The sequence below is a fragment of the Mobula birostris genome, chromosome 7, assembly GCF_030028105.1.
Source record: "Mobula birostris isolate sMobBir1 chromosome 7, sMobBir1.hap1, whole genome shotgun sequence".
NCBI lineage: Eukaryota > Metazoa > Chordata > Chondrichthyes > Myliobatiformes > Myliobatidae > Mobula > Mobula birostris.
The window spans coordinates 18,166,457-18,238,545 of record NC_092376.1 but is presented as its reverse complement, the minus strand read 5'-3'; the positions used below and the strand labels follow the sequence as shown (position 1 = coordinate 18,238,545).

At 44.0% G+C, this 72,089-nt stretch overlaps 1 long non-coding RNA gene across 1 annotated transcript; it reads right to left on the bottom strand.

Moving 5' to 3' along the window:
* Nucleotides 1-32,153: 32,153 nt before the first annotated feature.
* Nucleotides 32,154-46,788, bottom strand: LOC140200665 (uncharacterized). The gene is made up of 3 exons (XR_011886687.1): nucleotides 46,703-46,788; nucleotides 39,422-39,466; nucleotides 32,154-32,227 (listed from the first exon to the last, which is right to left on the bottom strand). It is a non-coding gene; the product is annotated as an uncharacterized lncRNA (long non-coding RNA).
* Between the last annotated feature and the right edge of the window lie 25,301 nt (nucleotides 46,789-72,089).

Here is a 72,089-nt window from a genome sequence, read left to right as displayed (position 1 = left end):
TCATTTTTATGCACACATTCTTTCTCTCACTCTCCTTTTTCTCCCTCTGTCCCTCTGAATATACCTCTTGCCCATCCTCTGGGTCCCCCCCCCTTGTCTTTCTTCCCGGACCTCCTGTCCCATGATCCTATCGTATCCCCTTTTGCCAATCACCTGTCCAGCTCTTGGCTCCATCCCTCCCCCTCCTGTCTTCTCCTATCATTTTGGATCTCCCCCTCCCCCTCCAACTTTCAAATCCCTTACTCACTCTTCCTTCAGTTAGTCCTGACGAAGGGTCTCAGCCTGAAACGTCGACTGCACCTCTTCCTACAGATGCTGCCTGGCCTGCTGCGTTCACCAGCAACTTTGATGTGTGTGGCAGGATAATGTGTTGCCTCCCAGGTGCTAGGGTCCAGGACATCTCTGAATGGTTGCAGAATATTCTTGAAGGGGAGGGTGAATAGCCAGAGGTTGTGGTACATAACCTCTTTGGAGAAATTACTTTAATCAGAGGGTGGTAAATCTGTGGAATTTGTTGCCACGAGTGGCTGTGGAGGCCAAGTCATTGGGTGCATTTAAGGCAGAAGTAGATAGGTTCTTGATTAGCCAGGGCATCAAAGGGTATGGGGAGAAGGCAGGGGAGTGGGGATGACTGGAAGAATTGGATCAGCTGGTGATTGAATTGCGAAGCAGACTCAATGGGCCAAATGGCCTACTCTATCTTATGGTCCTATATTGGTACCAATGACATAAGCAGGAGAGGGGTAGAGATCTCTACTGCTCAGTAAGTTTAGGGAGTTAGGAAGGAGGTTGAAGATTAGGACCTCCAAGGTGATAATCTCCAGAACACTCCCAGTGCCACGAGCCAGTGAAGGTCAAAATAGGAAGATAGTACAGATCATTGAGTGGTTGAGGAGATGGTGCAGGGGGCAGGGTTTCAAGTTCCTGGATCATTGGAACTTTTTCTGGGGAAGGACGTGACCTGTACAAACCAGACGGGTTGCACCTGAACTGGAGGGGAACTAATATCCTGGGAGGGAAGTTCTCAAATGCTGTTGGGGAGGTTTAAACTAGATTTGCAGGGGTGTGGGAATCGAAGTGAAGAGGTAGAGAATGGGTCCAGCTGGCGCACAAGTAGAGATAGCTTGTATGGAGTTTGTGACAAATATAGGCAGTTGCTAGAGCAAAGACGCACTCAGCCAAATGGTTTGAGATGTGTCTATTTTAATGCAAGGAGTATCATAAACAAGGTAGATGAACTTAGTGCATGGATCAATACATGGAACTATGACATTGTGGCCTTTACAAAGACTTAGATGTCTCAGAGGCAGGAACGGCTGCTGAGTGTGCTGGGCTTTAGATGTTTCAAAAAAGATAGGGAGGTAGGCAAAAGAAGTGGGGGGTATGGCATTGCTAATCAGAGATAGGGCTGCAAATAAGGAGGAAGTCATGGAGGGATTGTCTATTGAGTCATTGTGGGTGGAATTCAGAAACAAGAAGGGGACAATAACTCGACTGGGTGTTTTTTATCGACCCCCCCCCCAATAGTAACAGAGACATCGAGGAGCAGATAGGGAGGCAGATTCTGGAATGGTGCAATAATAATAGGGTTGTTGTGATGGGTGATTTTAACTTCGCTAATATTGATAGAACCTCCTTGGAGCAAGGGGTTTAGATGGGGTGGAGTTTGTTAGGTATGTCCAGGAAGGTTTCCTGACACAATGTGTAGATAAGCCAGCTGCAGGGAAGCTGTACTTGATCTGGCATTGGGAATGAACCTGGTCAGGTGTCAGATCTCTCAGTTTTGGAGGCAGTGATCACAACTCTATCTTCTTTACTGTAGCACTGGAGAGGGTAAGGAGCAGACAATTTGGGAAAATATTTAATTGAGGTAGGGGGAAACCTGATGCTGTTATGCAGGAACTTGGGAGCATAAATTGCAAGCAGATATTCCCAGGGAAATGCATGGCAGAAATGTGGTAAATCTTCAGGGAACATTTGCATGGTGTTCTGCATAGGTATGTTCCATTGAGGCAAGGAAAGAATGGTAGGGTAAAAAAAACATGGTGTACAAAGGATGCAGAAAGTGTAGTTAAGAAGAAAAGAAAAGCTTACGAAAGGTTCAAGAAACTAGGTACTGTTAGAGCTGTAGAAGATTACAAGGTTGCCTGGAAGGAGCTTAAGAATGAATTAGGAGGGGTAACGAGAAAGCCTTGGTGAGCAGGATTAAGGAAAAACTCAAGGCGTTCCACAAGTATGTGAAGAACAATAGGATGAGTCATGTGAGAATAGGGCCAATGAGGTGTGATAGTGGAAATGTGTGCAAGGAGTTGGAGGAAGTAGCGAAGGTACTTAATGAATACTTTGCTTCAGTATTCACCGGGGAAAAGGACCTTGGCAATTGTAAGGATGACTTACAGCTGACTGAAGTGCTTGAGCACATAGGTATTAAGAAAGAGGATCTGCTGGAGCTTTTGAAAAGCATTAAGTTAGATAAGTCGCCAGGCCCAGACAACATATACCCTAGGCTGCTGTGGGAAGTGAGGGAGGAGATTGCTGATCCTCTGGTGATAATCTTTGCATTATTGGTAGGGACGGGAGAAATTCCAGAGGATTAGAGGTTTGCAAATGTTGTTCCTTTGCTTAATATAGTGAATAGAGAGAACCCAGAAAACTATAGACCAGTTAGTCTTAATTCAGTAGTGAGCAGGTTGTTGGAGAAGATCCTGAGAGGGACGAGATAAGAGCATTTGGAGAGATATAATCTGATTAGTCAGCAGAGCAGGTCATGCCTTATGAGCCTGACTGAATTCTTTGAGGATGTAACAAAACACATTGATGAAAGTAGAGCAGTAGATGTAGTATATATGGATTTCAGTAAGGCATTTGATAAGGTTCCCCACTCAAAAGGTTAGGAGGCATCTGATCCAAGGAGACCATGCTTTGTAGATCCAGAATTGGCTTGCCCACAGGAGGCAAAGTGTGGTTGTAGATGGTTCATATTCTGCATGGAGGACAGTGACCAGTATTCTGCAGGGATCGTAAACACAAAGCAGCATCCGTGGAAATGATCATTCAACATTTCGGGCCAGAACCTGATGAAGGGTTCTGGCCCAAAACGTTGACTGATCATTTCCACGGATGCTGCCCGACCTGTTGAGTTCCTCCAGCATGTTGTGAGTTCTGCAGGGATCTGTTCTGGGTCTCCTCCTCTTTGTGGTTTTTATAAATGACCTGGATGAAGAAGAATGGGTTAGTAATTTTGCTACTGAAACAAAAGTTAGGGGTGTTGTGGATATTCTGGAGGGTTGTCAGAGGTTACAGCGGGACATGAATAGAAGCAGAACTGGGCTGAGAAATGGCAGATGGAGTTCAATACAGATAAGTTTGAGGTGGTTCATTTTGGTAGGTCAAATTTGAAGGCAGAATATAATATTAATGGTAAGACTCTTGGCAGTGTGGAGGGTCAGCGAGACTTGGGGCCATGTCCATTGGACACTCAAAGCTGCTGCACAGGTTGACAATGTTGTTAAGAAGGCGTATGGTGTGTTGGCCTTCATCAACCATGGGATTGGCTTCAAGAGCCATGAGGTAATGTTACAGATATGTAAGACCTTGGTCAGACCCCACTTGAAGTACTGTGTTCAGTTTTGGTCACCTCATTACAGGAAGGATGTGGATAGTATAGACAGAGTGCAGAGGAGATTTACAAGAATGTTGCCTGGATTGGAGAGCATGACTTATGGGAATAGGTTGAGTGAACTTGGCCTTTTCTCCTTGGAGCAACAGAGGATGAGAAGCAACCTGATTGAGATCTATAAAATGATGAGGGACATTGATCATGTGGATAGCCAGATACGTTTTCCCAGGGATGAAATGGCTAACATGAAGGGGCATAGATTTAAGGTGCTTTGAAGTAGATATAGAGGGTGATGTCAGAGGTAAGCACTGCCAGCAATGCTGGTAAAGGCGGATACAACAGGGTATTTTAAGAGACTCATAGGTACATGGAGCTTAGAAAAATAGAGGGCTAGACACTAGGAAAATTCTAGGCAGTTTCTAGAGAAGGCTATATAGTCGGCACAGTATTGTGGGCTGAAGGGCCTGTAAAGTTCTGTCGATTTCTATGTTCTATGTTCTAACATTGCATTTTCCTTCTTTACCACAGACTCAACTTGTAAATTAACCTTCTGGGAGTCTTTCACAAGGACTCCTAAGTCACTCTGCATTTCAGATGTTTGAACCTTCTCCCCATTTAGATAATAGTCCACACTATTGTTCCTTTTACCAAAATGCATTCTCTTACGCTTCCCAACACTATATTCCATCTGCCAGTTTTTTGCTCATTCTTGCAATTTGTCTAAGTCCTGCTGCAATTGTGTTGCATCCTCAGCACTACCTATCCCTCCACCCACCTTTGTATCATCCACAAACTTTGACACAAAGCCATCAATTCCACTATCTAAATCACTGACAAACAACATGAAAAGTAGTGGTCCCAATACTGACCCCTGCAGAACACTACTAGTCACCGGCAGCCAACCAGAAAAGGCCCCCTTTATCCCCTCTCGCTGCTTCCTGCCTGTCAGCCATTCATCTATCCGTGCCAGTATCTTTCCCATAACACCATAGATTTTACCTTGTTAAGCAGCCTCATGTGTGGCACCTTATCAAATGCCTTCTGAAAATCTGAGTAAATGACATCCACTGCCTCTCTCTTTTGTCCACCCTGCTTGTTACTTCCTCAAAGAATTCTAACGGATTTGTCAGGCAAGATTTCTCTTGACAGAAGCATGTTGACTTTGACTTATTTAATCCTTAGTTTCCAAATACCTCGAAACCTCATCCTTAATAATAGACTCCAATACTTGCCCAACCACTAACTGGCCTATAATTTCCTTTCTTTTGCATTCCTCACTTCTTAAAGAGTGGAGTGATATTTGCAATCTTCCAGTCCTCTGTGGCCCTGCAAGAATCAAGTGATTATTGAAAGATCATGACCAATGCATCTATTATCTCTTCAGCAACCTCTTTCAGGTCTCTGGGATGTAGTCCATCTGGTCCAGGTGACTTATCGACCTTATGATCTTTGAGTTTGCCTTCCACTTTTTCCTTTGCAATAGCAATGGTACTCACTCCTGCTCCCTGACATTCACGGACTTCTGACACACTGCTAATTTCTTCCACAGTGAAGTCTGATGCAAAGTACTTATTAAGTTCATCTGCCATTTCTTTGTTCCCCCCCCCCCATTACCAGTATCATTTTCCAGTGATCCAATATCAACTTTTACCTCCCTTTTACACTTTATATAACTGAAAAAACTTTTAGTATCCTGCTTTATATTATTGGCTAGGTTGCCCTCATCTTTTCCCTTCTTATAACTTCTTTGTTGCCTTTTGTTTGATTTTAAAAGCTTCCCAATCATCCAACTTCCATCTCACTTTTGCTATCTTCCATGCCATTTCCTTGGCTTTGTGCAGTCCTTAAGTTCCCGTGTCAGCCATGGTTGTCTACCCCTGACATCTGAGAACTTCTTCCTCTGTGGGACATATTGATGTTGCACCTTGTGAACTACATCCAGAAACTGCAACCACCTCTGCTCTGCCGTCATCCCCACCAGTATCCTCCTCTAATACACCTGGGCAAGCTCCTCTCTCATGCCTCCATAGTTCCCTTTATTCCACTGCGATACTGATACATGTGACATATTCTTCTCCCTCTCAAACTGCAGTATGAATTCAATCATATTATAATCACTGCCTCCTGCAGTTCCATTATATTAAGCTCCCTAATAAGGTCTAGCTTATTACAGAACACCCAGTCTGTGGCTTTTCTCTGAGTAGGCTCAAGCACAAGCTGCTTAAAAAACCATCTCGTAGGCATTCAACAAACTCCCTCTCTTGTGATCTAACAACAACCTAACTTTCCCAGTCGCCTTGTATATTGAAATCTCCCATTACAATTGTGTCATTACCCTTATTACATGCCTTTTCCAGTTCCCTTTGCAATCTCAACCCCACATCCTGGCTACTATTTGGAGGCCTATATATGATTCCCGTAGTGTTTTTTTTTACCTTTGTACATTCTTAAAACATTCTGTGACACTATATCACCTATTTTTCAAGATATAATTCCATCTCGTATCAACAGAGCCACACCACCAGCGATATCTTCCTACCTGTCCTTTTGATACAAAATATATCCTTTGATGCTAAGCTCTCAACTATAACCTTCTTTCAGCCATGACTCAGTGATGCCCACAATGTCATACCGGCCAATCTCTACTTGAACCACGAGTTTGTTCACTTCATTCCAAATGCTATGTGCTTTTAAATGCAACACCTACAGTTCTGCATTTCTTACCCTTTTGGATTTCGCCTCTCTGGTACAACTTATCTCTTTGCTCTGTCTACATTTGTACCCAATCATTGGCTTGTCCTTACTTACATTCATGTTACACCCATCATCTACTTGTAAACCTGCTGTCCTCAGTTCTGTCATTCTGGTTCACATCCTCTGCAACATTAGTTTAAGTCACTCCCAAAAACACTAGTAAAACTGCCCACAAGAATATTGGTCCTCCTCAGATTCAAGTGCAACCTGTCCCTTTTGTGTAAGTTACACCTGCCCCAGAGGAGGTCCCAATTATCCAGAAATCTGAATTCCTACTCCCTACTCCAATTCTTCAGCCACACATTTATCTGTCACCTCATTCTACTCCCATCCTCATTGTCACGTGGCAGAGGCAGCAATCCCAAGTTTACTACCCATGAGGTCCTACATCTTAGCTTCCGTCCTAGCTCTCTGAACTCTTTTTTTCAGGACCTTCTCCCTTTCTCTACCTATGTCATTGGTACCAATATGTATGACAATTTCTGGCTGCTCACCCTCCCTTTTCAGGATACTGTAGACGCATTCAGAAACATCACGGATCCTGGCACCTGGCAGGCAAACTACCATTTGTGTTTCTTTTTCGCATTCATAAAATCACCTATCAGTCCACCTGACTATAGAGTCCCCTATTACTGCTGCCATCCTCTTTAGTTCCTTACCCTTCTGAGCCACAGGGCCAGACTCAGTGCCAGAGGCACAGCCACTGTTGCTTCCCCCAGGCAGGTCGCCCTCCCCAACAATACTCAAAGTGAAATACTTATTGTTGAGGGGAATGGCCACTGGGGTGCTTTCCACTATTTGACATTCTGCCTTCCCTCTCTTGACAGTCCCCCATTTATCAGTCTCCTGTAGCTTTGGGATGACTACCTCCCTGTAGCTTCGTTTCCATCACTTCTTCACTTTCCCTAACAAGTCAAAAGTCCAGTTCCCTAACACAGTCTCTCAGGAGACCTGGCGCAGGTGTGGCCATCGGGGAGGCTGGTAGTCTCCCGGAAATCCCATATCCGACACCCGGAATAGAACACTGGCTCTGTAGACATAGTCCCTATTCTCTCTAGAGTTAAAGAATTCCACTCTCTCGACATCAGAGGTCTGCATTTACTTGTCCAAACAAGTATCACAACTGGGGCTTTCCTTGGTTGCAGTGGATGACCATGACATCTTCTGTTCCTAGTCATGCTCTTTGATCTCCACAAATCATTGCCATCCTGGCCATTGGATCTCATCGTAGATCTCACCCACCCACTACGCCCCAGCAGGCTTCGCATGCAAGGACAGGCATGTTCTACAAGTCTATCAAGTCGCCTCTTATCCTCCTTCTCCCCAAAGAGAAAAGCCACAGCACACTCAACCTTCCCTCATAAAACATGCTCCCTAATCCAGGCAGCATCCTGGTAAACCTCCTCTGCTGCCTCCCTAAAGCTTCTACATCCTTCCTACAATGAGGTGACTAAAACTGAACACAATACTCCAGCGTCTTCTAATCAGGATTTTATAGGTGATAACATTACATATTGGCTCTTGAACTCAGTCCCCTGACTAATGAAAGCCGACACACCATACACCTTCTAACCACACTGGCAGGAGAGACCATAGAAGATAAGGAATCGTGTTGCTAATAGGGTGTAGGACAGAGGAACCTGGGGCTATATGTACAGACTTCATTGAATGTGTCATGGAAGCTTAAGAAAGAAGTTGATAAAGATCAGAATTTAGCTGGTATAGAGTAACAACAGCATAATAATATGAAACAGTGGTACAGTCAGTTGAGCAGCTGCCTCCCAGTGTCAGAGGTCCAGGGTTCAATCCCAACCTCGGCTGCTGCCTGTATGGGATTTGTATGTTCTCCCTTTGACCGGGGGGGCTCCTCACATATCCTAATGCCAAGCGGTTAATTGGCAGCCATAAATTACCCCAAGTGAGTGGTAAAATTTGGAGACGTTTGATTCAAAAGTTCAAACTAACTTCATAATCAAAGTGCATATATGCTACCATATATTACCTTAAGATTCATGTTCTCACAAGCATTGACAGACAAAAAGAAATACAATAGGTTTTTATGAAAAGCTATGAACACCCAATGAAAAACAGCAAAGCAATTTGCAAAAGAGGGCAAACTGCGATCAGAACATAGGCAGAAGAGAAATTGGAGACTAAAATTATAAACACGAGAAAATCTGCAGATACTGGAACTCCAAAACAACACATACAAGTCCTCATGAAGAGTCTCAGCCCGAAATGTCGACTGTTTACTCTTTTCCATAGATGCTGCCTGGCCTGCTGAGTTCCTCCAGCATTTTCTGTGTGTTGTTTGGCACATAAAGTGAGTCATACTTAACCTGTATAAAACATTGGTACGGCCTCAGATGGAGTATCATGTTCGATTCTGGTTGCTTCCTTAAAGGAAGGTTTTGAAGGCATTAGCAGGGGTATAGAAAAGGATGGTTCTAGTTAGAGAGAAAAGTTACAGTGGTGGCTGAGAGAGACTAGGACCATTTGGAGAAGAAAGGGCTGAATAGAGATGTGCTAGATGTTTATAAAATACTGAGGGCACTGCACAGGTTGGCTAGTGGCAGGCTGTTCCATTACTGGAGGAAATGAGAGCTTGAGGTCACCGGTATATAATATGAAAAAGGATTAAGGCTGACAGGAGGAAAAATTCCTTTTTAGGCAGCCTGTGGTTGGAATCTGGTATAGGCAGTCACCATTGTGGCCTTTAAGATGAAATGGGATAAACATGTGGTAAACATGTGGTAGGCCCTTGTGGCTATGGGGGTCAGGGGGTATGGAGGGAAGGCTGGGGCGGGGTTCTGAGTTGGATGATCAGCCATGATCATAATAAATGGTGGTGCAGGCTCGAAGGGCCGAATGGCCTACTCCTGCACCTATTTTCTATGTTTCTATATGATGCTGAGATATGTCCCAGGATGTAAACTGGAATCATCCAGTGCTTCAGAAAAAAAAACTTTTCACAGCTCTGGAGAACGGATTTCGTGAGAGAATTGGACTTAAGTATTTCTATTTGTTAGAGAGCTAACATGGGAATGATTGATTAAATTGGCTCCTTCATTGTTGCAAATTTTTCTTAACTTTATAGTTCTTTTAAACATCTAAGGCCCTGATTGGTTTTGAGATGTGCTGAGGGAAAGTTTCCTCTCATGGGGAATCTAGAACTAGATTGAAAATTTGAGATAGGGATGAATTTCTCCTTACAGAGAGACATGATTCTTTGGAATTCTCTGCCATTGAGGTGAAATTATTCAATATATATTCCAGGTGGAGATAGAGTCCAGCTTGTAATATAGGGGACTCATGGATTTTGGGAAACCTATGAAAAAATGGAACTCATAGACCAGATCAAACATAATCTTATTGAAAAATAAAGATTAATTTTATTTGTCCCATATACATTGAAACTTTTTTTCTTTTCAATATTTTTATAGGTTTCTACATAGAAGAATACGGAGTACAAGAAAGTGTATATAAAAGGCCAAAAAAAGATTTTAAAGAACTACCAATTACATTATATCTATTCATAATAACAATCTCATTACCCCGTATTCATGTAAGTTAGTCAATAGTTATATTGAAATATACTAATTTATTACAAAAAAAGAGTCTAATCCCTACCAAGACCAAAGCTGTTTATTAAGGAGAAAAAAGGTAAAATACCTTCTCATATAATAAAAAATTAATAATAGCCATCTGAATTTAAACAACAAATTGAGGGTTTCGAAAACGTTAAAACTTATAGTTGTTACGTACATGCAACCCTGAGGAAAGTCCCGGTTACATGCATGCAACACTGTAAAAGTATCAGCAACAATAGAACACACCTGGAGTCTGTTTTTTTATGTTAAAATCCACTATCTTTATTAGTAACTACTTTTTTGCGTCTGTATTTACTAAGGAAACTGGCATGAAGTCTATGGAATTAAGGGAAACAAGTAGTGAGATCATGGAAACTGTACAGATCGAAAAGGAGGAGGTCCTTACTGTCTTGAGGAAAATTAAAGTGGATAGATCCCCGGGACCTGACAGGGTGTTCCCTCTGACCTTGAAGGAGACTAGTGTTGAAATTGCAGACAACAGGAATTCTGCAGATGCTGGAAATTCAAGCAACACACATAAAAGTTGCTGGTGAACGCAGCAGGCCAGGCAGCATCTCTAGGAAGAGGTGCAGTCGACGTTTCAGGCCGAGACCCTTCGTCAGGACTAACTGAAGGAAGAGTGAGTAAGGGATTTGAAAGTTGCAGGGGGAGGGGGAGATCCAAAATGATAGGAGAAGACAGGAGGGGGAGGGATGGAGCCAAGAGCTGGACAGGTGATAGGCAAAAGGGATACGAGAGGACCATGGGACAGGAGGTCCGGGAAGAAAGACAAGGAGGGCGGGGGGGGGGAACTCAGAGGATGGGCAAGGGGTATATTCAGAGGGGCAGAGGGAGAAAAAGGAGAGTGAGAGAAAGAATGTGTGTATAAAAGTAAATAACAGATGGGGTACGAGGGGGAGTTGGAGCATTAGCGGAAGTTAATGACACTCCACCCTCACCAGTCCCAAGTTCCTTTGATCCTGCCAAACTTACAGACTAGCTCTCTTCTCCATGTTGACAAATACCGTATTGCGCAAAGGTCTTAGGCACCCTAGCTAGATACATGTACCTAAGACTTTTGTTCAGAACTGTAAGTTCTATCTGTTCCACTGAGCTCTTTCAGTAGATTGTTTGTTGCTTTGGATTCCAGCATCTGTCGTCTTGGAAATAAAAAAAAAATCCCTCTACAGCCAATTATTGACATGAATACACAGCCCATCAGGGAGGAGATGCTGGGGCCTAAAGACACATAGTCAACATTCTAGCAGCAGCTTTTTCCCCATCACCATCAGTTTTCTGAATGGTCCATGAATCCATGAACACTACCTTGTAATTTATCTTTCGCTGTATTTATTTATTTATTTATTGTTTTTATTGCAGCTTACAACATTTCTTATACATTGCACTTATGAACTGCTGCCACAAAACAACAAATTTCACAACATATATCAGTGATCATAAACCTGATTCTGAAACACTCTCAAATGTGACTCCACTCTTTCCTGTAATCAATTACTGCTGTATAATCAACTGCCCGCACTGAGACCAATCAATAGGCTCTGATTAATTTAGAAAAGATCCAGTCATGTACATTCAGGAGCATGTGTTGATGAAGAAATATGCATGTGTACAGAAAGATCTGGTCTCCTCTGTAGACGTAGGTTGGCAGGACGAGTGTGACAAGAGTTAACATAGTCCGGGGTAGTAGAGTCAACAGCAGCAAAAACCCACAGAGAACTATTTACAACCTAATCAGTAGGTAGAATCTTTCTAATTCCAATTAAAAAGAAGATAATTTTGTAAATCTAATTAGATTAGAATATTTTGAAAGCTAAAATCTGTTATAATTGTCAACCAATGGTGAATTGCCCAGTCGCGAATATTGTACTCAATGGTGCCATCTGGTGTTCAAAACCAGAACTTTTGTGCCATTCTTAAAAGTATTAAGCAAAACGCACAAATTGCTGGTGGAACTCAGCAGGTCAGGTATCATCTATTGTCACATACCCCGTGATGGGTTAAAGAACCAGCAGAAATGGAAAACACTTTGGAGCCCAGTATTGCTACTAACTAATGATATTTATTAGTAACTACATAATATAAATTTATTAGTAACTACATAATTAGTAACTACAGTAATATAAATGCAGATAAATCAAACAGATTAGCAACGATTATATGTAAGTAAGTATGTCAGTAAGTGTGGAAATATATGAAAATTACGCTTCTTCAAGTCTAGGGGTAAATAGATAGTCATACGATAATGAGTAAAATTCAGTTCAGTTCGTGGTATTGAGTTGAGTAGTGATGGAGAGAGAGGGAGAGATTTGAGTCTTCAGGTGAGCTGACACCGTCGATCTTCCCGTTGTCCTCCAAAATTCTTTAGAAGTCACCGACCGTGACCACAACAATGGGGACCGTTCTTCTGTGGTGAAGCTATCAACCCAGGCGAGGGTTGGACATACAAATAACTCCCCACCGGTCACACCTTCTCCACACTGTGAGAGCCACTGATCGATCCGCCTGATCGATCCTCCAAAACCCAGTTTTTCTGCAGGCACAACAAAGCTCATTCAGTGTCCCAAAATCATGTCTTTCTCTTCTATCATCTGACCTTCTATTTATCTCCCCGTACTGTTTACCAACTGTCACTCAAACAGTTCCTCCCTTCTCTGTCCGTGTAAGAATGTACAAGCAGGTGATATCCTTGGGAAAGTATAAAAAAAACGGTGAGCAGTCTTCGTCTCTCTCTTTCTCTCTCTTAAAAACAAGATGTCAGTGTTCAATAACTCTCTCTCTCTTTTTAAAGGTATAGTCCATAGGGGTAATCCAGCACAGTTCATAGGGGTAATTCAGGACCCCGTCGCCCTATGGAGGGGAATAAACCGTCAACATTTCAGAGTGAAACCTGTTTGTCTCCTCCATAAATGCTGCCTGACTTGCTGAGTTCCTTCCAGCATTTTGTGCATCTTTGTCAAGCTTTCCAACTTTACCAATAGACTGTCCTGATCCAGAAATGTAGACCCCATGGCCAAAAAGGCACAACAGCCCCTGTACATCCTCAGGATGGTAAAGAAATTTGGCATGTTCCCTTTGATCCTCACCGATTTTTATTGGTGCATCTTAGAAGGTATTCTAGCGAGTCTCATCATGGCTTGATATGGCAACTTGTGAAGTTCAATTTCAAGTTCAAGTTCAGGTTTATTGTCATTTCAACTGTTTACATAGATGCCACCAAATAAAACAACACTCCTCCAAACTAAGATGCACAGCACAGTATATGTGATGCAGACACACAACACATATTACCCTAAGTAAATTAAAAAATAATAAGGTGCATTTATGATTTAAGCTAAAAAGTAAACTGTATAACATTACTGGCACTTAATACATGATGAGATCTGGATGGTGGTAGGGAGTTCAGTTATCTCACAGCCTGGGGGAAGAAGCTGTTTTCCATACTAACAGTTCTTATCCAAATGCTATGGTACCTCCTGCTTGATGGTACATCGTTGGACGGATGGGAGGGATCATTGACAATGCTAAACACCCTGGTAAATATCCTGTATTCTGTTTTCAGGACATCCACCCTTTTTCTACCAACGTTGTTGGTACTATGTTGTAGTCAGTTTGTACCCTCCTAAAGTCCACAATCATCCCTTTGGTCTTGTCCACATTGAGACTCGAGTTGTTTTGGTTACACCATTCTATCAGCCGCCCCACCTTCTCTCTGTGTGCCATTTTGTTGTCATTGTTGATGAGGCCACCCACTGTTGTGTCATTGGGGAATTTGATGGTTCAGTTTGAACTGTATCGGGCAGTGCTGTCATGCCTCAGCAGGATGAACAGTAGCGAGCTGAGCATGCAATCCTGAGAGGGGGTGGTGGGGATTCAGCCCTTCGTGCGATGGATCTAGAGCTGTTGCTGCTAACATGGACTGTCTGTGGGCTTTCTGTCAGGAAGTCCAAGACCCAGTTACAGAGAGAAGCGTTGAAACTCAGCAGGAACAGATTACTAACGCAAACAACAGGAATTCTGCAGATGCTGGAAATTCAAGCAACACACATAAAAGTTGCTGGTGAACGCAGCAGGCCAGGCAGCATCTCTAGGAAGAGGTGCAGTCGACGTTTCAGGCCAAGACCCTTCAGTTAGTCCTGACGAAGGGTCTCGGCCTGAAACGTCGACTGTACCTCTTCCTAGAGATGCTGCCTGGCCTGCTGCGTTCACCAGCAACTTTTATAGGAACAGATTACTCTCCAGTTTCTGAGGGGTGATCTTCTGAAATGCTGAGCTGAAGCTGATGAACAGCATCCTGGTGTATGAAGCACAATTTTCTGGTGGGATAGGACGACATGGAGGCCAGAGGCTATGGCATTATTAGTGAATCAATATGAGTGATAAGCAAACTGGAAATAACCCAAGTAGTAGGAAGATGTGTTTTAATACAATCCATAACTGGCAACTCAAAGCAATTCAATATTGCACTGGCAAGAAATTATGGAGAGCTGTGGACCATCCTCTCCTCCATGGATTCTTTTTGCTGCTTTAGCAAACGACATGGTAATGTAAAGGTTAGTATCATGCAATTACAGCTCAGGCATTTTGGAGTTTGGAGTTCAATTCTGGCACCATCTTTGCACGTTCTCCCAAACACAAAATACTCTGCAGATGCTGGGGTCAAAGCAACACTCACAACACGCTGGAGGAACTCAGCAGGTCAGGCAGCATCTATGGAAACGATCAGTCAACGTCGAAACATTGACTGATCCTTTCCACAGATGCTGCCTGACCTGCTGAGTTCCTCCAGCGTGTTGTGAGTGTTGCACGTTCTCCCTGTGACTCCATGCATTTCCGCCCGCAGTCCAAAGATGTAACTGTAATGTCCTGGTTCACATCTTTACTGTTATGCTGTATGCATTTCATTTAGCGGTTCTGTAAGAGCAGTCTGTTCTGCTTTCAGCCTGTTGGGGTTATCATTGAAGATGAGGGGTGATGAGGAATGTGTGCCATCTAATTAGTACTGAGAGGAGGTTTTTCTGGTGAGGGACACTAAGGTTGGACTTGGGGCTTTTGTTCGGCGGGAGATAAAGAGAGAAGATGCTGAGGAGAATCTTTCGCAGGATACGACCTGGTGGGAGACCCGTTTGTTCGAGAAGGATTGCGAGTGATGTTTGGAAGGTGGTGTGTGCTTTCACGCAGACTGAGGACCCATCGTGTGAGTGACAGAGAAGTTCAAGATGAGCTCCAACTTGTACACATTTGACTGTTTAATTAAATTGGGCCCTTTTCTTTTTGTTTTTCTTTACTAGCTCTTTAGCTAAGTTAAGACTCATAAATATAATTCATTTAATCATTTGCAGTGTACTGCGTGTCATTTCTGTCTGGATACTTGCAGGATACTTGGTAGTGTGGAGGAGCAGAGGGATCTGGGGATATATGTCCACATATCCCTGAAAGTTGCCTCACAGGTGGATAGGGTAGTTAAGAAAGCTTATGGGGTGTTAGCTTTCATAAGTCGAGGGATAGAGTTTAAGAGTCGTGATGTAATGATGCAGCTCTATAAAAGTCTGGTTAGGCCACACTTGGAGTACTGTGTCCAGTTCTGGTCACCTCACTATAGGGAGGATATGGAAGCATTGGAAAGAGTACAGAGGAGATTTACCAGGATGCTGCCTGGTTTAGAGAGTATGCATTATGATCAGAGATTAAGGGAGCTAGGGCTTTACTCTTTGGAGAGAAGGAGGATGAGAGGAGACATGACAGAGGTGTACAAGATAATAAGAGGAATAGATAGAGTGGATAGCCAGCGCCTCTTCCCCAGGGCACCACTGCTCAGTACAAGAGGACATGGCTTTAAGGTAAGGGGTAGGAAGTTCAAGGAGGATATTAGAGGATGGTTTTTTACTCAGAGAGTGGTTGGTGCATGGAATGCACTGCCTGAGTCAGTGGTGGAGGCAGATACACTAGTGAAGTTTAAAAGACTACTAGACAGGTATATGGTGGAATCTAAGGTCGGGTGTTATATGGGAGGCAGGGTTTGAGGGTCGGCACACCACTGTGGGCTGAAGGGTCTGTACTGTGCTGTACTATTCTACGTTCTATATTCTATGTTCTATTTCGTGGCACTATTTTGCAACAGGGTAGCAAATTGCACGGCATCCACACAAACCGGGGTTTAAGATGGGAGGGCCGTCTCAATGACGGGACTGAAGTGTGTCTTCCCTAGATTTATGCAGCCAAGGAAACCAGGGGGTTTCATAATGGTTAGGAGGCTAACTGATCATCGTAAATATAGTTAGGTTAGTGTTAAATTAGTGGGTGGATGGGCAGTGTGGCTCATTGGGCCTGTTCTGCACTGCATCTCTAAATAAGGTTAAATAAATAAGTAAAATGAAACAGACAACATAATCAAAGACTCCTCCCACTGCAGTTATTTTCCCTTAGCTACCTTCCAACAGGTAGATTATACAAATATCTGAAAGCACATACCACCAGGCTCAAGGACATCCTCTATCCTGTGTTACAAGACTATTCACTGGTCACCTAGTATGATAAGATGTACTCCTAACCTCACAATCCTCCCTCCTGGTGGCCTTGTAACTTTTAGTGGTCTGCACTGCACTTTTTCTGTCACTGTAACACTTCATTCTGCATTCTGTGATTACTTTCCCCTCTACTACTGCAGTGAAATGATCTGTGTGGATGGTGTTGCAGGGGAAAGGATAGCAAGGACTAATAACTAGTGAATAGAGATGTGGATTGTGTTAATATGCCAACAAGGAATCACAGACAAAAGTAGAGGTGACACATGATGTTAAAACGTACACCCATTGCTGTAACAGAAAATTGGATTTACTTTTAGACCTGTGAATAATCATTTCATTCTGTAATCAGGGCCCAGTCTTCCTGTTGCCACAAATCTGTGACCAAAATACAGTTTTACTGGTAATCTCATCAATTAAAAATTCATGCTCAGGTAGATCAGCTTTGGCTGGTCTCCTGGAACAGTTTCAAATAAATCGCCAGTTATTTCAAACACCGACTCTATGCGATCTTTAAGTTTGCACCGACAGAAGACATTGAAGTCTTTTCACTGCTGCATAGTACAAATGACAATAATAAACCAGTTTACCAAGTTACCATCAGAATTCAGAAACATGAGTTGCAATATTATTCTTCCTTTATTAATTATTATGATTACTGATCAGGACAAAAGTTCTTCACATCAGTAGAAATTATTTATCTAGAAATCTTCAGACAATAGGTCATAATTATTATCAGAATCATTAAGATCTCTTTAATCTGTTTCCTTTGCCAATCACTTAATCACAAAATCATAATTAAATAAATTTCCAACTCTAACCACCAATAAGGTGGTTAGGTCGTCATCAGTGACGTTCTTTAAAGATGTTTCAGATTATGTCGCATGATCATGACAGCCCGAAAACATTTATTTAGGATGATTTAGGTGAATTATTCAATAACATTACCTGCTGCACTGCCATAGCAACACCAATGATGCCAGTACATCCAACCTGTTAATCAATACTCCTGTGAACACGATGATTGAATCATCATCTTCAATTCACTTTTTCCATTTTTGATACCCTTTTCCACCAGTTCACCATTGTCCAGTTCACATTACTTGTATAGACCAAAATTAAATAACTATTTGATTAACTCGGTTCATATCAACTCTTGTCATGTATCTCAATTACATCGTCCTCAGATATCCCCATTCCAAGCTTAAGATTTTAAGAGATTCCAGTCACATTCCAGATGTTCAGTTCTGCTACTCAATTGTGTAGCTTCTGCCTTCACTGCTTGTCTATCTGTGGCAAAGCAATGATACTTTGCTTTGGCACTGCACTGAAGTGTTCTCTGACTGATGTTTAAGATATACAGTTCAATGAATCATTGTTCTTTATGGGTTGCTGTTCTACACTGCTTGGATATATCGTCTAATAATCCTCCCCAGACATTTATTGTTCAAAAATGGAAAAAAAAAAGCTAGAAGTCAACCAGTTTGGTGCATTGGTATTAACATTGCTATTGGGTTGTTTTCAACACAGGCACCAAAGTGCAGTGAAAAGCTTGTTTTTCACACTGTAAGACCATAAATCATAGAGCAGAATTAGGCCAGTTCCATCATTCCATCTTAACTGATTTATTATCCCTCTCAACCCCAGTCTTCTACCTTCTCCCCGTCACCTTTGATGCTCTGACTAATCAAGAACCTATCAACCTCTGCTTTAAATATATCATGTGACCCAGTGTCTACAGCTGTCCGTGGCAACGCATTCTGCAGCAACACACACAGAATGCTGGAGGAACTCAGCAAGCCCGGCAGCATCTGCGGAAAAAAGTACAGTCGATATTTCGGGCCGAAATCCTTCCGCAGGACTGGAGAGAAAAAGCTGAGGAGTAGAGGGGAGGGAAGAGAGAGAGCCACCAGGCGATAGGCGAAACCTGGAGGGGGAGGGATGAAGTAAAGAGCTGGGAAGTCAATTGGTGAAAGAGGCAGAAGGCCATGGAAGAAAGAAAAAGAGGGGAGGAGCACCAGAGAGAGGTGATGGGTGGGCAAGGTGATAGGGTGAGAGAGGGAAAAGGGGATGGGAAATGGTGAAAGGGTGGGGGTGGCATGACAACAGTGGAGGAGGCCAAGGATGGACATATTCCCGGAATGGGAATAGGAAGTGGAATTAAAATGGGTGGCCACTGAGACATCCCACTTGTTCTGGCAGACAGAGTGTAAATGCTCGGCGAAGCAGTCTCCCAATTTCTGATGCTTTGCCAAGCATCTACGCTCCATCCACCAGAACAAGCAGGATCTCCCAGTGGCGACCCCTTTAAACCCCCACTCCCATTCCGATATGTCCCTCCATGGCCTCCTCCACGGTTGTGATGAGGCCACACTCAGGTTGATGGAACAGCACCTTATATTCCATCTGAATAGCTTCCAACCTGATGGCATGAACATCAACTTCTCAAACTTCCGGTCATGCTTCCCCCTTCACCATTTCCCATCCCCTTTCTCCTTGCTCGGCCATCACCTTCCCCTGATGATCCTCCCCCTTTTTCTTTCTTTCATGGCCTTCTGCTCTTTCCCAGCATTTTACCTCATTCACCCACCCCTCCAAATTTCACCCATCACCTTGTGTTTCTCTGTCCACTCCCCCCCCGCCCCACCTTTTAAAGCTACTCCTCAGCTTTTTTCTCCAGTCTCCGGCCTAAAACATTGACACTACTTTTTTTTTCCACAGATGCTGCTTGGCCTGCCAAGTTCCTCCAGCATTTTGTGTGTGTGGCTCGGATTTCCAGCATCTGCAGATTTTCTCCTGTTGATGAATTCCATAGGTTCACCACTCTCTGGCTAGAGAAATTCATCCTCATTTCTGGTCTAAATTGGCGTCCCACTACTCTGAGGCTGTGCCCTCTGGTCCTAGACTCCCCGTATAATGTTCATACATTTAATTCCTTACACAGAGCATTGAGGCAGATCAGGGAAGGATAGAAATAATGCAGAACAAAGTGTAAAATCCACAATGAAAGTGCAGTGCAGGTAAACGGTAAAGTGTAAGTAGATGATGAGGTCAAGAACTTTTCATATTGTACAAAAATTCCCTTCAAGAGTCTCATAAGTGAGATGGAATCTTTCATAAAACCATAAGACCATACGATATAGGAGCAGAAGTAGGCCATTTGGCCCATTGAGTCTGCTCCGCCATTCAATAATGGGCTGATCCACTTAATCCACTCATTCCCACTCCCCTGCTTTCACCCCATACCCTTTGATGCCCTGGCTAATCAAGGAACTATCTATCTCTGCCTTAAATACACCCAATGACTTGGCCTCCACAGCCGCTCATGGCAACAAATTCCACAGATTTACCACCCTATGACTACAGTAATTTCTCTGCATCTCTGTCCTAAATGGACGTCCTTCAATCCTGAAGTTGTGCCTTCTTGTCCTAGAATCCCCCACCATGGGAAATAACTTTGCCATATCTAATCTGTTCAGACCTTTTAACATTTGGAATGTTTCTACGAGATTCCCCCCTCATTCTCCTGAACTCCAGGAATACAGCCCAAGAGCTGCCAGACATTCCTCATACGGTAACCCTCTCATTCCTGGAATCATTCTCATGAATCTTCTCTGAATCCTCTCTGATGTCAGTATATCCTTTCTAAAATAAGGAGCCCAAAACTGCACGCAATACTCCAAGTGTGGTCTCACGAGTGCCTTATAGAGCCTCAACATCACGACCCGGCTCTTATATTCTGTACCTCTAGAAATGAATGCCAACATTGCATTAGCCTTCTTCACAACCAACTCTACCTGCAGGTTAACCTTTAGGGTATCTAGCACAAGGACTCCCAAGTCTCTTTGCACTTCTGCATTTTGAATTCTCTCCCCATCTAAATAATAGTCTGCCTGTTGATTTCTTCCAGCAAAGTGCATGACCATACACTTTCCAACATTGTATTTCATTTGCCACTTCTTTGCCCATTCCCCTAAACTATCTACATCTTACTGCAGGCTCTCTGTTTCCTCAACACTACACGCTCCTCCACCTATCTTTGTATCATTGGCAAATTTCGCCACAAATCCCTCACTGACGTATATCATTCCAACACCAACCCCAGTGGAACTCTACCAGGAGCCAGCTATAATAGAATCCCTTTATTCCCATTCTGTTTTCTGCCAACCAGCCAATGCTCCACCCACTCTAGTAACCTCCCTGTAATTCCATGGGCTCTTATCTTGCTAAGCAGCCTCATGTGCGGCACCTTGTCAAAGATCGCCTGAAAATTCAAGTACACCACGTCTACTGCATCTCCTTTGTCTACCCTGCTTGTAATTTCCTCAAAGAATTGCAGTAGGTTTGTCAGACTGGATCTTTCTTTCAGGAAACCATGCTGGCTTTGGCCTATCTTGTCATGTGCCTCCAGGTACGTCATAATCTCATCCCTAACAATTGATTCCAACAACTTCCCAACCACTGATGTCAGGCTAACAGGTCTATAGTCTCATTTCTGCTGCCTCCCACCCTTCTTAAATAGCGGAGTAACATTTGCAATTTTCCAGTCATCCGGTACAATACCAGGATCTATCGATTCTTGAAAGATCATCATTAACGCCTCCACAATCTCTCCAGCTACTTCCTTCAGAACCCGAGGGTGCATTATTCCATCAGGTCCAGGAGATTTATCCACCCTCAGATCATTAAGATTCCTGAGCACCGTCTGAGTCATAATTTTTACTGCACAAGCCTCACTTCCCTGACACACTTGAATGTCCAATATACTGCAGAAGTCTTGCACTGTGAAGACTGTTGCAAAATACGCATTCAGTTCCTCTGTCATCTCTATATCTCTCATTACAATATCTCCGGCGTCATTTTGTATTGGTACTATATCTATCCTTGACTCTCTTTTACCCTTTATATACATAAAAAAAGCTTTTAGTATCTTCTTTGATATTAGTCACCAGCTTCCTCTCATAATTCATCTTTTCCTTCCGAATGACCTTCTTAGTTTCATTCTGCAAGTTTTTAAAAGCTCCCCAGTCCTCAATCTTCCCACTAGCTCTGGCTTCCTTGTATGCCCTCTCTTTTGCTTTTACTTTGGCTCTGACTTCACTTGTCACCACGGTAGTGTCCTTCTTCCTTTAGAAAATTTCTTCTTATTTGGAATATATCTGTCATGCTCTTACCTCATCTTTTGCAGAAACTCCAGCCACTGCTGCTCTGTTGTCCTTCCTGCAAATGTCCCTTTCCAGTCGACTTCAGCCAGTTTCCCTCTCATGCCATTGTAATTTCCTTTATTCCACTGAATAAAGGAAATTGAACCAGGTGACACATGTTCTCGTGCTTTTGCACCTTCTGTCCGATGGGAAGCAGCAAGAAGTATAGACAGGAGGGTGGTTTCTGTGCTGTGCTGAGCTGTGACCATAAATATGCAGTTTCTTGACATGTGCAGATCAGTTATCACACCAAGCCATCATGCATCCAGATAGAATGTATTCTATGATGCTTCGATAAAAATTGGCAATGGTATCAGGACCATACCAAATTTATTTAGCCTCTTGAGGAGTGAGACTCGTTGGTGAGCTTTCTTGACCATGACATCAATATGGTCCAACAAGATGATGTTCACTCCGAGGAACCCAAAGCTCTCAACCCTCTCAACGTGAACACCGCTGACGTTGGCAGGAACACGTACAGACCACCCCCCCTGTAGACAATGACCTGCTAATTTGTTTTGTTGACATTCTAAGAAGGTTGTTGACCAACTGGGTGATAGTTGACCAACAGAGTGCCCAATCACGGATTCAGCAGCGCATCAGATTCGGCAATTGCACTCGTGAATGTGCACGTGTTAGCTAATTATTATTTCAATGTAATAGTATTTAACTCCATTCATTCCGTTGCAGTATTTGCCAAGACTTCAGCATAGCAACACCTCATTTCTGTCATGGTCCCTTCTGGCAAACCTTGCCATTTATCTCAGCAATCGGGCCTCAATCACCTCATTTAATTTCCAATCATTCCCAGGTTCCACTAACGACACACACCTGCTTCCCATCAGAAACTGCAGATAAAGACCCTGTGATCACAACTAGGAGCTGCCAGTTCATTGGTTGACTTGTGTATGAGTAATCTCATTCTATGGTTCTTAGGACTATCAGTTCTAAGCCTAGCATTGTTCCTGAGTTCTCTACTAAAACCAAGACTTCGGGTAAAGTCTCTCTTGGACACTAATTCCATGCTTGCTATGACTGTAACGACTCCCGACTAGGCCTCTGCATCCGTGTTCAGTACTTGGGTTTGTTCCACTGCCACGTCCTTGCAACAGTTTCCTGCATTCCACCTTGTCTGAGAAATTGAACTGTTGAGTCAACTGAATCTGAAGGCTAGTGGTATTTGTATAATTCTTAGTTGTTTCTTTTCAGCTTCAGTTTAGGCTTTGTTTTCCATTTGAGAGTTTTAGTTAATGGCCCTGTTTATTGTTATAGAACATAGAATAGTACAGCACAGTACAGGCCCTTTGGCCCACAATGTTGTGCTGACCCTCAAACCCTGCCTCCCATATAAGCCCCCACCTTGGATTCCTCCATATACCTGTCTAGTAGTCTCTTAAACTTCACTAGTGTATCTGCCTCCACCACTGACTCAGGCAGTGCATTCCATGCACCAACCACTCTCTGAGTAAAAAACCTTCTTCTAATATCCCCCTTGAACTTCCCACCCCTTACCTTAAAGCCATGTCCTCTTGTATTGAGTAGTGGTGCCCTGGGGAAGAGGTGCTAGCTATCCACTCTATCTATTCCTCTTATTATCTTGTACACCTCTATCATGTCTCCTCTCATCCTCCTTCTCTCCAAAGAGTAAAGCCCTAGCTCCCTTAATCTCTGATCATAATGCATACTTTCTAAACCAGGCAGCATCCTGGTAAATCTCCTCTGTACTCTTTCCAATGCTTCCACATCCTTCCTATAGTGAGGTGACCAGAACTGGACACAATACTCCAAATGTGGCCTAACCAGAGTTTTATAGAGCTGCATCATTACATTGCGACTCTATCCCTCGACTTATGAAAGCTAACACCCCATAAGCTTTCTTAACTACCCTATCTGCCTGTGAGGCAACTTTCAGGGATCTGTGAACATGTACCCCGAGATCCCTCTGCTCCTCCACACTACCAAGTATCCTGCCATTTACTTTGTACTCTGCCTTGGAGTTTGTCCTTCCAAAGTGTACCACCTCACACTTCTCTGGGTTGAACTCCATCTGCCACTTCTCAGCCCACTTCTGCATCCTATCAATGTCTCTCTGCAATCTTTGACAATCCTCTACACTATCTACAACACTACCAACCTTTGTGTCGTCTGCAAACTTGCCAACCCACCCTTCTATCCCCGCATCCAGGTCGTTAATAAAAATCACGAAAAGTAGAGGTCCCAGAACAGATCCTTGTGGGACACCACTAGTCACGATCCTCCAATCTGAAAGTACTCCCTCCACCACCACCCTCTGCCTTCTGCAGGCAAGCAAATTCTGAATCCACCTGGCCAAACTTCCCCAGATCCCATGCCTTCTAACTTCCTGAATAAGCCTACCATGTGGAACCTTGTCAAATGCCTTACTAAAATCCATATAGATCACATCCACTGCACTACCCTCATCTATATGCCTGGTCACCTCCTCAAAGAACTCTATCAGGCTTGTTAGACACGATCTGCCCTTCACAAAGCCATGCTGACTGTCCCTGATCAGACCATGATTCTTTAAATGCCTATACATCCTATCTCTAAGAATCTTTTCCAACAGCTTTCCCACCATAGACGTAAGGCTCACTGGTCTGTAATTACCCGGACTATCCCTACTACCTTTTTTGAACAAGGGAACAACATTCGCCTCCCTCCAATCCTCCAATCCTCCGGTACCATTCCCGTGGACAACGAGGACATAAACATCCTAGCCAGAGGCTCAGCAATCTCTTCTCTCACCTCGTGGAGCAGCCTGGGGAATATTCCGTCAGGCCCCGGGGACTTATCTGTCCTAATGTATTTTAACAACTCCAATACCTCCTCTCCCTTAATATCAGCATGCTCTAGAACATCAACCTCACTCATATTGTCCTCACCATCATCAAGTTCCCTCTCATTGGTGAATACCGAAGAGAAGTATTCATTGAGGACCTCGCTCACTTCCACAGCCTCCAGGCACATCTTCCCACCTTTATCTCTAATCGGTCCTACATTCACTCCTGTCATCCTTTTTTTCTTCACATAATTGAAGAATGCCTTGGGGTTTTCCTTTACCCTACTCGCCAAGGCCTTCTCATGCCCCCTTCTTGCTCTTCTCAGCCCCTTAAGTTCCTTTCTTGCTTCCCTACATTCCTCAATAGACCCATCTGATCCTTGCTTCCTAAACCTCATGTATGTTGCCTTCTTCCTCCTGACTAGATTTTCCACCTCACTTGTCACCCATGGTTCCTTCACCCTACCATTCTTTATCTTCCTCACCGGGACAAATTTATCCCTAACATCCCGCAAGAGATCTCTAAACATCGACCATGTGTCCATAGTACATTTCCCTGCAAAAACATCATCCCAATTCACACCCACAAGTTCTAGCCTTATAGCCTCATAATTTGCCTTTCCCCAATTAAAAATTTTCCTGTCCTCTTTGATCCTATCCTTTTCTTTCCCTTTAACACTGTTCGCATTAAAGTCTGTGATCTATCGATCCTGCTTCAGTGTCTCTCGCTCCGCACTTGGGCCATATCCAAACCAGGTGATAGCAAATCTTGACCTTGAAAAGATGGACCCAGCAGAGATAGAGCAACTGACCTTGGCCATGAGAGTCATTGGTCAGTGATTTGTTGAGGCAACAATGTTCCATTGGAATTCCATGTATGAACTCTTGTTTATCTCCAGCGTGACAGAAGGATCTTGCTAAGTATTGGACCCAGCAAAGTTTGAACAGTGATGTTTTGATATTGGTGGCTTGAAGAGAGGGTGCCTTCTATTCTCAGTGCATGTCCAGACTCTACATTCCGAGTCTACGTACCGAGCAACCTACATCGAGTTTCTTCGATAACCATTCCAAGCTTTTCAAATCACAAGTACTCAGGTTCCCAGTTTTGTTGTCCCGTGACTCTGGTCTGCATAACAAATGAGTGCTTCAAGCAAGCTTATCAATTGATTCAACAAATCACCATTCAAGTCAATCGTGTGAATTCTGGAAGAGCCCTAATCCAATGTTGATCCCTGGGTGGAGTGCGCAAAGTTGATAGTAAAGTAACCCTATCAAGTGTATTTTTAACTACTTCATGAAAGTCATGTATAGACTGGGAAAATTGAACTTTCATGTAGCAAATTAACAGATCTACAGACAACCACCTAGCTTAGCAATGAAAGAAACCTTTCTATGCTGTCTTGATCTTAAAATTGAGAGTATATCCTAATTGTCTCTGGGAAAAAAAATTGTGAAAAATAAAACACTGTGAACAAGATTTGAAAAGGTCCTCTAGGCCCCAAGTTTCATGATTTCAACGTTTCCCAAGTACTTCTCTCCATGTTCCCAGAGTTTTCTTTTTCTGATTGTTTCCAAGGCTTAATGTGTTTCAGGTTTTTCAATGTCTTCCCCATCTCGGACTCTTAAGCCTCCCTCTCAGCCCCACTAAAGGTTCCCTGGTCTCTCAGTCTGTTGTTGTTCCCAGGCCCCTCAGGATTTTCCCAGTCTCTCAGTCTGCTGGGGTTCCCAGCCCCCTCAGGATTTCCACGGTCTCTCTGTCTGCCAGGGTTCCTATGCTCGTCTCTCAAGTTCCCCAGGTCTCGAATTTTCAGGAGTTCCTAGGCCATCAGGTGCCAACTATAGGGAGGGGGTCCTGTAGTGACTTCAGGGCTGTGCAAGGCATCAGAGAGCTTTTGGGCTCTGAAGTTTTTGAGAGCACCTGAACTGGTTAATTGTTGCTTAACAGTTATTAATGGTTTTAGAGTTTCTTGTGGTTTTTCTCGAGCGAGTCGCTCTTTGTAATGTGGTTTCCTGGTGTTTTGAGGGTCATCATATTGAGAATGATTTGTCTCACAGTGTCACTTAGTCGAGCTACCTCTGTCTAACCTCTTGTTTCTGTCTCTACTTGGAAGTCTTGGGCTCCGATATTGACGGTGCACACCATGGCACTTATCAACCAGCGTCACTGAAGGACATCTTGGACGAGTCCCTCATTCCGGATTTTCAGCGGACACGGGTCTGCGGCGCCTCAGGACCCTGTCACAACCACTGAATTGGCAGCGCATCAGATTCGGCAATTGCGCTCATGAATGTGGACGTGTCAGCTAATTATTATTTCATTGTGATAGTATTTAATGCCATTCATTCCATCGCGGTATTTGTTGAGACTTGGACACAGAAACACATCGCTTCCTGCATTCTGCCTTGCCTGAGAAATTGGACTGTTGAGTCAACTGAATCTGAAGACTAGCGGTATTCGTTTAATTCTTAGGTGTTCTTTTCAGCCACCGTGTAGGCTTCGTTTTCCATTTGAGGGTTTTAGTTCACAGCCCTGTTTGGCCAAGCGTTTATTGTTTTCTTTCCCTTTAACACCGTTCGCATTAAAGTCTGTGATCTATCGATCCTGCTTCAGTGTCTCTCACTCCACACTTGAGCCATACCCGAACTGGGTGACACGGAGAACCTCAGTATATCGGACAGAATAAGACCATAAGACATAGGAGTAGAATTAGGATATTTAACCCATCGAGTCTGCTCCACCATTCAATAATGGCTGATCCTTTCTTCCCCTCCTCAACCCCACTTCCCGATGTTCTCCCTGTAACCTTTGATGCTGTGTCCAACCAAGAATCTATCAAGCAAATTCAACCTTTTTGGATAAATTTAAGAGTCTTATTGGAACAAATTACTGGAACTCAACTTCCACATAACCCTGTATTATTTCTATTAGGTGATATTGAAGGGATAAAACCGAAACTTAAACTGAATAACTATCAGAAAGAATTCATAAAAATTGCATTGGCAGTAGCCAAGAAGACTATAGCAGTTACTTGGAAATCGGATTCGTATTTAAGTATGAATCATTGGAACAATGAAATGTCTAGTTGTATTCCACTCGAAAAAAATTATTTATAATTTAGGAGATAAATATGATCCATTTTTGAATATTTGGCACCTTTATTTACAAAAGATAGGATGGCATATTTAGTTGCTCCGATGATAAAGATGTTGGTCCCTTGGGGAAAGTTGAAGTCAATCATATTGTGTCACTGTCTCCTAAGGGTTCTTTTGCCTTAAGCTCTCCAGTCACCTCTGGTTCATTACATAACACCCAATAGCTTATTCCCAAACAGGCACATTGGCAACCTGCTCTAAAAAGTCATCTCATAGGCATTCAACAAACTCAATCTCTTGAGATCCATTACCAACCTGATTTTCCCAATTAACCTGCAGGATGAAATTTCCCATGACTATCATAACATTGCCCTTTTGATACGCTGTTTCTATTTCCTGTTGTAATCTGTGGTCCACATTCCAGCTGCTGTTCAGAGGACTGTATGTAACTCCTTCAGGGTCCTTTTACCTTTTGCAGTTTGTTTACTCAACCCACAAGGATTCAACATCTTCTGATTTGATATCACATCTTTCTACTGATTTGATGCCATTCTTTACCAGCAGAGCAACATCACCACCTCTGTCTATTTTCCTATCCTTCCAATACAACATGTAACCATGGACATTCAGCTCCCAACCACAACCATCCATCAGCCGCGAGTCAGTGATGGCCACAACATCATGCCTGACAGTCTGTAGTTGTTCAACAAAATCATCCACCTTATTTCGTAAACTCCATGCATTGAGATATAACACTTGAGTACCATATTTGCTACCCTTTTTGATTCTGCATCCCAAATGCACTGATACTCACCCTGCTAGCTGCAACTTTGTCCTATCATCTGCCTGCCCTTCCTGACAGTCCAACTGCATGATATATTTGCTTTTTTACCATCCATCCTATCCTGAGTTCCTTCCCTTCACCCTACCAAATTAGTTTAAACCCTTCCCCAACAGCTCAAACAAACCCGCCTGCGAGAATATTGGTCTCCCTCGGGTTCGGTGCAACCTGTCACTTTTAAACAGATCATACCTCCCCAGAAGAGAACCCAATGATCCAAGATCCTGAATCCCTGTCCCCTGCACCATCTTCTCAGCCACACACTAATCTGCCAAATCATCCTGTTCTATCCTCACTGGCACATAGCACAGGCAGCAATCCAGAAATTACTATCCTGGAGATCCTGCTTATCAACTTTCTACCTAGCTCTCTAAATTCTCTTTCCAGGACCTCTTTACTTTTCCTTCCTATGTCATAGGTACCAATAAGGAGCAACCTGCCAACAAAGCTTTCACTATAGCTAGCTACTAATTTGTAAAATGTCGCTTAATATCCTTCGTATTTCATTTTCTGACAGTAAGCAACATCCCACCTCACTTTGCCCCTAAATCCAGTCATCCAAATCTTGTACAGATAGTTACAACTATGTCATAGCAATAACTGTGATTGGTATCATCTTCACTGTTTGATGACCCTCCAAGCTTAAATCATCTTCAAATTTTTAAAACTTATTCTGCATTCCAGCATTTTCTATTTTTCTATTAACTATCTCTGAGGTTTCTCTACACATTCTGAAAATAATATACAGGAGAAGGCACTACAAAGGAAGCAAATAGCAAAGATGAAAAAAGACTTCAACATCCCAAGTTCTTAAGAACCTGAACATATTTCTAACATATACATAAATCTAAATAATTAAGAATATAGAGAATAACATCATCAGAATTTAGAACTATGAACTGTAATATCATCCCCCATTTTCTTAACGGTGGCTATATTGGTAAAGGTTATTTATCTATAAATCTTCAGTTAATAGGTTACACTTACCATTAGTACGATAAGTTCTCTGTAACCAGTTTCCTTTCGTTAATCTGAACATCACTGAATCACAAAATAACAATTAAATAAATTTCCAACTCTAACCACTGATAGGGCAGAAAGATCGTCATGTGTGACACTCTCTAAATTCTATTTTTCAAAGGAGTTTTTGCTGAAGTCACATGATCAGGACAGCTGGAGGACATTTATTTAGGATGATTGAGAATTATCAGTAGGGACCCCCTCCACTCAGATCAGGCTCCCTTCTCACTGCTGCCATCAGCAAGGAGGTACAGGAGCCTCAGGACTTGCTCCATCAGGTTTGGGATCAGTTATTGCTCCTCAACCATCAGGTTTTTGAACCCAAGGGGATAGCTTCACTCAACTACACTTGCCCCATCATTGAAATGTTCCCACAGCCTATGGACTCACTTTTAAGGATTCTTCATCTCATGTTCTCAATATTTGTTCCTTATTTATTTATTATTATTGTTTCTTTCTTTTTGTATTTGTTGTCTTTTGCCTGCTGATTGAATGCCCAATTTGGTGCAATGTTTCATTGATTCTGTTTTGGTTATTATTCCATAGATTTATTGAGTATGCCTGCAAGAAAATATATAACTCGCCTACCGGAGCAATAGGTCAACAGCAGATGCCATCTCTCTGGCCCTACATTCCTCCTTACAACACCTAGAGAATAAAGACGCATACATAAGGCTCCTTTTAATTGACTACAGCTCTGCCTTTAACACCATCATGCCAAATAAACTGATTCCTAAGCTCCGGAACCTGGGCCTTAGCACTCAGATCTGCAGCTGGATCTTCAACTTCCTCACAGACAGGACCCAGGCTGTAAAAATAGGGGACAAGCTCTCCTCTACAATCACTCTGAGCACCGGTGCCCCACAAGACTGTGTACTCAGCCCCCTGCTGTACTCACTGTACACCCATGATAGTGTAGCCAAGTTTCCATCAAACTCAATATATAAGTTTGCTGATGACACAACAATTGTAGGCCGTTATCTCGGGTAATGATGCGTTTGAGTACAGAAAGGAAATTAAGAACCTGGTGGCATGGTGCGAAGACAATAACCTATCCCTCAACTTCAGCAAGACGAGGGAATTGGTTGTTGACTTCAGAAGGAGTAGCAGACCGCACGACCCAATTTACATCGGTGGTGCGCAAGAGGAACAGGTCAAAGGCTTTAAGTTCCTCGGGGTCAATGTCACAAATGACCTGACTTGGTCCAGTCAAGCAGAGTTCACTGCCAAGAAGGCCCACCAGCGCCTTTACTTCCTGAGAAAACTAAAGAAATTTGGCCTGTCCCCTAAAACCCTCACTAATTTTTATAGGTGCACCATAGAAAGCATTCTTCTAGGGTGCATCACAACCTGGCATGGAAGTTGTCTTGTCCAAGTCCACAAGAAGCTGCAGAAGATCGTGAACACGGCGCAGTACATCACACAAACCAATCTTCTGTCCTTTGACTCACTTTACACCGCACGCTGTTGGAGCAGTGCTGCCAGGATAATCAAGGGCACGACCCACCCAGCCAACACACTTTTCGTCCCTCTTCCCTCTGGGAGAAGGCTTAGGAGCTTGAAGACTCGTACGGCCAGATTTGGGAACAGCTTCTTTCTAACTGTGATAAGACTGCTGAATGGATCCTGACCCGGATCTGAGCCATACCCTCCAAGTATCCGGACTTGCCTCTCGGTTTTTTTGCACTACCTTACTTTCCATTTTCTATTTTCTATTTATGATTTATAATTTAAATTTTTAATATTTACTGTTGATTTGTACTCCAGGGAGTGGGAAGCACAGAATCAAATATCGCTGTGATGATTGTACGTTCTAGTATCAACTGTTTGGCGACAATAAAGTATAAAGTATATTGTGACAGATATGTACTTTGATAATAAATTTACTTTGAACTTTGAACTTAATCCAATAACCATATCTGTATCTCCCTCATTGCAATACCACTAAGTACAACATGCTAATCAATACATTCATTAAGAAAATGATTATGTCATCATCCTCAATTCACTTTTTACTAGATTGACCTTTTTTCACCAGTTCAAAGTTGTCCAGTTCACATTGCTTGTATAGATCAAAGTTAAACTAGATTACCTTTGTTGATATCAACACCTGTCACATGTTTCAATTAAATCATTTTTAGTTCCCTCAATTCCAAGCTTAAGATCTTAAGAGGTTAAGGACATATTCCAGACATTCAGTCCTGTTCCTCAATGCTGTAGTTCCTATTTTTAATGTTTATCCATTCATGGCAAAGTAATTCTGGTAAATTATTGTATAGGCGCTGTCCTGAAGTGTGCTCTGACTTATATGTTAGTCTCATATTGAACCGCTAATGCCCAGAAACAGAAACATCTATAGAAGATGGTGAATTCAGCCCAATCTATCACAGGCAAAGCCTTCCAAACGACTGAGCATTCTTACATGGAGTACTGTTACAAGAAAGCAGTATTCATCATCAAAGACCCTTAGGTCATGTTCTCTTCTTGTTACTACAAGCAGTTAGTAGGTACAGGAGACTTAGGCCCCACACGATCAGATTCAGGAACAGTTATTACCCTACAGCTATCAGACTCTGAACTAGCATGCGTAGCTTTACTCACTACAACCCTGAACTGATTCTACAACCTACTGACTTACTTTCAAGGACTTCTTACAATTCATGTTCTCTGTATTTTTTTTATTTGCACAATTTGTCTTTAGTACTTGGGTAGTTTGTCTTTGTTTCATACATTCTGTTGTATTTCTTCATTTTTCTGGAAATGTCTGCAAGAAAATGAATCTCAAAGTCAAATTTTTTTTTAGATTTAGATTAGATTATGAGAACACTCAGTCCTCTTTTATTGTCATTTGGAAATGCATACATGCATTAAGAAATGATACAATGTTTCTCCGGAGTGATATCACAGAAAACAGGACAGGCCAAAGACTAACACTGACAGAACCACATAATTATAACATATAGTTACAGCAGTACAAAGCAATACCATAATTTGAAGAAGAACAGACCATGGGCACGGTAAAAAAAAGTCTCAAAGTCCCAAGTCGATCGACTCCCGAGTCCCCGATAGCAGGCGGCAAAAGGGAGAAACTCCCTGCCATAACCCTCCAGGCACCATCAACTTGCTGATACCTTGGAAGCAGCCGATCACAGCCAACACTGAGTCCATCCGTCCAAAAACTCCGAGCTTCCGACCAGCCTCTCCGATACAGCCTCCCAAGCGCCATCCTCTGCCGAGCGCCTTCGACCTCTCCCCAGCCACTGAAACACACAAAGCCGAGGATTTCAGGGCCCTCAGCTCCGGAGACTCTGGTTACCACACAGTAGCAGCGGCAGCGAAGCGGGCATTTCAGAAGTTTTCCAGATGTTCCTCTGTACTCTCACATCTGTCTCCATCAAATCAGAATTGTGCACGGGCCCCTACTTGACAGATTACAGATATTCATTACCGAAGTGGCCGCGCGCGCTGCCGTCGTGCCGCCATCTTCTCCTCCTTACCGGGAGGATATTACATACATAGAATTTAAATATAATAAATTTACATAGAGCTTAATACAGAATTAAATAATGCAATGAGGCATGTAAATAGGCAAGCAAACCATTTCCCTGAAGGTCTTTTTAGGTTGAGTCTGGCTCCACAAACCTTTGTAGTGAACACCAGTGCCTTCCTTTGCTTTGCTGTTGGTTTGCATCTGTGATTCTACATATTTTTTGTTAAAAGTAATGTATAGAGGAAACATCGCCTATAATCTTCAGATGAACCATTATATAAACATTGTGGTTGATTTCTTTGCGAATTGATAACCTAAGATCAGCAGATTTCTTGGAAATGTAGAAAGATAATTCAGTGAGTCATTGGCTTCATTGATTGTTGGATTTATAGTCAACAATCCTCCCTAGTCCTTCATGCCTTGGTATTCAAATGTCACACTTGGAGTCTGCAGCTTGATTCACTTTCACTATCTGCCAGAGCACAGCCATTTCAAATGATTTCAGAGATCCTTTTCTCATTTGTCTAATCCTCTCAGTTTTATACCTGCGGTCAAGTTGTTGACTTGGCCTTGTTTCTGGGGTTGGACAGCCAATCATAAGTGCATATCATGGTTAAATTAGATTGGAGTCTGACAAGATGGAATAGTGATAAGGGGATCTAGATCCTAAAGGTTGGAGACATATGAAAGTATTGATTTCATAATCGGAAGCAGAATCAGGTTTTATATCACCAGCATATGTAGTGAAATTTGATAACTTTGCGGCAGCAGTACAATGTAATACATGATAACAGAGAGAAAAAAAAATGACTTACAGTAAATATATGCATAAACAAGAGAAAATCCGCAGATACTGGAAATCCAAGCCACACACTCAAAATGCTGGAAGAACTCAGCAGGTCAGGCAGCTTCAACAGAAAAAAGTAGAGTCGATGTTTCGGGCCGACACATCGACTGTACTTTTTTCCATAGATACTGATGCTTCCTGACCTGCTGAGTTCCTCCAGCAATGAAATAGTTAAATAAGTATTGTAAAGGGAAGGAAATAAAAGTAATGAGGTAGTGTTCATGCGTTCAATGTCCATTCAGGCTTCTGTACCTTCTTCATGAAGGTAGCAACGAGAAAAGAGCATGTCCTGGGTGGTGTAAGTCCTGAAGGGACTCCGCTTTTCTGAGCCACCACTCCTGGGATTGATTAGTAAGAGTAAATTAAAGCACAGAGGCCGTCATCTGATTGGACATAGTCAGTGAGGTGATATTAAGGCTATAGCTCTTTAAAGAGAGGCTTCACTCAAGAAAGCAAAGGAAAGAAAAGCTCTTTTTTTTAATTCTCTTCTTTATATCTGCCAGGCTAGGACAGTGGGCATGACAGGCAGGATAGTGAAATGCTCCTCTTGCGGAATGTGGGAAGGCAGGGAGACCTCCAGCGTCCTTGACGACTACAACTGCGAGAAGTGCATCCAACTGCAGCTTCTAACAAACCACGTTAGGAAGTTGGCGCTGGAACTGCATGAACTCTGGATCATTCAGGAGGCTGAAGGAGTGATAGGCAGGACATATAGAGAGGACGTTAATCCCAAGGTGCAGGACACAGAAAACTGAGTGACAGTCAGGAAGAAGAAAGGAGTCAGTACAGAGTACCCCTGTTGCCATCCCCCTCGACAACAGGTACATCACTACAGATACTGTCCGGATGGATGACCTAACAAAGGAAAGTCACAGTGGCCAGATCTCTGGCACTGAGTCTGTCTCTGTGACTCAGAAGGGAAGGGGAGAGAAGAGGTACGCTATGGTGATAGAGGATTCATTAATTAGGAGAATGGACAGGAGGTTCTGCGGGGGAGAACAAGATTCACAGATGGGATGTTGCCTCCCAGGAGCCAGGTCCAGGATATCTCAGATCGAATCCTCAGCATTCTTAAGTAGGAGGGTGAACAGCCAGAAGTTGTGGTCCATGTAGGTACCAATGACATAGGTAGAACGAGTGATGAGGTTCTGCGCAGGAAGTTAGGTGCTAAGTTAAAGGGCAGGATCTCCAGGATTGTGACCTCAGGATTACTATCCATGCCACATGCTAATGAGACCAAAACTCGAAAGATTATACAGTTTAATACATGGTTAAGGAGTTAGCATAGGAGGGAGAGCATAAGGTTTTTGGATTATTGGGCTCTCTTCCAGGGAGGGTGGGACCTGGGCAGAAGGGGTGACATGCATCTGAACAGGAGAGGGACGAATATCCAAGTGGGAAGGTTTGTTAATGCTGCATGGTGGGTTTAAACTAGACTTGCAGCAGGATGGGAACCAGAGTGCCAGAGTAGTTAGTGGAGAGGTTGAAGAAGCAGAAGTTAGTAAGACCTCAGACAAAGTTAGGAATCAAAAGGTTGAGCATGGTGTGACTAGTGTCCTGAGCTGCATACATTTCAATGCAAGAAGGATCGTAGGAATGGTGGATAATAGTGCTGACGACGAGGTTGCTGGTTTACAAATAGAGGCAACGTTTAGTGAGGAGAGGCTAATGATAGGGCAAAATTGCAGTCAACAGGACGAGTTGCAATGTTCAAGGTGGACAAAATCGAAAAGGGTGAATACAGGACTGAAGGTGTTGTATCTGAATGTGTGCAGTCCATGGAATAAGGTAGATGAGCTTGCAGCACAGTTGTACATCGGCAGGTATGATGCAGGCATCACTGAATCACGGCAGAAAGAAGATTACAGCTGGGAGCTTAATGTGCTGAGATACACGTTGTATCAAAAGGATAGGTAGGAGGGCAGAGGGACGGCGTTGTTCTCTTGGTAAAAAATGAAATCAGATCATTAGAAAGAGGTGACATAGGGTCAGAAGGTGTTGAAGCATTTTTGATGAAACTAAGGAACTGCAAGGGTAAAAAGACCCTGATGGGAGTTGTATGTAGACTCCCAAACAACAGTAAGGATCTTGCCTACAAATTAAAATGGCAGTTAAAAAATGCATGCTAAAAGAGCAATGTTGCAATAGTCATGGGGGATTTCAACATGCAGGTAGATTGAGAAAATCGGTTTGGTGCTGGATTCCTGGAGGGGGAGTTTCTAGAATGCCTACATGATGGCTTTTAAGGGCAGCTCATGGTTGAATCCACCAGGGGATCAGCTATTCTAGATTGGGTGTTGTGCAATGAACCAGAATTGATTAGAGAGCTTAAGGTAAAAGAGCTATTCGGGGCAAGTGATCATAATACGATTGAATTCACCCTGAAATCTGAGAAGGAGAAGCGAAAGTCAGATATATCAGTATTACAGTGGAGTAAAGAAAATTGCAGAGGCAAGAGAGAAGAGTTGGGTAAATATAATTAGAAAAAAACACTAGCAGAAATGAAGGGAGGGAGGGAACGTCGACTCAGACCATGAGAGGCCTGCGTCGGGCATTTTCATGCCTTACAAGGCGCAGATTGGAAGTCTGTGTGGGGCGCCAGTCCTCGCACAGACTAGAGCAATGTGTGATTAAGTGCCTTGCTCAAGGGCACAAACATGCTGCCACAGCTGAGGCTCGAACTAGCGACCTTGAGATAACTAGACGAATGCCTTAACCACTTGGCCACGTGCCCAACACATGGTATGAAGGTAGAGCACCAATGGCTGAAATTTCTGGAAGCAATTCAGAAGACACCGGGTATATACATCCCAAAGAGGAAGAATTATTCTAGTGGCAAGATGACACAATGTTGGCTAACAAGAGAAGTCAAAGCCAACATAAAAGCCAAAGAGAGGGCTTATAATAGCGCAAAAATTAGTGGGAAGTTAGAGGACTGAGGAGCTTTTAAAAACCAACAACAGACAACTAAAAAAGTCATTAGGAATGTAAAGATAGAATATGAAAGTAAGCTAGCCAATAATATGAGTATGATGAGAAGATGGCGGCGCGACGGCAGCGCGCGTGGCCGCTTCGGTGGTGGTGTCTGTTATCTGTCAAGTAGGGGACCATGCACAATTCTGATTTGATGGAGACAGACGTGAGAGTACGGAGGAACATCTGGAAAACTTCTGAAATGCCCACTTTGCTGCCGCTGCTACTGTGTGGTAACCAGAATCTCCGGAGCAGAAGGCCCCGAGATCCTCGGCATTGCATGTTTCAGTGGCTGGGACAAGCTCGAAGGCACTCAGCAGAGGATGGCACTCAGGAGGTCGTATCGGAGAGGCTGGTCGGAAGCTCAAAGTTTTCGGAAGATGGACTCATTGTCGGCTGTGGTCGGCTGCTTCCAAGGTATCGGTAAGTTGACGGTGCCTGGAGGTTTATGGCAGGGAGTTTCTCCCTTTTGCCGCCGCTATCGGGGACTTGGGAGTCAATTGACTTGGGACTTTGAGACTTTATTTACCATGCCCATGGTTTGTTCTTCATCAAATTATGGTATTGCTTTGCACTGCTGTAACTATATGTTATAATTATGTGGTTCTGTCAGTGGTAGTCTTTAGTTTGTCCTGTTTCTGTGATATCACTCTGGAGAAACATTGTATCATTTCTTAATGCATGTATGCATTTCTAAATAACAATAAAAGAGGACTGAGTGTTCTCATAATCTAATATTAAAGAGGACACCAAAAATTTCTTCAGGTACACAAAGTGTAAACAAAAGGCGAGAGTAGATATCAGACAACTGGAAAACGATGCTGGAGAGGTAATAATAGGGGACAACAAAATGGCGGACCAACTGAATAAGTATTTTGCATCAGTCTTCACAGTGGAAGACACTAGAAGTATGCTGAAAATTTCTGGTGTCAAGGGGCATGAAGTGTATGAAGTTACCATGACTAGAGAAAATGTTCTTGGGAAACAGAAGGTCTGAAAGTAGATAGGTCACTTGGACCAGATGGTGTACACCCCAGAGTTTTGAAAGAGGTGGGCAAAGAGATCGTGGATGCATTAGTAATAATCTTTCAAGAATCACTAGATCCTGGAATGGTTCTGGAATACTGGAAAATTGCAAATGTCACTCCACTGTTCAAGAAGGGAGAGAGGCAGAAGAAAGGAAACGATAGGCCAGTTAGTCTGACCTCAGTGATTGGGAAGATATTGGAATCAGTTATTAAGGATGAGTTCTCAGGCTTCTTGGAGGCACATGATAAAGTAGGCCATAGTCAGCATGGCTCTCTCAAGGGAAAGTCTTGCCTGACAAATCTATTGGAATTATTTGAAGAAATAACAAGCAGGATAGACAAAGGAGAATCGGTTGATGTTGTGATCTTGGATTTTCAGAAGGGCTTTGAAAAGGTGCCACACGTGAGGGTGCTTAACAAGCTATGGGCCCGTGGTATTACAAGACAGATTCTAGCATGGATAAAGCAGTGGCTGATTGGCAGGAGGCAAAGAGTGGGAATAAAGGGAGCTTTTTCTGACTGTCTGCTAGTAATTAATGGTGTTCCACGGGGCTTTGAGTTGGGACCAATTCTTTTTACATTATGTGTCAATGATTTGGATGATGGAATTGATGGCTTTGTTGCCAAGTTTGTAGACAATATGAAGAAAGGTGGAGAGGCACGTAGTTTTAAGGAAGTAGAGAGACTACAGAAGGACTTAGACAGATTAGGAGAATGGGCAAAGAAATCACAGATGGAATACAATGTTGGGAAGTTTAAGGTCATGCACTTTGGCAGAAGAAATGAAAGGGTATGCTCAACCCAGAGAAGTGTGAGGTGGTACACTTTGGAAGGACAAACTCCAAGGCAGAGTACAAAGTAAATGGCAGGATACTTGGTAGTGTGGAGGAGCAGAGGGATCTCGGGGTACATGTCCACAGATCCCTGAAAGTTGCCTCACAGGTGGATAGGGTAGTTAAGAAAGCTTATGGGGTGTTAGCTTTCATAAGTCGAGGGATAGAGTTTAAGAGTCGCAATGTAATGATGCAGCTATAAAACTCTGGTTAGGCCACACTTGGAGTACTGTGTCCAGTTCAGGTCACCTCACTATAGGAAGGATGTGGAAGCATTGGAAAGGGTACAAAGGAGATTTACCAGGATGCTGCCTGGTTTAGAAAGTATGCATTATGATCAGAGATTAAGGGAGCTAGGACTTTACTCTTTGGAGAGAAGGAGGATGAGAGGAGACATGATAGAGGTGTACAAGATAATAAGAGGAATAGATAGAGTGGATAGCCAGCGCCTCCTCCCCAGGACACCACTGCTCAATACAAGAGGATATGGCTTTAAGGTAAGGGGTGGGAAGTTCAAGCGGGATATTAGAGGAAGGTTTTTTACTCAGAGAGTGGTTGGTGCGTGGAATGCACTGCCTGAGTCAGTGGTGGAGGCAGATACACTAGTGAAGTTTAACAGACTACTAGACAGGTATATGGAGGAATCTAAGGTGGGGGCTTATATGGGAGGCCGGGTTTGAGGGTCGGCACAACGTTGTGGGCCGAAGGGCCTGTACTGTGCTCTACTATTCTATGTTCTATATAAATGGAGAAAAAATACAAAGAACTGAGGTAAGAAGTGACTTACGAGTCCTTGTGCAGAATTCCCTCGAGGTTAATTGTCAGGTTGAGTCTATGATGAGGAAGGCAAAAGCAATGTTAGCATTCATTTCTAGACGACTAGAATATAAAAGCAAGGATGTAGTATTAAGATTTTATAAAGCACTGGTGAGGCCTCACTTGGAGTATTGTGAGCAGTTTTGACCCCCTTATCATCGAAAGGATGTCCTGAAACTGGAAAGGGTTCAAAGGAGGTTCACAAAAATGATTCCAGGATTGAATGGCTTGTCATACGATGAGCATTTGATGACTCTGGGCCTGTATTCACTGGAATTCAGAAGAATGAAGAGTGACCTTCAGCAGTTTGATCGGGGCATGACTGCACAAGTGCGTGGACATCTGCCAGTGAGAACAGCGAGAAGAGTTTAAAGGGAGATGGTTATTTCTTCAGCGGTTTGATTGGGGCACAACTATGCAAGCACGTGGATGTCAGCCAGTGAGAGCAGTGAGAAGAGATTAAAAGGAGTCAGAATAATAGAGCGGGCCTCAGAGGAGCGGGCGATGGAGTAGAGGGAGACAGAGTAGGAGGGAATTGTCTCAACGGAGCTTCGGAGACAACGGGTCGAGGCAAGGTAGGTTAACTGTGTAGAATACAGACAGGAAGAATGTGTGTGAGGCTGGTGTTCTGTGCTTGGTGTCAGATGTGGGAGGTCCTGGAGACTTCCAGCCTCCTGGACGGCCACATCTTCACCAGGTGCTCTGAGCTACGGCTCCTTACAGAACTTAGAGACCGCATTAGAGAACTGGAAATGCAACTCGATGACCTTCATTTGGTCAGGGAAAGTGGGGAGGTGATAGAGAGGAACTATAGGCAGGTGGTCACACTGGGGCCTGGGGAGACAGATAAGTGGGTAACAGTCAGGAGAGGGAAGGGCAAGAGTCAGAGGCTAGAGAGCACCCCTGTGGCAGTCCCCCTTGACAATAAGTACTCCTGCTTGACTACTGTTGGCGGGGACAGCCTACCTGGGGGAAGCAACAGTAGCTGTGTCTCTGGCACAGAGTCCGGCCCTGTGGTTCAGAAGGGTAGGGAAAGGAAGAGGATGGCAGCAGTGATAGGGTCCTCTACAGTTAGGGGGTCAGAAAGGTGGTTCTGTGGATGCAGAAAAGAAGCACGGATGGTGGTTTGCCTCCCAGGTGCCAGGGTTCAGGATGTTTCAGATCGCGTCCATGATATCCTGAAGTGGGGAGGAGAACAGCCAGAGGTCGTGGTACATATTGGTGCCAATGACATAGGCAGGAAAAGGGAGGAGGTCCTGAAAGCAGGCTACAGGGAGTTAGGAAGGAAGTTGAGAAGCAGGACCACAAAGCTAGTCATCTTGGGATTACTGCCTGTGCCACGTGACAGTGAGAATAAGAATAGAGTGAGGTGGAGGATAAATGCGTGGCTGAGGGAATGGAGCAGGGGGCAGGGATTTAGATTTCTGGATCATTGGGACCTCTTTTGGGGCAGGTGTGACCTGCACAAAAAGGATGGGTTGCACTTGAATTCCAAGGGGAACAATATCCCGGCAGGGAGGTTTGCCAAGGCTACTGGGGAGAGTTTAAACTCGGATTGTTGGGGGTGGGAACCAAACTGAGGAGACAGAGGAAGAGGCGGTTGGTTCACAAATTGAGAAAGCTTGGAGACAGTGTGACAGGGAGGATAGACAGGTGATAGAAAAGGGATGCACTCAGACTGATGGTTTGAGATGTGTCTATTTTAATGCAAGGAGTATGAGTATTATGAACAAAGCATATGAGCTTAGAGCATGGATCAGTACCTGGAGCTATGATGCGGTGGCCATTACAGAGACTTGGATGGCTCAGGGGCAGGAATGGTTACTTTGAGTGCCAGGCTTTAGATGTTTCAGAAAGAACAGGGAGGGAGGCAAAAGAGGTGGGAGTGTGGCACTGTTGATCAGGGATAGTGTCACGGCTGCAGAAAAGAAGGAAGACAGGGAGGGATTGTCTACAGAGTCTCTGTGGGTAGAAGTTAGGAACAGGATGAGGTCAATAATTCTACTGGTTGTATTTTATAGAGTACCCAGTAGTAACAGGGACATTGAGGAGCAGATAGGAAGACAGATTCTGGAAAGGTATAATAATAACAGGGTTGTCGTGGTGGGAGAACTTAATTTCCCAAATATCGATTGGCTTGTCCCTAGAGCAAGGGGTTTAGAGTTTGTTAGGTGTATTCAAGAAGGTTTCTTGACACAATATGTAGATGAGCCCACAAGAAGAGAGGCTGTACCTGATCTGGTATTGGGAAATGAACCTGGTCAAGATCCCTCAGTGGGAGAGCATTTTGGAGGTAGTGATCACAACTCTATAGCATTGGAGAGGGATAGGAACAGACAAGTTAGGAAAGCGTTTAATTGGAGTAAGGGGAAATATGAGGCTATCAGGCAGGAGCTTGGAAGCATAAATTGGGAACAGATGTTCTCAGGGAAAGGTACAGAAGAAATGTGACAAATGTTCAGGGGATATTTGTGTGGAATCCTGCATAGGTACGCTCCAATGAGACAGGGAAAGGATGGTAGGGTACAGGAACCGTGGTGTACAAAGGCTGTTGTCAATCTAGTCAAGAAGAAAAGAACAGCTTACGAAAGGTTCAAAAAGCTAAGAAGTGATAGAGATCTAGAAGATTCTAAGGCTAGCAGGAAGAAGCTCGAGATAGAAATTAGGAGTGCCAGGAGGGGCCATGAGAAGGCCTTGGCAGACAGAATCAAGGAAAACCCCAAGGTATTCCACAAGTATGTGAAGAGCAAAGGGATAAGACATGAGAGAATAGGACTAATCAAGTGTGACAGTGGAAAAGTGTGTATGGAACCGGAGGAGATAGCAAAGGTAATAAATGAGTACTTTGCTTCAGTATTCAATACAGAAAAGGATCTTAATGATTGTAGGGATGACTTACAGTGGACTGAAAAGCTTGAGCATGTAGATATTAAGAAAGAGGATGTGCAGGAGCTTTTGGAAAACATCAAGTTGGATAAGTCACTGGGACCGGACGAGATGGACCCCAGGTTACTGTGGGAGGTGAAGGAGGAGATTGCCGAGCCTCTGGCAATGATCTTTGAATCATCAATGGGGACGGGAGAGGTTCCAGAGGATTGGAAGGTTGCAGATGTTGTTTCATTATTCAAGAAAGGGAGTAGGAGTAGCCCACGAAATGATAGACCGGTGAGTCTTACTTCAGTGGTTGGTAAGTTGATGGAGAAGATCCTGAAAGGCAGGATTTATGAACATTTGGAGAAGCATAATATGATTAGGAATAGTCAGCACAGTTGTGTGAATGGCAGGTCGTGCCTTACAAGCCTGATTGAATTTTTTGAGGATGTGACTGAACACATTGATGAAGGTAGAGCAGTGGATGTAGTGTATATGGATTTCAGCAAGGCATTTGATATGGTACCCCATGCAAGGCTTATTAAGAAAGTAAGGAGGCATGGGATCCAAGGGGACATTGCTTTGTGGATTTCAGCAAGGCATTTGATATGGTACCCCATGCAAGGCTTATTAAGAAAGTAAGGAGGCATGGGATCCAAGGGGGCATTGCTTTGTGGATTTCAGCAAGGCATTTGATATGGTACCCCATGCAAGGCTTATTAAGAAAGTAAGGAGGCATGGGATCCAAGGGGACATTGCTTTGTGGATCCAGAACTGGCTTGCCCACAGAAGGCAAAGAGTGGTTGTAGACGGGTCATATTCTACATGGAGGTTAGTGATCAGTGGTGTGCTCAGGGATCTTTTCCTGGACCCCTACTCTTTGTGATTTTTATAAATGACCTGGATGAAGAAGTGGATGGATGGATTTGTAAATTTGCTGATGCTACAGAAGTTGAAGGTGTTGTGGATAGTGTGGAGGGCTGTCAGAGGTTACAGTGGGACATTAGTAGGATGCAAAACTGGGCTGAGAAGTGGCAGATAGAGTTCAACACAGATAAGTGTGAGGTGGTTCATTTTGGTAGGTCAAGTATGATGATGGAATATAGTATTAAAGACAAGACTCTTGGCAGTGTGGAGGATCAGAGGGATCTTGTGGTTTGAGTCCATAGGAGACTCAAAGCTGCTACGCAAGTTGACTCTGTGGTTGAGAAAGCGCACAGTGCATTGGCCTTCATCAATCGTAGGATTGAGTTTAGGAGCTGAGAGGTAATGTTGCAGCTATATAGGACCCTGGTCAGACCTGGTCACTTGGAGTACTGGTCACCTCACTACAGGAAGGATGTGGAAACCATAGAAAAGGTGCAGAGGAGATTTACAAGGATGATGCCTGGTTTGGGGAACATGCCTTATGAGAATAGGTTGAGTGAACTCGGCCTTTTTTCCTTAGAATGACGGAGGATGAGAGGTGACCTCATAGAGGTGTATAAGATGATGAGAGGCATTGATTGTGTGGGTAGCCAGTGGCTTTTTCCCAGGGCTGAAACAGCTGGCACGAGAGGGCACTGCTTGGAAGTAGGTACACAGGAGATGTCAGGGGTAAGTTTTTTATGCAGAGAGGGGTGAGTGCGTGGAATAGGTTGCTGGCGACGGTGGTGGAGGCAGATACGATAGGGTCTTTTAAGAGACTCCTGGACAGGTACATGCAGCTTAGAAAAATAAATGGCTATGGGTAACCCTAGGTAATTTCTCAGGTAAAGACACATACGGCACAGCTTTGTAGGCCGAAAGGTTTTCTATGTTTCTGTGTTTCTAGAACCTCATTGAATCCTATCGAATGGTGAAGGGCCTTGATAATGTGGATGTGGAGGGGATGTTTCCTATGGTGGGAGAGTCTAAAGTAGAGGGAACAGCCTCAAAACAGAGGGGAGTCCTTTTGGAACAGAAATGTGGAGGAATTTCTTTAGCCAGAGAGTGGTGCATCTGTGGGATTCTTTGCCACAGGCATCTGTGGAGTCCAAGTCTGTATATTTAAGGCAGAGGTTGATAGTTTCTTGATTGGTCAGGGCATGAAGGGATACAGAAAGAAGGCAGGCAATTGGGGCTGAGAGAAAAATTGGACCGGCCATGATGAAATGGTGGAGTAGACCTGATAGGCCAAATGGCCTAATTCTGCTCCTATATCTTACACTCTTACGTCCTGGATAGAATGGAGGCCAGTGGCCATAGTGGAGCTGACTAATTCTACAATTTTCTGCAGCTTATTTTGATCCTGTGCAGTAGCCCCCCACCCCCCATACCAGATGGTAATGCAGCCAGTCGGAATGCTCACCACAGTACATCTGGGAAATTTGTCAGTGTTTTTGGTGACACATCAAATCTCCTCAAACTCCCAATGAAGTATACCTGATGTCTGGCCTTCTTTATAGCTGCGTTGATATTTTGAGTCCAGGGTTGGTCCTCTCAGGTATTGACACATGTAGGAACTTGAAATTAGTCACTTTCTTCACTCCTGATCCCTCTATGAGGACTGGTGTGTGTTCCCTCATCTTACACTTTCTGAAGTCCACCATCAGTTCTTAGGTTTTACTAACACTGAGTGCAAGGTTGTTGCTGCGACACCACTCAACTAGCTGGTATATTTCGCGCCTGTACGCCCTCTCGTCTCCATATGTGATTCTGACAACAATGGTTGTATCATCAGCAAATTCTTAGATCGCATTTGAGCTGTGCCTCGCCGCACAGTCATGGGTGTTGAGAGAGTAGAGAAATGGGCTAAGCACACACCCCTGAGGTTCCCCAGTATTAGATTGTCAGAAATGTTATTTCCAAACTGCACAGATTGTGGCCTTACGGTTAGGAAGTCAAGGATCCAGTTGCAGAGGGATGTACAGAGGCCCAGGTGCTGGAGCTTTTTGGTCAGCACTGTAAAAATGATAATGTTAAATGCTGAGCTGTAGTCAATAAACAGCATTCTGACATATATTCTTGTGTTGTCCAGGTGACCCAAGGCCGCATGGAGAGCCAGTAGGATTGTGTCCACTGTAGACCTGCTGGAGGAACTCAACAGGCCAGGCAGCATCTATGGAAAAGGCACAAAATGCTGCCTAAGCAACTCCCTTGTCCACTCATCCCTCCCCACTGATCTCCCTCCTGGTACTTACCCTTTGCAAGCGGAACAAATGCTGTACCTCCCCCTACACCTCCTCCCTCACTACCATTCAGGGCCCAGAAAGTTCTTCCAGGTGAGGCGATGCTTCACCTGTGAGTCCGTTGGTGTTACCTGCTGTATCTGGAACTGTGAGACCGCTTTGCCAAGCACCAATGCTCTGTCCAATAGAAAGAGTGAGTTCTCTTGGTAGCCACCCCTTTCAATCCTACTTCCCATTCCCATTCCGGCATATCAGTCCATGGCCTCCTCTACTGTCGCGACGAGGCCACACTCAGGTCAGAGGAGCAACACCTCATATTCCATCTGGGTAGCCTCCAACTTGATGGCATGAACATCGATTTCTCAAACTTCTAGTAATTGCCTCCTTTCCTTCATCATTCCCCATTCCTGTTTCCCTCACTCATGGTACCTGCCCATCACCTCCCTCTGGTGTTCCTGCACCTTCCCTTTCTTCCATTGTCTTCTATTCTCTCCTATCAGATTCCTCCAGCCCTTTATCTCTTTCACAAATCAACTTCCCAGCTCTTTACTTCACTCCTCTCCTCTCCCGGTTTCACCTATCACCTACCACCTTGTAATTCTGCCCCCCCCCCACCCCCCAACCTTTGTACTCTGACTTCTCATCTTCTTTCCAGTCCTGATGAAGGGTCTCGGCCTGAAACATCGACTGTTTACTCTTTTCCATAGATGCTACCTGACCCGCTGAGTTCTTCCAGCATTTTGTGTGTGTTGCTTGGATTTCCAGCATCTGCAGATTTTCTCATGTTTGTGATTCTGGTAGACCCCTCTATTTTAATTTCACTAAAATCTCAACCACTGGAGTTAATCTTTGCTTAGGGTGAACAAAAACAGAACATTTTGTTTTGCTTAGGGTATGTTTCTGGCAATATTTTTCTTAAAGAGTGCGGAGATCAGATATAGGTATATTATTGTCTATTTAATGTCTTATACAAATTCAGCATAAACCTCTCTCCAATAAAGATATTGACAGAGAGCTGTAAGCAAAAGGGAGATGTAAGAGGAGAACAAAATGTACAGGAAACCCAGAACAAATAGTTTTTCCTGTGTGTGGGTGGAATGCTAATACATGTACCCATTTCGTGCAGGATGTCATGATACAAATGTCATATAAATTATCTTTTCATGATCAGAAAACTGTAAGATTTTCTTATCAGAAATGAACTGAAATTGTGTACAGCTTTATATACTTACCCTCTAAACCTTCCTGTTATCAGACAAGACTCCATCTCCTTTGTTCACAGATAAATTGAAGCACTTGAAAAGAAGGCTCTTAGATATTAAGTTCTGCAATGACTTAAAATTCACAAGTTATAAGAACATAAGAAATAGGAGCAACAGTGGCCTATCTGGCTTGCTGAGCCTGGTCTACAATCCAATTAGATAGTGGTTAGATACAATTATGATATACTTACCACAAATTCATGTGACCTGTACAATTCGATTATATGGTTTTGCATCATATACAAGTATAGTCCCAACCAATCCGAGACTATAACCCAGGGTCAGTATCCAATTACAACAAAACATTTTCTTGAATCAACCAATCAATCCATATCACAAAACACATCAGCTCATTTGTCCTCAAGAAGCCGGCCGGTGGCGGGGTAGCTTCCACACTGGACTTCAAGGTGAGTGGTCCTGGGTTCAAATCTGGCCAGCTCCTTCTGTCTGTGCTGGGGTTAAGCGTCGGAGCTAGCAACTCCATTTCGTAAAAAAGAACAGACAAAAATGGTAAAGAAATGGCAAGTTTGCAGCTTGACGCGCCACAAAAAATGGAAAGGAACAACATTGTCCTGAGGAGGCTCTTTATTCAAAGTTCAAATACGTTCATTGTCAAAGAATGTGTAAATTATACAACCTTGAGACTTGTTTGCTTACAGGCAGTCGCAATGTAAGGTACCTAATTTTAAAAAAAGTCCAACCCCCAGTGCACACAGAGGAAGAGAGAAAAGCAAATCATGCAGACTATAGAAGCGAGCAACAACAACAACAGCATTCTGAACCAAATTGAGTCCTTAGATCCAAATCCCCATAGAAGTCCAGAGTAGGCCCAAAGCCTCAGTATTCAGTTCATCATTTTGGTGGGGAAGATCGCTGTGAAGAATGCACACATGAAGCAAAGCATCCAGGGGCAGTCTTACAGCCTTAGTGTCATGGAGAGAGGAGCCTCCAGTTTATCTGGGCTGTCGTTTATGTTGTCCAAACAGCAGATCACATCTCGCACTGGGACCCTGGCCCCGCCGCAGCAAATCACTCTAGCGCCTAGATTTTGCTGCTGAAGAAGCCGTCTTGACCTCTCCAAATTGGCTTAGCGTCAAGTAATCCAACCTTGCCACACTCTTGACACCCTGCCCTCCAGTCGATATGTGCCTGCATTTATATTGTCCAAATGGCAGATTTTACCTCGCATTAGGACCCAGGGCCTTGCTGCGGGGAATCGCTCCCGGCCTAGAACACGCTGTCCAGTGATTCACTTCGGACCTGGATTTTGTGCCGAAGAAGACCTCTGCAATCGGCTTGACATTTTGAACGATCCACCCTTGCACCCGAGCCAGCTGGATGGACATTAGAACTCCTCTGTCCTGTCTTCTCCCCTCTGAGTCATCCAGTCCAAACAGCACGGCTCCAACTCCAAGCGCATCCATTTTGCAGTGCACCAGCAGGACATACCTCGTGAATTTACTTTGTCCTTGCTCACCTCTTCATTGTTTGTGGTGATAGTTTACCACAATTTACTTCAGAAAAAGTGTTTTAGTCATGTTTTAAATTGAATTCCTTTGCTTTCAAACTACCAGTAAGGTGTGGCATGCCTTTGGTAGCAGCATCTTAAGCTGGGTATTTCCAGCTGTATCATAGGTTGTATAAACCTATAGGTTGCCTGCTTGTGAAACAGAGACTATCACTTTAGTAAGTTAGCAGTCTTTTCTTTTCATTATTTGCATTCATATTTCCCTCCACTGATGTTTTGCATTCATAAACCTATCATCAGTCCCTGCATTCTTGCAGAGGTTAATTACCTTAGGAGAAACTATGTGGCTCCTTTCTCTCTTTTCCATCTTGTATCTGTTCCATAGTCAGTTCTAATAGTTCTTTGAGGTCGTCCTTATGCATTACCTTGCTTGACATACCCTCATGGGTAACCCATCAACTTTAATTGCTATGAATATTTCTATGACTTTAGAGTTATAGAGTTATGCAGTAGGGAAACAGGTCCCTTCAGCCTAACCCATCCGTACTGACCAAGCCTAGTCTCATTTTTCCTATCCCTGTAACAGTCTTAATGTCTGGAAATGGAAATGGCTCTGGGATGTTTCCAGCTGGATCGCAGGTTGTCTAAACCTATAGGTTGCCTGCTTGTAAAACAGAGACTGCCATTTTAGTAAGATAACAGTCTTTTATTTTCAGGTTTTTTTTAGCCAGCTATCAAATGATGCAAGGCGATGAGGTGAAATTGGACAAAAATTGGTATCTCCTCTTTTTTCTGGGTTGATTCTGATTCTGTCTGTGTTTGAAGATACTCCAGCCCATTCAGAGGATCAGTTCAGTTCTTTGGGGGGGGGGGGGTGGTATTTGATCCTCCACAATATTCCGCGTGGGAATTTAAACTGGAGGTGGCAGTGTTCTTTTTTTTACGAGGTTGAGTTGCGAGCTCGACATCAACCATGTACGGATGGAGAGTGCACTCAGGAGTGGCCTGTCGCTGCATCGAACTCGGGAACCTCCGTTCTTGAGCCTGGTGCTGATCTTACTGTGCCACCAGCCGACCACACACACACACACACACACTGGTGCCCCTCTGTCCCCCACCCCCAGCCCATCTCCATCATTCGTTTCCAAGTTCCATCCTCCCTTTCCTGTCAGATTCCATCATCTGCCCTCCCTTGTGGCCTCCACCTATCACGTCCCAGCCTCCGTCATTATTTTCTATCTTCACTCTTCAATCTGCCCGTCACCCTCCTCACTTGGATCCACCTATTTCTGGGCAGCTCTTGGTCCATCCCTTCCCATTATCTCTTTCTATTGGCCACCTCCCCACTGTTGTTCCGTGCAGATGAAAGCATAGGTAGGGATGTCAGAGACAGGTATTTTACACAGAGAGTTGTGAGTGCATAGACTCATTCCAGGGACCTTAGTGCCGTTTAAGAAACTCTCAGATAGGCTCATGGACGAAAAAAATGGAGGGCTATGGGGGAGGAAAGAGTTAGTTTGATTTTAGAGTAGGTTAAAAGGTCAGCACGACATTATGAGCCAGAATGTCTGTGCTGTGATGTACTGTTCTATGTCCTCTTTTCCACCGAATATTCTATAATATTGAGTAAGGGATAAAATATAAACCTAAACATCAAGAATACCTCTTCTGTTATTTGTCAAGCTCCCTTTTACAGGGAACACATTCTAACCTCTCATCTGAAAGACCATTCCTCCAGCAATGTAGCGCTCCCACAGTGCTGTGTAGTCATTGCTTTTTGTGTGTAACCTCAGGCACACGTGAATCTGTCACGATGTGCACTGGCAATGTCAGAACCCAAGTGCAGAGAAAGACAGACACCAACGTAGAGATAGCAATGAAAGTTATTAATTAGAATTCCAACTGAACATGGGTGGCTCAGCCAAAAGAGACTGTGATTAGATTAGATTATGAGGACACGCAGTCCTCGTTTATTGTCATTTAGAAATGCATGCATTGAAAAAATGATACAACGTTCCTCCAGAATGATATCACAAGAAAACACAAGACACACCAAGACTAAAACTGACAAAACCACATAATTATAACGTATAGTTACAACAGTGCAAAGCAATACCATAATTTGATAAAGAGCAGACCATGAGCACTGTAAAAAAATAGTCTCAAAGTCCCAATAGCCTCAACATCTCACACAGGCGGCAGAAGGGAGAAACTCTCCCTGCCATGAACCTCCAAGCGCTGCAAACTTGCCGATGCAGCACCATTGGAAGCACCCGACCACAGCGGACTCTGAGTCCATCTGAAAACTTCGAGCCTCCGACCAGCCCCCCGACACCAAGCACCGAGCACCATCCTCTGCCGAGTGCTTCGACCCCGCCCCGGCTGCCGAGCAACAAGCAAAGCCGAGGACTCGGGGCCTTCTCCTCCAGAGATTCTGGACCACACAGTAGCAGCAGCAATGAAACAGGCATTTCAGAAGTTTCACCAGACGTTCCTCTGTGCTCTCACATCCGTCTCCATCAAATCAGGATTGTGCACGGCACCCTACTTGACAAATAACAGACATCATCACTGGAGTGGCCGCGGCGAGCTGCGTCGTGTCGCCATCTTCTCCTCCCATCTTTTTTTTTACGTAATATATGGAATATTCTCAAAACAAGGACCCCATGATTAGTGCTTATCAGGTGTCCACTTAAGTAATACAAGTACACAGAATCACTGAGCTTATCAAAATAAACTTAACAAGCTATAAAGAACACACCAGGAGACTGCATTACAAAGAGCGAGTCGCTCAAGAAAGGAACAAGGAACTCAAAGCGATTAACGATTTACACAATCACAGCAACTAATTTTTATTCATTAAGCTGAAACAACTGATGATTATTATAAATACCGGGTTACTTGTTGTGTGGAAGAACAGAGGGATCTTGGGGTCCATGTCCATGGATCCCTCAAACTTACCACTAAAGTTGATAGGGTTATTAAGAAGGTAAATGATGTGTTTGCCCTCATCAGTTGGGGGACTGAGCTCAAGAGCCTGTGAGGTAATGTTGCAGCTCTATAAATCCCTGGTTAGACCACACTTGGAGTATTGATTTCAGTTCTAATCACCTCAATATAGGGAGGATGTGGACGCTTTAGAGAGGGAGCAAAGGAGATTTACCAGGATTAGAGAGCATGTCTTATGAGAATATGTTGAGCAAGCTACAAGCTTATTTTGGAGAATAGGAGGATGAGGGGTGGACAGTCAGAGACTTTGTCCCGGAGTGGGAATGTCTGACATGAGGGAGCATAATTTTAAGGTGTTTGGAGGAAAGCGTAATGGAGATGTCAGAGGTAGGTTTTTACACAGAGATTTGTAGGTGCAGGGACACACTGCCAGTGACCTTAGGGATATTTAAGAAACCCTGATATAGACAAATGGATGAAAGAAAAATGAAGGGCTATGGGAGAGGGAAGGATTAGATTGATTTTAGAGTAGCTTAAAAGCTCAGCATGACATTGAAGGTCCAAAGGTATGTACTGTGCTGTAATGCTCTATGTTCTATATCTATGCTCTCTGATGTTGAGTAAGGGGTAACATATAGGCCAGAACATCAGGAATATCTCTTCTGCTCTCTGTCGAGCTCACAGGTTGGTATCATTTATGGGTATAAGTTCTAACCTCTCATCTGAAAGCCCATTCCACCAGCAATGTAGCACTCCCTCAGTGCTGTGTAGACATTGCTTCGCTACACTTTCATTCTCAGCTCTCTTTGTTAGACTTCAAACTAACACCTTCTGGCTCCGAAGGAAGAATATTGTCAACTTGGCCAAAGTTTAATATGATGAAAATTCTACTTTTTGTATTTGTACTGTTTGTTGTCTTTTTGCACACTGGTTGAACACCTGAGTTGGTGCAGTCTTTCTTTGATTAATTATACTTATTATTCTATTATGGATTTATTGAATATGCCCAGAAGAAAATGAATCTCAGGGTTATATATGATGAAATAGACATACGTTGATAATACATTTACTTTGAACTTTGCAGGAAAACGATTAACATTGAAGTAAATCCAAAACAAGGTGTTGATTTTCATTCCATTTACTTAAACATGAACATTGTCAGGAGATTAGCTAGGTCAGCTCACCCAGTCTACACCTAACAAGGGCAACATCAAAGAGTGGAATTGAAATTGTTTTATCATTGTCAAGTGCACTGAGGTGCCATGCAGAGCTTGTCCTGTATACTCTTCATGCAGATCAATTACTTACATAGTGCACTAGCTTAGCCATAGTATAGCACGGAAACACAACCCTCTGAGTAAAGAAGTTTGCAGTCATGTCCCTCTTAAACTTTTCACCTTTCATCCTTAATCCATGATCTCTGGTAACAGTCCCAGCCAATCTCAGTGGAAAAAGCCTGCTTGTATTTACCTTATCTGTACCCTGTATATCAAGCGGTAGTAAATCAAGGCAACTGGATTTTCTGTGTTGTCCAGAAGACATTCTGCCACTCATCCGAGGGGCTTCTTCGATTCTAATCCATAGTGCATAGTTTTCTGGTTTATAAACTCTGCGAGTTGTTTAAAGGTATAGCAATCACATGAAGGTCGTTAAGAGTCGTAGTGATAATGAGAGGAACATTACATAGAACATAGAACAGAGAACATAGAATAGTACAACACAGTATAGGCCCTTCGGCCCACAATGTTGTGCTGACCCTTAAACCCTGCCTCCCATATAACGCCCCCTCCCGCCACCTTAAATTCCTCCATATACCTGTCTAGTAGTCTCTTAAATTTCACTAGTGTATCTGCCTCCACCACTAACTCAGGCAGTGCATTCCACGCACAAACCACTTTCTGAGTAAAACACCTTCCTCTAATATCCCCCTTGAAATTCCCACCCCTTACCTTAAAGCCATGTCCTCTTGTATTGAGCAATGGTGCCCTGGGGAAGAGGCGCTGGCTATCCACTCTATCTATTCCTGTTAATATCTTGTACACCTCTATCATGTCTCCTCTCATCCTCCTTCTCTCCAAAGAGTAAAACCCTAGCTCCCTTAATCTCTGATCATAATGCATACTCTCTAAACCAGGCAGCATCCTGCTACCCTTTCCAAAGCTTCTACATCCTTCCTATAGTGAGGTGACCTGAACTGGACACAGTACTCCAAGTGTGGCCTAACCAGAGTTTTATAGAGCTGCATCATTACCTTGCGACTCTTAAACTCTATCCCTCGACTTATGAAATCTAACACCCCATAAGCTTTCTTAACTAACCTATCTACCTGTGAGGCAACTTTCAGGGATCTGTAGACATGCACCCCCAGATCCCTCTGCTTCTCCACACTACCAAGTATCCTGCCATTTACTTTGTACTCTGCCTTGAAGTTTGTCCTTCCAAAGTGTACCACCTCACACTTCTCCGGGTTGAACTCCATCTGCCACTTCTCAGCCCACTTCTGCATCCTATCAATGTCTCTCTGCAATCTACGACAATCCTCTACACTATCCACGACACCACCAACCTTTGTGTCGTCTGCAAACTTGCCAACCCACCCTTCTACCCCCACATCCAGGTCGTTATTAAGAATCATGAAAAGTAGCGGTCCCAGAACCGATCCTTGTGGGACACCACTTGTTACAACCCTCTAATCTGAATGTACCCCTTCCACCGCGACCCTCTGCTTTCTGCAGGCAAGCCAATTCTGAATCCACCTGGCCAAACTTCCCTGGATCCCATGCCTTCTGATTTTCTGAATAAGCCTACCATGTGGAACCTTGTCAAATGCCTTACCAAAATCCATGTAGATCACATCCACAGTACTACCCTCATCTATATGCCTGGTCACCTCCTCAAAGAACTCTATCAGGCTTGTTAGACATGATCTGCCCTTCACAAAGCCATGCTGACTGTCCCTGATCAGACCATGATTCTCAAAATGCCCATAGATCCTATCTCTAAGAATCTTTTCTAACAGCTTTCCCACCACAGACATAAGGTTCACTGGTCTGTAATTACCCGGACTATCCCTACTACCTTCTTTGAACATGGGGACAACATTCGCCTCCCTCCAATCCTCTGGTACCATTCCTGTGGACAACAAGAACATAAAGATCCCAGGCAGAGGCTCAGCAATCTCTTCCCTAGCCTCATTGAGCACTCTCTGGAATATTCTGTCAGACCCTGGGGATTTATCTGTCCTAATGTATTTGAACAACTCCAGCACCTCCTCTCCCTTAATATCAACATGCTCCAGAACATCAACCTCACTCATATTGTCCTCACTGTCATCAAGTTCCCTCTCATTGGTGAATACCGAAGAGAAGTATTCATTGAGAACCTCGCTCACTTCCACAGCCTTCAGGCACATCTTCCCACCTTTATCTCTAATCGGTCCTACCTTCACTCCTGTCATCCTCTTGTTCTTCACATAATTGAAGAATACCTTGGTGTTTTTCCTTTACCCTACTCGCCAAGGCCTTCTCATGGCCCCCTCTTGCTCTCCTCAGCCCCTTTTTAAGTTCCTTTCTTGCTACCCTATATTCCTCAATAGACCCATCTGCTCCTTGCTTCCTAAACCTCATGTATGCTGCCTTCTTCCACCTGACTAGATTTTCCACCTCACTTGTCACCCATGGTTCCTTCACTCTACCATTCTTTATCTTCCTCACCAGGACAAATTTATCCCTAACATCCTGCAAGAGATCCCTAAACATTGACCACATGTCCATAGTATATTTCCCTGCAAAAACATCATCCCAATTTACACCCGCAAGTTCTAGCCTCATAGCCTCTTAATTTCCCCTTCCTCAATTAAAAACTTTCCTGTCCTCTCTGATTCTATCCTTTTCCATGATAACGCTAAAGGCCAGGGAGCAGTGGTCACTGTCCCCCAGATGCTCACCCACTGAGAGATCTTAGTGTATCTTTGCATGAATGGAAATGTGAACTATTGTGGAGATGCTGGGGTAGAGATATTAGGTCTGCATTTTAAGTATCTGATAAGTGGTGTCGTACCCCACCCCCTCTGTTCAGGGATGGGTTTTCCAGTTGTTCTAAGCCACTCTCCGGCTTCTCCCACAAAGCCAATATCTAAACCAATTTCCTACCTCATCCTGAATGACAAGCAATTGAATCTTCTTGAACCAGCCTCCCAAGTGGGACTGTGTCAAATGTCTTACTAAAATCCATGTAAACAACATCCACTTTCTAGGTAACTGCCTCGAAAAACTCTTTAAGGTTGGTTGGATATGACCTACAATGCCTGAAGCCATGCTGACTATCCTTAATCGGTCCATGTCTATCCAAATAATTATCTATTTGATCCCTTAGAATACCTTCCAATAACTTTCCCAGAACTGACGTCAGACTCACTGGCCTATAATTTCCTGATTTATGTTTAGAGCTGTCTTTAAACAGTGGATCAACTGTGACTATACGCCAATCCTCAGGTACCTCTCCTGTCACTAAGGATGTTTTAATTATCACTGCTTGGGTCCCAGCAATTTCAGGACTTGCCTCCCGTAGTGTCCGAGGGCACACCTTGTCAGCCCAGTGAATTTATCCACTCGGACTTGTCTCAGGGTAAGCAAACACCTTCTCCTCTGTAATCTGAACAGGGTCCACGCTGTTGAAGCCACTTCGCCTCACTTCTGTAGACCCGGTATTCTTCTCCCAAGTAAATACGGATGCAAAGAATGCATTTAAGGTCTCCCCTATCTGTTTTGGCTACCCACATGGATTACCATTCTGGTCTTCCAGAGGACTAATTTTGTCCTTTTTGCTCTTAACATACTTGTAGAATCCCTTAGGATTCTTCTTCACCTTATCTGCTAGAGCAACTTTATACCTTCTTTTAGCCCTCCTGATTTCTTTCTTCAGTGTTCTCTTGCATTTCTTGTACTTCATAAGCACCTCATTTGTTCCTACTTGCCTATACCTGATATGCACCTCCTTTTTTCTTTTAACCAAGGCCCCAATGTCTCTTGAAAACCAAGGTTCCCTACACTTGTTATCCTTACCTTTTAATCTGACAGGCACATGGAGACTCTGCACTCTCAATATTTCGTTTTTGAAATCCTCCCATTTGACGAGTACACTCTTACCATAAAATCGGATCACTTGCCAGATTATTTCTGATACCATCAAAATTGGCCTTTCTCCAATTTAGAATCTCAACCCATGGACCAGACCTACCTCTTTGCATGTTTACTTTGAAACTAATGGCATTGTGGTCACTGGATGCAAAGTGTTCCCCTACGCAAACTTCTGTCACCTTTCCTGTTTCATTCCCTAATATCAAATCCAGTTCCGCCTGCTCTGGCATTAGGACCTCTATGTACCGATGAAAGAAACTTTCATGAAGACATGTGACAAACTTTATTCCATCTAGTCCTTTCACAGAATGGGATTCCCAGTCAATATGTGGAAATACTGTAGTAAACTTATGTTTCCTGCAACTGTCTGCAATCTCTTTACAAGTTTGTTGCTCTAGATCCCTAGGACAGTTGGATGGTCTGTAATATAGCGATACTTATGTGGTCATACCTATTTTCTGTCTCAGTTCCACCCATAAAGCCTCACTAGTCAAGTTCTCCAGTCTGTCTTGACGGAGCACTGCTATGACATTTTCCCTAAATAATAACACCACCCCTCCTCCTTTAATCCCTCCTGCTCTGTCACATCTAAAACAATGGGACCCTGGACTATTGAATCATTGTCTACAACCAGGTGCTGAAACTCATGCCCAGAACTCATCAGCCTTTCCTACTATACTTCTTGCATTGAAATATATGCAGCCCAGGACACTAGTCACACCACACACAACTTTTTGATGCCTGACTTTGTCTGAGGTCTTACAAACATCTGCCTCCATAACCTCTCCATTAACTGCTCTGGCACTCTGGTTGCCATCCCCCTACAACTCTAGCTTAAACTCCGCCGTGTAGCATTAACAAACCTTCCCGCTGGGATGTTAGTCCCCCTCCAGTTCAGGTGCAAACTGTCCCTTCTGTACAGGCACCACCTTCCCTAAAAGAGAGGCCAATGATCTAAAAATCTTATGCCCTCCCTCCTACACCTACTTCTTAGCCATGTGTTAAACTGTATACTCTTCCTTCTTCTGGCCTCACTAGCACGTGACACAAGTAGCAATCCTGAGATCACAACCCTGAAGATCCTGTCCTTTAACATAGCACTTAACTTCCTGAACTCCCTATGCAGAACCTCATCGTTCATCCTACCCATGCCATTGGTAACTATATGGACCATGACCTCTGGCTGTTCATCCTCCTACATAAGAATGCCAAGGACTTGATCTGAGATGTCCAGGCCCCTGGCACCCAAGAGGCAGCACACTAACCGAGAATCTTGTTCTTGCCCGCAGACAGCAGCACACGTGGCCACTTCGGTGAACGATATCTGTTATGTGTCAAGTAGGGGACTGTGCACAATTCTGATTTGATGGAGACAGACGTGAGAGCACAGAGGAACATTTGGAAAACTTCTGAAATGCCCGCTTCGCTGTCGCTGCTACTGTGTGGTAACCGGAATCTCTGGAGCTGAAGGCCCCGAAACCCTCGGCTTTGCTTGTTTCAGCAGCCGGGGAGAGGTCGAAGGCATTCGGCAGAGGATGGCGCTCGGGAGCCCGTATCGGAGGCTCAAGGTTTTCGGATGGACGGACTCAGTGTCGGCTGTGGTCGGCTGCTTCCAAGGCATCGGCAAGTTGACGGTGTCTGGAGGTTTATGGCAGGGAGTTTCGCCCTTTTGCTGCCTGCTATCAGGGACTCGGGAGTCGATCGACTCGGGGACTTTGAGACTTTTTTTTTACTGTGCCCATGGTCTGTTCTTTATCAAATTATGGTATTGCTTTGCACTGCTGTAACTATATGTTATAATTATGTGGTTCTGTCAGTGTTAGTCTTTGGTCTGTTCTGTTTTCTGTGATATCACTCCGGAGAAACATTGTGTCATTTCCTAATGCATGTATGCATTTCTAAATGACAATAAAAGAGGACTGAGTGTTCTCATAACCTGGAACCTTCTGTCCATTCCCCTAACTAATGAATCCCCTATTAACACAGCGCACCTTTTCTGCCCCCTTTCCTTCTGAGTCACAGAGGCAGACTCGGTGCCAGAGACCTGACCACTGTGATGTTCCTCTGTTAAGTCAACCTCCACCCCTCAAAAGTATCGAAAGCAATATACCTGCTGTTGAGGGGGATGGCCACAGGGTTACTCTTCACTGACTTCTTAACCTTTTTCCCCTCCTAACTGTCACCTAGTTTCATGTGTCCTGCACCTAGGGGATAACTTCCTGTCAGCCTCCTGAATGATCCAGAGTTTATCCAGTTCCAGCTCCAACGCGGATTTTTAGAAACTGCGGCTGAATGGACTTCTTGCAGTTTTAGTCAAAAGTAAAACAATACAGAATGCAGAATAAAGTGCAACAGCTTCAGAGAAAGTGCAGTACAGGTAGACAATAAGATGTAAAATCATAATGAGGATTGTGAGGTCAAGGATCCATTTGTCACATTAGAGGATCGTTTAATAGTCTCAGGCAATGGGCTAGAAACTGTCTTGACTCTGATGGACTGTTCGTTCAACGGCAACACACAGAAAACGCTGGAGGAGCTCAGCAGGGCAGGTAGCATCTATGGAAAAGAGTAAACAGTCAATGTCTTGGGCTGAAACCCTTCATCAAAACTGGAGAAAGAAGATGAGGAGTCAGGGTAAGAAGGTGGATGGAGGGAGGGAGTGAAGGCAGAAATACAAGGATGGTAAGTGATAGGTGAAACCGGGACGGAGAGAGGGGTGAAGTAAAGCACTGGAAAGTTGCTTGATGAAAGAAATAAAGGGCTGGAGGACTGCTCTTTTGGCCCAATGAAAGAGGTGAGAAGAGAATGCCCAGGTTTGATAGAGTCTCTGATCGTGCTGGCTGCTTTACTGATACAGTGAGAAGTATAGACAGAGCCGACGGAAGGGAAGCTGGTTTCTGTGATAGGCTCTGCTGCATCCACTACTGGCTGCAGTTTCTCACAGTCACAGGCAGAGCAGCGGTCAGACTGGTAAAAACTCTCTTCTGTGAACTATGCCTTCAGTTTTTGCTGCCCCAGTTAAACAGTCAACATGTTTGTAGAGGAAAGAAAAGAAAGTTAACATTTGGTGTTAGTAGTATCTCAGTGGTATGTTAAGTATTTCATTTCTTGTTGTGACAGTCAAATTATTTTAATAACCAACACAATAATTAGTCCGCAAGTACAACTGTGAGCTTTGCGCCTGAACATTCACATCACTTTCTTTCTGACAAGTCACTTCATCCTTCCACTTTGTTCTGGAGATGTCTGACATAAGTTCAAGGGCAGGCATCTCATTTTTGGTCTGGGCACATTGCAGGATTTTGGGCTTGATACTGAAATAACAATTTAATCTAACTTCTCCATTGTTTTATTCTCTCTCCCCCCCTCTCTCTCTCCCTCTCTCTCTCTCTCTCTCTTTCTCTCTCCCCCTCTCTTTCTCTCTCTCTCCTATTTCTCTCTCCCCCCTCTCTCTCTGTTCCCCCTCTCTTTCTCTCTCTCCCCCTCTCTTTCTCTCTCTCTCTCTCCCTCTATTTCTCTCTCTCTCTCCCCTCTCTCTCTCTTCCCCCCTCTCTTTCTCACTCACTCGCCCTCTCGCTCTCCTCTCTCCTCTCTCCAAATTTCACAGATATTCAAAAGATGAGTAGATGGGAGCACAGATTAATGATTAGTTTTATTTATTACATGTATGAACATCGAACCATACAGTGAAATGCATCGTTTGCATTAAATCAAATGAGTAAAGATTGTGCTGGGGTAGCTTGCAAGTGTTGACATGCTTCCAGTGCAAACATAGCATGCCTACAAGACCACTAATTCTAATCATACTCCTTTGTATAGTGGGAGGAAACTGGAAAACCTGGAGGAAACCCACACGGCCACAAGGAGAGAGTACAAACATCTTACAAACAGTGGCGGGAATCAAACCCAAATCAGTGACTGCTGTTAAGTAATTGATGGACTAAACTCTGACAAACGGATGAAGCGTGTTGGAAGCCATGGTCACATGGAAAAGTTAGGCCAAAAGACCTATTTCAATGCTATATTGCTCTGACAATCAACGTTAGCTTGTAACTCCAAACATATACTGAATTTAAACATAAGGAAATTGGAGAAAGATCAGGCAACTTCAGCCCTCCAGCCTGCCTACCATTCAGTATGACGATGGTTAATCTGCCCTAAGTCTCAAATCAAAGTCCAAGTTCAAAGCACAAAGTAAATTTATTATTAAAGTATGTATTTGTCACCATATACTACTCTCTGATTCATTTTCTTGTGGGCATTCACAAGAATACAATAAAATAATAATTATAGTAATAACAATAATAAGTAAATAAATAATGAATAATATTGAGAACATGAGTTATAGAGTCCTTGCTAGTGAGTCCATAGGTTGTGGAATCGCTTTAGAATTGAGGTGAATGAAGTTATCCGCCCTGGTTCAGGAGCCTGATGGTTTGAGGGTTTTAAGTGTTCCTGAACTTTGTGGTGTGGGACCTAAGGCTCCTGTAGCTCCTTCCCAATGGCAGCAGTGAGAGGAGAGTGCGGTCCAGATGGTGGGGGTCCTTGATGGATGCTGCTTTCCTGCATCAGTGTGCCTTGGAGATATGCTGAATGGTGAGCTGGGCTTTGTCTGTGATGCACTGGATGACATCTTCTTCTGTTCCACTTTCCAGAGCCCTTAATTCTCCAATCTTTCAAAAACTAATCTTCCTCTTCTTTAAACAACTCCTTCTGCCCCACAGTGATCTAGCCTCCACAAGCCTGAGATGTAGAGAATTCCAAAGAATCACCACCATTTATGAAAAGGAATTTCTACGCACTTCATTTTAAATGATTGCCTTCTTACCTTTTAACTATATTTCCTCATTTGATCTCTCACCAGTGGAAACTAATGTCCTTTTCACCATGAATAGAGTATTTTAGAACTGGTAGGTCCACCTTGACTTATGAGCTGTGATCTGACGTAAAGAACATCCTTACACAAAACACTCATAAAACCTGAATTAAATACAAGATTCTGCAAATGCAAATCTAGAGGAACACACTTGTTTCAGCCAACAAACAGCCCAGCTCTTGGCAACTGAAAGCCCACATAATTCCCAAAATAAATTACATTGATAAACTTCTTCCCCCTTCCTTCCCATTCCTGGCCTGAAACGTTGACTGTGTTCATTCCTTTTCATGGATGCTGCTTGTTCCTCCAGCACTTTGTGTATGTTCACTTAACTTTGTTGCTGTGTTCACTTCTTCAACCTTGCAATGCTTTTATTCAGACAACAGGGGGCATGATCTCCTCAGCTTTTGACTGCTGCCCTGCCAATTGCTAAGCACGACAAAATAATACAAGCCCCATAAACTATCAAATGTCTGCTGCAAACCTTAGTTCATAGAACAACAAGGATAGAGATTTGTCTACATTCATAGGTACTCAATTTACCATATGGTAAAGGCTGAGTCTAATCATCAGCTGCAAAACACTTTATGTCACTTTATGGACATCAGTCTATGTACCGAAGCTATCCCTGGCCTAAGACTTTTGCACAATACTGTATATTTATTGTGTTTGTTATTATTACTGTGCTCTTTATCTTATTCTGCAATGGATCCAGAATAACAATTATTTTGTTCTCCTTTACACTTTATTTATTTATGTATTTGTTTATTTATTTTTTGTTAACAGCGTGGAGTAGGCCTTTCTGGCCCTTCAAGCTACACTGCTTCAACAACCCCACAACCCCAATTAACCCTAACTTAGTCATGCAGTAACCAAATAACCAAATTGGTGTATTATTGGACTGTGGAAGGCAACTGGAGTACCCAAGAAAAACACGTGCATTCCACGGGTATGACTAACGGAGACTCCATATGGAACGTCGCTGGAATCGAACTCTGAACTCCAGAGCACCAGGGCTCTAATAGCATTGCGCTAACCACTATGTTTCAGTGGCAATTGTGTACTGGGATTACATTAAACAATCTTGAATCTTTAAGAAGATTGATTTCAAACGTGGATTGCAAAGTGTAACAGTGATATTAGAGTCTTATGGTTACACAGCACAGAAACAGGACCTTCAACCCAACCCATCCATGCCAAACGCGTTGCCTGCCTGAGTTAATCCCACTTGCCTGCATTTGACCCGTGCTTCTCTAAACCCCTCCTATTCACGTAAACCTCTCAATTCCTTTAAACTGCAGTAATTGTTCCCGTCTGTTAACACTTTCTCTGTTAGTTCATTCCAGACATCCACCACCCTCAGTGTGAAAAAACTTACTGCTAATGTTGCCTTTCAGGTTTCCCATTCTCACCCTGAATCCATGCCCCTTAAGTTTAGACTCCACCACCCGAGGAAAACAGACTGTGACCATTCAAATTTCAAGAGTGCAAAGTAAATTTATTCCTAAAGGATATCACCATATACTACCCTGAGGTTCAGTTTCTTGTGGGCATTCACAGTAGAACGAAGAAATACAACGGAATCAATGAAGAACTACACACAGAGACTGACACACAATGTGCAAAAGAAGACAAAATGCAAATACAAAAAAAATTACTACTAATAAATAAATATATAAATAATAATATTGAGAATATGAGTTGTACAGTGCTTGACAGTGAGCACACAAATTCTGAAATCAGTTCAGTGTTGAGGTGAGTGACGTTATCTACACTGGTTCAGGAGCCTGACTGTTGAAGAGTAATACTGGTCCCTGAACCTGCTCTAAGGCTCCTGTACCTCCTTCCCAATGGTAGCAGAGAGAAGAGAGCATGGGCTGGATGTCTGGGTCCTTGATGATGGATGTCACTTTCTTGCGGCAACACTCTTTGTAGATTTGCTCAATGGTGGGAAGGACTTTTCTTGTGATGGACTGAGCTGTATCCATTACTTTTGCAGAGTTTCTTATTCTTGGGCATTAGTGTTTCCATAACAACTATTCACCCTATCTATGCCTCTCAGGATATTATATACCTTTAAAACATCACCCCTCAGCCTGCTCTACTCCAGGGAAAATAAGCCCCAACCTACCCTGTCTCTCCTTATAACTAAAGCTCAACATTCCTTTATCTGTTGTAGTCTGGCGTACTGACCTCTACCTTGTCGAGGCACAGCGACAACTCGCGGATACCACCTCTTACTTACCCCACGATCGTGACCCCACTAAGGAGCACCAGGCCATCGTCTCCCACACCATCACCGACTTTATCCGCTCAGGGGATCTCCCATCCACTGCTACCAACCTTACAGTTCCCACACCCCGCACTTCCCGTTTCTACCTCCTACCCAAGATCCACAAACCTGCCTGTCCTGGCCAACCTATTGTCTCAGCTTGCTCCTGCCCCATCAAACTCGTTTCTGCATACCTCGACACGGTTTTATCCCCCTTTGTTCAATCCTTTCCTACCTATGTTCCTGACACTTCTCACGCTCTGAAACTTTTCGATGATTTTAAGTTCCCTGGCCCCCACCGTTTTATTTTCACCATGGATGTCCAGTCCCTATATACCTCCATCCCCCATCAGGAAGGTCCCAAAGCTCTCCGCTTCTTTTTGGATTCCAGATCTAATCAGTTCCCTTCTACCACCACTCTGCTCCGTCTAGCGGAATTAGTCCTTACTCTTAATAATTTCTCCTTTGGCTCCTCCCACTTCCTCCAAACTAAAGGTGTAGCTATGGGCACCCGTATGGGTCCGAGCCATGCCTGCCTTTTTGTCGGCTTTGTGAAACAATTAATGTTCCGAACCTATTCTGGTATCTGTCCCCCACTTTTCCTTCGCTACATCGACAACTGCATTGGCGCTGCTTCCTGCACGCATGCTGAGCTCGTTGACTTTATTAACTTTGCCTCCAACTTTCACCCTACCCTCAAGTTTACCTGGTCCATTTCCAGCACCTCCCTCCCCTTTCTAGATCTTTCTGTCTCTATCTCTGGAGACAGCTTATCTACTGATGTCTACTATAAGCCTACTGACTCTCACAGCTATCTGGACTATTCCTCTTCTCACCCTGTCTCTTGCAAAAATGCCATCCCCTTCTCGCAATTCCTCCGTTTGCACCGCATCTGCTCTCACGATGAGGCTTTTCATTCCAGGACGAGGGAGATGTCCTCCTTTTTTAAAGAAAGGGGCTTCTCTTCCTCCACTATCAACTCCGCTCTCAAACACATCTCCCCCATTTCACGCACATCTGCTCTCACTCCATCATCCTGCCACCCCACTAGGAATAGGGTTCTCCTGGTCCTCACCTACCACCCCACCAGCCTCCGGATCCAACATATTATTCTCCGTAACTTCCGCCACCTCCAACAGGATCCCACCACTAAGCACATTTTTCGCTCCCCCTCCTCTGCTTTCCGCAAAGATCGCTCCCTACGCAACTCCCTTGTCCATTCGTTCCCCCCTATCCCTCCCCACCGATCTCCCTCCTGGCACTTATCCTTGTAAGTGGAACAAGTGCTACACATGCCCTTACACTTCCTCCCTCACCACCATTCAGGGCCCCAAACAGTCCTTCCAGGTGAAGCCACACTTCACCTGTGAGTTGGCTGGGGTGATATACTGCGTCCGGTGCTCCCGATGTGGCCTTCTATATATTGGCGAGACCCGACGCAGACTGGGAGATCATTTTGCTGAACACCTATGCTCTGTCCGCCACAGAAAGCAGGATCTCACAGTGGCCACACATTTTAATTCCACATCCTATTCCCATTCTGATATGTCTATCCACGGCCTCCTCTACTGTAAAGATGAAGCCACACTCAGGTTGGAGGAACAACACCTTATATTCCACCTGGGTAGCCTCCAACCTGATGGCATGAACATTGACTTCTCTAACTTCTGCTAATGCCCCACCTCCCCCTCGTACCCCATCCGTTATTTATATACACACATTCTTTCTCTCTCTCTCCTTTTTCTCCCTCTGTCCCTCTGACTATACCCCTTGCCTATCCTCCGGGCTTTCCCCCCTCCCCCTTTTCCTTCTCCCTGTGCCTCCTGTCCCACGATCCTCTCCCTTCTCCAGCCTCGTATCCCTTTTGCCAATCACCTGTCCAGCTCTTGGCTCCATCCCTCCCCCTCCTGTCTTCTCCTATCATTTTGGATCTCCCCCTCCCCCTCCCACTTTTAAATCTCTTACTAGCTCTTTCTTCAGTTAGTCCTGACGAAGGGTCTTGGCCTGAAACGTCGACTGTACCTCTTCCTAGAGATGCTGCCTGGCCTGCTGCGTTCACCAGCAACTTTGATGTGTGTTACTTGAATTTCCAGCATCTGCAGAATTCCTCGTGTTTTCCTTTATCATATTGTCATTGCACTTGCTAATAGAGGTTCACAGGAGACTTCTCAACCCATTAAGTCTCTGCTGGCAATACACACAAAATGCTGGAGGAACTCATCAGGCCAGGCAGCATCTAAGGAAAAAAGTACAGTCAACGTCTCGGCCCGAAACGTTGACTGTACCTTTTTTCACAGCTGCTGCCTGACCAGACTAGGAAGGCTTTGGCTCGAGAGGCATTGGCGAGCAAAGGCTGATGACGAGCCTGCTCCCAGCGAGGTAAGGCCGGGTAAGCTCCTTTAATTAATCTAATTAACTTAGAAGTAGGTAATGGAGGCAGCAGTTAGGGCAGTCGCGTACTCCGTTTGCAGTGTGTGGGAAGTCAGGGCGAGCACAATTGTCCCTGATGACTACACTTGTAAAAGGTGCATCCAGATGCAGATCCTGACAAACTGAGTTAGGGAACTGGAGCTGGAGCTGGATGAACTTCGGATCATTCGTGAGGCAGAGGCAGAAATAGACAGGAGTTTCAGGGAGATAGTCACCCTTAAAAGTCAGGAGACAGGTAGCTGGGTGACTGTCAGGAGAAGGAAGGGGAATAGACAGAATGAGCAGAGCGCCCATGTGGCCATTCCCATCAATAATAAATATACTGTTTTGGATACTGTTGATGGGGACGACCTACCAGGGACAAGTTGCAGTGGTTGCGTCTCTGGCAGCGAGACTGGACCCTCAGCTCAGAAAGGAAGGAGGGAAAAGAGGAGAGCAGTAGTGATAGGGGATTCGATAGTTAGGGGGACAGATAAGAGGTTCTGTGGGAGAGATCGAGAATCCTGGATGGTCTGTTGCCTCCCTAATGCCAGGTTCCACGATATCTCGGATCGAGTTCTCAGTATTCTCAAGAGGGAGGGTGAGCAGCCAGATGTCATGGTGCATGTAGGGACCAATGACGTGGATAGCAAGAAGGAGGAGGTCCTGCAAAGAGCGTTTAGGGAGCTAGGTACAAAGTTGAAGGACAGGACCTCCAGGGTTGCAATTAAGAACCTGGTGGCATGCTGCGAAGACAATAACCTATCCCTCAACGTCAGCAAGACGAAGGAATTGGTTGTTGACTTCAGAAAGAGTAGCGGACCGCACGACCCAATTTACATCAGTGGTGCGCAAGTGGAACAGGTCAAAAGCTTTAAGTTCCTCGGGATCAATATCACAAGTGACCTGACTTGGTCCAACCAAGCAGAGTCCACTGCCAAGAAGGCCCACCAGCGCCTTTACTTCCTGAGAAAACTAAAGAAATTTGGCCTGTCCCCTAAAGCCCTCACTGATTTTTATAGATGCACCGTAGAAAGCATTCTTCTAGGATGCATCACAACCTGGTATGGAAGTTGTCCTGTCCAAGACCGAAAGAAACTGCAGAAGATCGTGAACATGGAGCAGCACATCACACAAACCAATCTTCCATCCTTGAACTCACTTTACACCGCACGCTGTCGGAGCAGTGCTGTCTGGATAATCAAGGACACGACCCACCCAGCCAACACATTTTTCATCCCTCTTCCCTCGGGAGAAGGCTCAGGAGCTTGAAGACTCGTATGGCCAGATTTGGGAACAGCTTCTTTCCAACTGTGATAAAACTACTGAATGGATCCTGACCGGGATCTGGGCCGTACCCTCCAAATATCCTGACCTGATTCTCAGTTTTTTTGCACTACCTTACTTTTCATTTTTCTATTTTCTATTTATGATTTATAATTTAAATGTTTAATATTTACTAATTTTTACTATTTTTAATATTTAATATTTGTAATCCAGGGAGCGGGAAGCGCAGAATCAAGTATCGCTGTGATTATTGTATGTTCTAGTATCAATTGTTTGGCGACAATAAAGTATAAAGTATAAAGTACCCGTGCCACATGCTAGTGAGGCTAGAAATAGGAAGATAATGCAGCTAAAGATATGGCTACGGAGTTGGTGCAGGAGGGAGGGCTTCATGTTTCTGGACAATTGGGATTTGTTCCAGGGAAGGTGGGACCTGTTCCGATGGGACGGGTTGCACCTGAACCAGACGGGGACTAACATCCTTGCGGGAAGGTTTGCTAGTGCTGCTCCGGGAGGTTTAAACTAGATATGCAGGGTGAGGGGAACCAAAGTGTTAGAGCAGATAAAGAGATGGAGGAGGATAAAGGTCATGCGAGAACTTCAAGTATAGTGGATGGAGTAAAGCCAGATCTAACATATAAAGAGGCTTTGAGGAAAGAGAAGCAGAATAAAGGGTGTAAAAGTAGAAAGGTAGAAGGGCTAAAGTGTGTGTACTTCAATGCAAGAAACATCGGGAACAAAGGTGATGAACTGAGAGTTTGCATACATACATGGAATTATGATGTAGTGGCCATTACAGAGACTTGGCTGGCACCAGGGCAGGAATGGATTCTCAATATCCTTGGATTTTAGTGCTTTAAAAGGGATGGGGGGGGGGATGGGGAGGAGGGGTGGCATTACTGGTCAGGGATACTATTACAGCTACAGAAAGGGTGTGTAATGTAGCAGGATCCTCTTTTGAGTCAGTATGGGTGGAAGTCAGGAAAAGGAAGGGAGCAGTTACTCTATTGGGGGTATTCTATAGGCCCCCAGTTAGCAGCAGAGATACTGAGGAGCAGTTTGGGAGGCAGATTTTGGAAAGGTGCAAACATAACAAGGCTGTTTCCATGGGTGACTTTAACTTCCCTAATATTGATTGGCTCCTGATTAGTTTCAATGGTTTAGATGGGGCAGAGTTTGTTAAGTGTGTCCAGGACAGATTACTGTCACAGTATGTTGACAGGCCGACTGGGGAAAAGCCATGCTAGATCTATTATTAGGTAACGAACTAGGTCAGGTCACAGATCTCTCAGTGGGTGAGCACCTGGGGGACAGTGACCACCGCTCCCTGGCCTTTACCATTATCATGGAAAAGGATGAAATCAGAGAGGACAGGAAAATTTTTAATTGGGGAAGGGCAAGTTATGAGGCTGGAAGGCTAGAACTTGTGGGTGTGAATTGGGATGATCTTTTTGCAGAGAAACGTACTATGGACATGTGGTCGACGATTCGGGATCCTTTGCAGGATGATAGGGATAAATTTGTCTCAGTGAGGTAGCAAGAATGGTAGGGTGAAGGTACCATGGGTGACAAATGAGGTGGAAAGTCTAGTCATGTGGAAGAAGGCAGCATACATGAGGTTTAGGAAGCAAGGATCAAGATGGGTCTATTGAGGAGTATAGGGTAGCAAGAAAGTAGCTTAAGAAGGGGCTGTGGAGAGCAAGAAGGGGGCATGAAAAGAACTTGGTGAGTAGGGTAAAGGAAAGCCCCAAGGCATTCTTCAATTATGTGAAGAACAAAGGGATGACAGGAGTGAAGGTAGGACCGATTAGAGATAAAGGTGGGAAGATGTGCCTGGAGGCTGTGGAAGTGAGCGAGGTCCTCAATGAATACTTCTCTTCAGGAACTTGATGATGGTGAGGACAACATGAGTGAGGTTGATGTTCTGGAGCATGTTGATATTAAGGGAGAAGAGGTGTTGGAGTTGCTAAAATATATTAGAACGGATAAGTCCCCGGAGCCTGACGGAACATTCCCTAGGCTGCTCCATGAGACGAGGGAAGAGATTGCTGAGCCTCTGGCTAGGATCTTTATGTCTTCATTGTCCACGGGAATGGTGCCGGAGGATTGGAGGGAGGCAAATGTCGTCCCCTTCTTCAAAAGAGATAGTAGGGATAGTCTGGGTAATTATAGACCAGTGAGCCTTACGTCTGTGGTGGGAAAGCTGTTGGAAAAGAATTTTAGAGATAGGATCTATGGGCATTTAGAGAATCAGGGACAGTCAGCATGGCTTTGTGAAGGGCAGATCGTGTCTAACAAGCCTGATAGAGTTCTTTGAGGAGGAGACCAGGCATATAGATGAGGGTAGTGCAGTGGATGTGATCTACATAGATTTTAGTAAGGCATTTGACAAAGTTCCAAATGGTAGGCTTATTCAGAAAGCCAGAAGGCATGGGATCCAGGGAAGTTTGGCCAGGTGGATTCAGAATTGGCTTGCCTGCAGAAAGCAGAGGCTTGTGGTGGAGGGAATACATTCGGATTGGAGGGTTGTGGCTAGTGGTGTCCCACAAGGATCGGTTCTGGGACCTCTACTTTTCATGGTATTTATTAACAACCTGGCTGTGGGGTTTGAAGGGTGGGTTGGCAAGTTTGCAAATGACACAAAAGTTGGTGGTGCTGTGGATATTGTAGAGGATTGTTGAAGATTGCAGAGAGACATTGATAGGATGCAGAGGTGGGCTGAGAAATGGCAGTTGTAGTTTAACCCGGAGAAGTGTGAGGTGGTACACTTTGGAAGGACAAACTCCAAGGCAGAGTATAAAGTAAATGGCAGGATACTTGGTAGTGTGGAGAAGCAGAGGGATCTCGGGGTACATGTCCACAGATCCCTGAAAGTTGCCTCACAGGTAGATGGGTTAGTTAAGAAAGCTTATGTGGTGTTAGCTTTCATAAGTCGAGGGATAGAGTTAAGAGTCGCGAGGTAATGATGCAGCTCTATAAAACTCTGGTTAGGCCACACTTGGAGTACTGTGTCCATTTCTGGTTGCCTCACTATAGGAAGGATGTGGAAGCATTGGAAAGGGTACAGAGGAGATTTACCAGGATGCTGCCTGGTTTAGAGAGTATGCATTATGATCAGAGATTAAGGGAGCTAGGGCTTTACTCTTTGGAGAGAAGGAGGATGAGAGGAGACATGATAGAGGTGTACAAGATAATAAGAGGAATAGATACGAGTGGATAGCCAGCGCCTCTTCCCCAGGGCACCACTGCTCAATACAAGAGGACATGGTTTTAAGGCAAGGAGTAGGGAGTTCAAGGGGTATATTAGAGGAAAGTTTTTTACTCAGAGAATGGTTGGTGCGTGGAATACACTGCCTGAGTCAATGGTGGAGGCAGATACACTAGTGAAATTTAAGAGACTACTAGACAGGTATATAGAGGAATTTAAGGTAGGGGGTTATATGGGAGGCAGGGTTTAAGGGTCGGCACAACATAGTGGGCCGAAGGGCATGTACTGTGCGGTACTATTCTATGTTCTATGTTCTATATGTTGGAGAACTGTTCATGTGAAGAGGTTGGAGCTTGCCGAGGTAACAAAGGCAAGGTCTCAGTTGTATCCTTTTCTCCACCTGGCACTTGTGAAGGTAGGGGTGTCCTTTGACTGGTATAGTAGCTCAAGGCTGTAGTTTAGAGCCCATGATATATCTTCTTCTCCATTTGCATCACCATCTTCGTATCCCCAGTTGGTACTATGGCTATTAAAGCCACCAATAATGAGGTACATTTTGTCCTGGGGATCTAGGTTAGGTGGCCACATGAATTGTTCATTAGGGGGTTTGTAGACCGAGATGATACTTATGTGTTTTGTTTCAACTTTCAGAAGTTTCATTGAGCCAGCTTGGATGTTTGCTGTGCTCATTACTATAGATTTATCTTTAACAAAGATTGCATGTTTGGCTCGGGGTGTCAATAGCCAAGTGCATTCCTGGCACATAGGGTTGGTTGTTCAGCCTATGAGTTTCTTGTATGCACAAGATGTCCGGTTTTAAGTTTGCTTTTTTGTGGCTGAAGCCTTCGATGTTGTGGCTAACTATTTACATGATTTCATTGGGCCGAAGGTTTATCCTTTTACCACCCACTGGATCACTTGGTCTGGCGCGTAATGTCAGGATTGCTCTCCTTTTGGATTGACAGGGTCACGGCGTGAACATTCCTGACTCGACCCCTTCTAGACCTCTTGAAGTGAATGCTAACATTGCATGTGCCTTCCTCACCACCATCTCAGCGTGCCAGTTAACCTTTAGGGTGTTCTGCACAAGGACTCCAATTCCTTCTGCATCTCAAATTTTTAGATTTTCTCCCCATTTAGAAAATAGTCTGCATATTTATTTTTACTACCAAAGTGCATGACCATGCATTTTCCAACATTATATTTCATTTGCCACTTTCTTGCCCATTCTCCTAATCTGTCTAAGTCCTTCTGCAGCCTACCTGTTTCCTGAACACTACCTGCCGCCTACCCATCAGCTAATGCTCTAACCATACCAGTAACATTCCTGTAATTCCGTCGGCTCTTAACTTGATAAGCAGCCTCATGTGTGGCACCTTGTCAAAGGCCTTCTGGAAGTCCAAATATAAAACATCCACTGCATCCCCTTTATCTGTCCTACTTGTAATCTGCTCAAAGAATTCCAACAGGTTTGTCATGCAAGATTTTCTCTCAGGGAAAATGCTGATTTCGTCCTATCTTGTCCTGTGTCACCAAGTACTCCATAAACCTCATCCTTATCAACTGACTCCAACATCTTCCCAGCCACTGAGGTCAGGATAACTGCTCTATAATTTCCTTTCTGCTGTCTTCCTCTTTTCTTAAAGAGTGGAGTGACATTTGCAATTTTCCAGTCCTCTGGCATCATGCCAGAGTCCAGTGGTTTTTGAAAGATCATAACTTATGCCTCCTAAATCTCTACACTACCTCT